A 71739-nucleotide genomic window follows, 5' to 3' on the forward strand; every position below is an offset into this window, starting at 1 on the left:
AAGATTCAGATCTTTAGGTTGTCCAGACTCCCTTCACCTACCCAAAGATTCAGATCTTTAGGTTGTCCAGACTCCCTTCACCTACCCAAGGATGGTTGAGTACAAAAATTGTCACCACTTGAGGATCTAAATGTTACCTTGTGCAATAACCTAGATGTAGTAGCACCCCTAAACATTTGTCACAAGAAATTTGTTCCCTTTTATACAGAAAATACCAGAGTCCTGAAGCTTCCAGAAAATTGGAAGGGAACTGGCGTTCCAACATACAGGAAGTCTTCCGACTAGCTTGGAAAGACATTACCGTGCCGTATCGAAGAGCCCTCACTGCTGCTCCATCCTATTTTTCCAACTTAATTGAGAATGAGAACAATCAAATATGTATTTTTTTATACTGTTTCAAAGCTAACTGAAAAGCAGCATTCCCCAAGAGAGGAAAAGAGAACCACTCTTGAAACAGACTTGACCCAGAATCTTTTTGATTTTTTATTAAAAAGATTGGCCTATATTGAACCTTTAATTTCTTTCAATTTGTTTTTTCCTTCCAGAAGAAAGTGTACAAAATGTTTCTCTGGTTTTTTTTTACCCATCATAGCACTGCACACGTGACAGTGAATTAATTACCTTTTAATGGCGACTCTGCAGCTGTGCTGCTTTTGACACCATCGATCACCACATTCTTTTGGAGAGATTAGAAACCCAAGTTGGTTTATATCTTATCTGTTGGACATAACACTTCATCTCTGTGGATGGTTTGTCCTCTGACAAATCAATGGTAAGTTTCGGTGTTCCTCAAGGTCCAGTTTTAGGACCACTATTGTTTTCACTATATATTCTACCTCTTGGTGATGTCATTCGGAAACACAATGTCAACTTTCACTGCTATGCAGAGGACACACAGCTGTACATTTTGATGAAACATGGTGAAGCCCCAAAATTGCCCTCCATGGAAACCTGTGTTTCAGACATAAGGAAGTGGATGGTGGCAAATGTTTCTTTTTTAAATTGGACAAAACTGAGACCCGCTGTTGAATCTGATAATCTTGGATTGTTTTAGTCATCTCAAATACAACTGAAGCTGCGTTACTCTGGACCCTGATCTCTCTTTTGATGAATATATCAATATTTCAAGGGCAGCTTTTTAAAAAATGTTAAACTTTTTTTGTAAAAATTGAACAAATCTGAAACTTTAAAAAAATAATGCTTTTGTCACTTCTAGATTCGACTACTGCAATGCTCTACTTTCCGGCTACCCGGAAAAAGCAATAAATAAACTTCAGTTAGTGATAAACACGGCTGCTAGAATCTTGACTAGAACCAAACAATGTGATCATATTACTCCAGTGCTAGCCTCCCTACACTGGCTTCCTGTCAAGGCAAGGGCTGATTTCCAAGGTTTTACTGCTAACCTACAAAGCATTACATGGGCTTGCTCCTACCTATCTCTCTGATTTGGTCCTGCCGTACATATCTACACGTACGCTATGCTAACAAGACGCAGGCCTCCTAATTGTCCCTAGAATTTCTAAGCAAACAGCTGAAGGCAGGGCTTTCTCCTATAGAGCTCCATTTTTATGGAATGGTCTGCCTACCCATGTGAGAGACGCAGACTCGGTCTCAACCTTTAAGTCTTTACTGAAGACTCATCTCTTCAGTGGGTCATATGATTGAGTGTAGTCTGGCCCAGGAGTGGGAAGGTGAACGGAAAGGCTCTGGAGCAACGAACCGCCCTTGCTGTCTCTGCCTGGCCGGTTCCCCTCTCTCCACTGGGATTCTCTGCCTCTAACCCTATTACAGGGGCTGAGTCACTGGCTTACTGGGGCTCTTTCATGCGGTGGAGATCTTTGTGGGCTATAATCACCTTGTCTCAGGGTAGGAAGTTGGTGGTCTGTTGATGTCCCTCTAGTGGTGTGGGGGCAGTGCTTTGGCAAAGTGGGTGGGGTTACAGTTGAAGTCAGGAGTTTACATACACGCCCAATACGTTTAAACTCTAAAATGGATCCCTGTGGTACTCCACAGGATATTTCTTTGACCTCTGACATCACCAACATTACATACTTGTGTTCTGTTGGTCAGATAAGACCTAAACCAATTCACTGCCTCGTCATTTAGACCCATCCGTTTCAGTTTCATCGCGAGAATATCATGGTCTACAGTGTCAAAAGCTTTCTGCCTCAAATGACCATACCTGTATAGTTCCCCTCCTCACTTTCCTGCTTAATGTGGTCAAAAAGGTGTATAACGTAATTGAAATGAGCTGTTCTAAAGCCTGACTGGAGTTCACAGAGCCAGACTGGAGTTCACAGAGCCAGACTGGAGTTTATAGAGCCAGACTGGAGTTCACAGAGCCAGACTGGAGTTCACAGAGCCAGACTGGAGTTCACAGAGCCAGACTGGAGTTCACAGAGCCAGACTGGAGTTCACAGAGCCAGACTGGAGTTCACAGAGCCAGACTGGAGTTCACAGAGCCAGACTGGAGTTCACAGAGCCAGACTGGAGTTCACAGAGCCAGACTGGAGTTCATAGAAAGACTGTTCTCCAGAAGGTATCCCTCAAGTTGATTACAAACTCATCTCTCAACTTTGGATGAGGTTCTGAGGTTTGACACAGGCCTGTAGTTTCCTACATTTGTTTTACTGCTCTTCTTGTGGAGTGAAACCAGGCTGTTTTGAGATCCTTGGGAAATTGACCACTGCTAATAGAAAGGTTTATAATATGCGTTATAGTTTTTGCAGTGACACGAGCACTATCCTTTATGAATCTTGCAGATTTGTTGGTGCTCATCAAACATAGTAGATTGGCAACGTTGTCCTCTGTCACCTCCTCTGTCACAGCTGAAACTAATCATTAGTGATCCTTTGATGTGGTACAAGTTGATAATAAAGACTGGCCATAGTGTCCAGAGAAGGTGGGTAACTTCTTAACCAGAGATGAGGCTGAGAGTGGTTCAAACTGTGTTAAAATAATTAGCAACCTTTGTCTTGTCATAAACATCAATATCCAGGTCAATACTACAGGATTTTACCGTATCATCAATATCCAGGCCAATACTACAGGATTTTACCGTATCATCATCAATATCCAGGCCAATACTACAGGATTTTACCGTATCATCAATATCCAGGCCAATACTACAGGATTTTACCGTATCTTCATCAATATTCAGGCCAATACTACAGGATTTTACCGTATCTTCATCAATATTCAGGCCAATACTACAGGATTTTACCGTATCATCATCAATATCCAGGCCAATACTACAGGATTTTACCGTATCATCATCAATATCCTGGCCAATACTACAGGATTTTACCGTATCATCATCAATATTCAGGCCAATACTACAGGATTTTACCGTATCATCATCAATATCCAGGCCAATACTACAGGATTTTACCGTATCATCATCAATATCCTGGCCAATACTACAGGATTTTACCGTATCATCATCAATATCCAGGCCAATACTACAGGATTTTACCATATCATCATCAATATTCAGGCCAATACTACAGGATTTTACCGTATCATCAATATTCAGGCCAATACTCCAGGCCAATACTACAGGATTTTACCGTATCATCATCAATATCCAGGCCAATACTACAGGATTTTACCGTATCATCAAATATCCAGGCCAATACTACAGGATTTTACCGTATCATCATCAATATCCAGGCCAATACTACAGGATTTTACCGTATCATCATCAATATTCAGGCCAATACTACAGGATTTTACCGTATCATCAATCATCATACCAGGCCAATACTACAGGATTTTACCGTATCATCATCAATATCCAGGCCAATACTACAGGATTTTACCGTATCATCATCAATATCCAGGCCAATACTACAGGATTTTACCGTCATCATCAATATCCAGGCCAATACTACAGGATTTTACCGTATCATCAATATCCAGGCCAATACTACAGGATTTTACCATATCATCATCAATATCAGGCCAATACTACAGGATTTTACCGTATCATCAATATCCAGGCCAATACTACAGGATTTTACCGTATCATCATCAATATCCAGGCCGATACTACAGGATTTTACCGTATCATCAATATCCAGGCCAATACCACAGGATTTTACCGTATCATCATCAATATCCAGGCCAATACCACAGGATTTTACCGTATCATCATCAATATTCAGGCCAATACTACAGGATTTTACCGCATCATCATCAATATCCAGGCCAATACTACAGGATTTTACCCGTATCATCAATATCCAGGCCAATACTACAGGATTTTACCTTATCATCAATATCCAGGCCAATACTACTGGATTTTACCGTATCATCAACAATATCCAGGCCAATACTACAGGATTTTACCATATCATCATCAATATTCAGGCCAATACTACAGGATTTTACCGTATCATCAATATCCAGGCCAATACTACAGGATTTTACCGTATCATCATCAATATCCAGGCCAATACTACAGGATTTTACCGTATCATCAATATCCAGGCCAATACTACAGGATTTTACCGTATCATCATCAATATCCAGGCCAATACTACAGGATTTTACCGTATCATCATCAATATTCAGGCCAATACTACAGGATTTTACCGCATCATCATCAATATCCAGGCCAATACTACAGGATTTTACCCGTATCATCAATATCCAGGCCAATACTACAGGATTTTACCTTATCATCAATATCCAGGCCAATACTACTGGATTTTACCGTATCATCAATATCCAGGCCAATACTACAGGATTTTACCGTATCATCAATATCCAGGCCAATACTACAGGATTTTACCGTATCATCAATATCCAGGCCAATACTACAGGATTTTACCGTATCATCATCAATATCCTGGCCAATACTACAGGATTTTACCGTATCATCATCAATATCCAGGCCAATACTACAGGATTTTACCATATCATCATCAATATTCAGGCCAATACTACAGGATTTTACCGTATCATCAATATCCAGGCCAATACTACAGGATTCTACCGTATCATCATCAATATCCAGGCCGATACTACAGGATTTTACCGTATCATCAATATCCAGGCCAATACCACAGGATTTTACCGTATCATCATCAATATCCAGGCCAATACCACAGGATTTTACCGTATCATCATCAATATTCAGGCCAATACTACAGGATTTTACCGCATCATCATCAATATCAGGCCATTTTATACTCAATATCAGGCCAATACTTTTTACCTTATCATCAATATCAGGCCAATACTACAGGATTTTACCGTATCATCAATATCAGGCCAATACTACAGGATTTTACCGTATCATCAATATCCAGGCCAATACTACAGGATTTTACCGTATCATCAATATCCAGGCCAATACTACAGGATTTTACCGTATCATCAATATCAGGCCAATACATTTTACCGTTCATATCAATATCCAGGCCAATACTACAGGATTTTACCGTTTTACCATCATCATCAATATCCAGGCCAATACTACAGGATTTTACCGTATCATCATCAATATCCAGGCCAATACTACAGGATTTTACCGTATCATCATCAATATCCAGGCCAATACTACAGGATTTTACCGTATCATCATCAATATCCAGGCCAATACTACAGGATTTTACCGTATCATCAATATCCAGGCCAATACTACAGGATTTTACCGTATCATCATCAATATCCAGGCCAATACTACAGGATTTTACCGTATCATCATCAATATCCAGGCCAATACTACAGGATTTTACCGTATCATCAATATCCAGGCCAATACCAGGCCAATACTACAGGATTTACCAGTATCATCAATATCCAGGCCAATACTACAGGATTTTACCATATCATCATCAATATCAGGCCAATACTACAGGATTTTACCGTATCATCAATATCCAGGCCAATACTACAGGATTTTACCGTATCATCATCAATATTCAGGCCAATACTACAGGATTTTACATCATCAATATCCAGGCCAATACTACAGGATTTTACCGTATCATCATCAATATCCAGGCCAATACTACAGGATTTTACCGTATCATCATCAATATCCAGGCCAATACTACAGGATTTTACCGTACTCAGGATTTTACCGTATCATCAATATCAGGCCAATACTACAGGATTTTACCGTATCATCATCAATATCAATATCAGGCCAATACTACAGGATTTTACCGTATCATCAATATCCAGGCCAATACTACAGGATTTTACCGTATCATCATCATATCCAGGCCAATACTACAGGATTTTACCGTATCATCATCAATATCAGGCCAATACTACAGGATTTTACCGTATCATCATCAATATCAGGCCAATACTTTTTACCGTATCATCAATATCCAGGCCAATACTACAGGATTTTACCGTATCATCAAATATCCAGGCCAATACTACAGGATTTTACCGTATCATCATCAATATCAGGCCAATACTACAGGATTTTACCGTATCATCATCAATATCCAGGCCAATACTACAGGATTTTACCGTATCATCATCAATATCCAGGCCAATACTACAGGATTTTACCGTATCATCATCAATATCAGGCCAATACTACAGGATTTTACCGTATCATCAATCCAATACTACAGGATTTTACCAGTATCATCATCAATATCAGGCCAATACTACAGGATTTTACCGTATCATCAAATATCAGGCCAATACTACAGGATTTTACCGTATCATCATCAATATCAGGCCAATACTACAGGATTTTACCGTATCATCATCAATATCCAGGCCAATACCAGGCCAATACTAGGATTTTACCGTATCATCAATATCCAGGCCAATACTACAGGATTTTACCGTATCATCATCAATATCCAGGCCAATACTACAGGATTTTACCGTATCATCATCATATCAGGCCAATACTACAGGATTTTACCGTATCATCATCAATATCCAGGCCAATACTACAGGATTTTACCGTATCATCATCAATATCCAGGCCAATACTACAGGATTTTACCGTATCATCAATATCCAGGCCAATACTACAGGATTTTACCGTATCATCATCAATATCCAGGCCAATACTACAGGATTTTACCGTATCATCATCAATATCCAGGCCAATACTACAGGATTTTACCGTATCATCATCAATATCCAGGCCAATACTACAGGATTTTACCGTATCATCATCAATATCCAGGCCAATACTACAGGATTTTACTGTATCATCAATACCCAGGCCAATACTACAGGATTTTACCGTATCATCAATATCCAGGCCAATACTACAGGATTTTACCGTATCATCATCAATATCCAGGCCAATACTACAGGATTTTACCGTATCATCATCAATATCCAGGCCAATACTACAGGATTTTACCGTATCATCATCAATATCCAGGCCAATACTACAGGATTTTACCGTATCATCATCAATATCCAGGCCAATACTACAGGATTTTACCGTATCATCATCAATATCCAGGCCAATACTACAGGATTTTACCGCATCATCATCAATATCCAGGCCAATACTACAGGATTTTACCGTATCATCATCAATATCCAGGCCAATACTACAGGATTTTACCGTATCATCATCAATATCCAGGCCAATACTACAGGATTTTACCGTATCATCATCAATATCCAGGCCAATACTACAGGATTTTACCGTATCATCAATATCCAGGCCAATACTACAGGATTTTACCGTATCATCAATATCCAGGCCAATACTACAGGATTTTACCGTATCATCATCAATATCCAGGCCAATACTACAGGATTTTACCGTATCATCATCAATATCCAGGCCAATACTACAGGATTTTACCGTATCATCATCAATACTCCAGGCAGGCCAATACTACAGGATTTTACCGTATCATCATCAATATCAGGCCAATACTACAGGATTTTACCGTATCATCATCATCAGGCCATACTCCAGGCCAATACCAGGCCAATACTAGGATTTTACCGTATCATCATCAATATCCAGGCCAATACTACAGGATTTTACCGTATCATCATCAATATCCAGGCCAATACTACAGGATTTTACCGTATCATCAGGCCATCATCAATATCCAGGCCAATACTACAGGATTTTACCGTATCATCATCAATATCCAGGCCAATACTACAGGATTTTACCGTATCATCATCAATATCCAGGCCAATACTACAGGATTTTACCGTATCATCATCAATATCCAGGCCAATACTACAGGATTTTACCGTATCATCATCATATCCCAATACTACAGGCCAATACTACTACAGGATTTTACCGTATCATCATCAATATCCAGGCCAATACTACAGGATTTTACCGTATCATCATCAATATCCAGGCCAATACTACAGGATTTTACCGTATCATCATCAATATCCAGGCCAATACTACAGGATTTTATCATCAATACCCAGGCCAATATCATCATCAATATCCAGGCCAATACTACAGGATTTTACCGTATCATCATCAATATCCAGGCCAATACTACAGGATTTTACCGTATCATCAATATCCAGGCCAATACTACAGGATTTTACCGTATCATCATCAATATCCAGGCCAATACTACAGGATTTTACCGGCCAATATCAGGATTTTACATCAATCAATATCCAGGCCAATACTACAGGATTTTACCGTATCATCATCAATATCAGGCCAATACTACAGGATTTTACCGTATCATCATCAATATCCAGGCCAATACTACAGGATTTTACCGCATCATCATCAATATCCAGGCCAATACTACAGGATTTTACCGTATCATCAATATCCAGGCCAATACTACAGGATTTTACCGTATCATCATCAATATCAGGCCAATACTACAGGATTTTACCGTATCAATACTACTAGGATTTTACCGTATCATCAATATCCAGGCCAATACTACAGGATTTTACCGTATCATCAATATCCAGGCCAATACTACAGGATTTTACCGTATCATCAATATCCAGGCCAATACTACAGGATTTTACCGTATCATCATCAATATCCAGGCCAATACTACAGGATTTTACCGTATCATCAATCAGGCCATACTCAGGCCGTAATAATATCCAGGCTACAGGATTTTACCGTATCATCATCAATATCCAGGCCAATACTACAGGATTTTACCGTATCATCATCAATATCCAGGCCAATACTACAGGATTTTACCATCATCATCAATTTTATCATCAATATCCAGGCCAATACTACAGGATTTTACCGTATCATCATCAATATCAGGCCAATACTACAGGATTTTACCGTATCATCAATATCCAGGCCAATACTACAGGATTTTACCGTATCATCATCAATATTCAGGCCAATACTACAGGATTTTACCGTATCATCAATATCCAGGCCAATACTACAGGATTTTACCGTATCATCATCAATATCCAGGCCAATACTACAGGATTTTACCCAGGCCAATATCATCATCAATATCCAGGCCAATACTACAGGATTTTACCGTATCATCATCAATATCAGGCCAATACTACAGGATTTTACCGTATCATCAATATCCAGGCCAATACTACAGGATTTTACCGTATCATCATCAATATCAGGCCAATACTACAGGATTTTACCGTATCATCAATATCAGGCCAATACTACAGGATTTTACCGTATCATCATCAATATCAGGATTTTACCGTAGGCCAATACTACAGGATTTTACCGTATCATCAATATCCAGGCCAATACTACAGGATTTTACCGTATCATCATCAATATCCAGGCCAATACTACAGGATTTTACCGTATCATCAATATCCAGGCCAATACTACAGGATTTTACCGTATCATCATCAATATCCAGGCCAATACTACAGGATTTTACCGTATCATCAATATCCAGGCCAATACTACAGGATTTTACCATATCATCAATATCCAGGCCAATACTACAGGATTTTACCGTATCATCATCAATATCCAGGCCAATACTACAGGATTTTACCGTATCATCAATATCCAGGCCAATACTACAGGATTTTACCGTATCATCATCAATATCCAGGCCAATACTACAGGATTTTACCGTATCATCAATATCCAGGTCAATACTACAGGATTTTACCACATCATCAATATCCAGGCCAATACTACAGTATCATCAATATCGTACTACATTTTACATCATCATATCCAGGCCAATACTACAGGATTTTACCGTATCATCAATATCCAGGCCAATACTACAGGATTTTACCGTATCATCATCAATATCCAGGCCAATACTACAGGATTTTACCGTATCATCAATATCAGGCCAATACTACAGGATTTTACCGTATCATCAATATCAGGCCAATACTACAGGATTTTACCATATCATCAATATCCAGGCCAATACTACAGGATTTTACCTTATCATCAATATCCAGGCCAATACTACCGGATTTTACCGTATCATCAATATCCAGGCCAATACTACAGGATTTTACCGTATCATCAATATCCAGGCCAATACTACAGGATTTTACCGTATCATCAATATCCAGGCCAATACTACAGGATTTTACCGTATCATCATCAATATCCAGGCCAATACTACAGGATTTTACCGTATCATCATCAATATCCAGGCCAATACTACAGGATTTTACCGTATCATCATCAATATCCAGGCCAATACTACAGGATTTTACCGTATCATCATCAATATCCAGGCCAATACTACAGGATTTTACCGTATCATCATCAATATCCAGGCCAATACTACAGGATTTTACCGTATCATCATCAATATTCAGGCCAATACTACAGGATTTTACCGTATCATCATCAATATTCAGGCCAATACTACAGGATTTTACCGTATCATCATCAATATCCAGGCCAATACTACAGGATTTTACCGTATCATCAATATCCAGGCCAATACTACAGGATTTTACAATCAGAGGTGTACCTGTGGATGTATTTCAAGGTCTACCTTCAAACTCAGTGCCACTTTTCTTGACATCATGGGAAAATCAAAAGAAATCAGCCAAGACCTCAGAAAAAAAATTGTAGACCTCTGGTTTGATGAAACAAAGATATAATTGTTTGGCCATAATGACGATCGTTATGTTTGGAGGAAAAAGGGGGAGGCTTGCAAGCCGAAGAACACCATCCCAACCGTGAAGCATGGGGGTGGCAGCATCATGTTGTGGGGGTGCTTTGCTGAAGGAGTGACTGGTGCACTTCACAAAATAGATGGCATCATGAGGGGGGGAATTATGTGGATATATTTAAAATGTTTGACCCAAGTTAAACAATTTAAAGGCAATGCTACCAAATACTAATTGAGTGTAAACTTCTGACCCACTGGGAATTGGACCCAATAGTAATGTGATGTAATAAAAGTATAAATAAAAGCTGAAATAAATCATTCTCTCTATTATTCTGACATTTCACATTCTTAAAATAAAGCGGTGATCCTAACTGACCTAAGACAGGGAATTTTTTACTAGGACTAAATGTCAGGAATTGTGAAAAACTGAGTTATATACAGTTGAAGTTGAAAGTTTACATACACCTTAGCCGAATACATTTAAACTCAGTTTTTCACAATTCTTGACATTTAATCCTAGTAAAAATTTGAAGAAATAGCGAAGCATAACCCTCTCATAGGGAAAAGGATGAATGCATGTGGCAATGCTAAGTAGCCAATCCACCAAACCCAGAAGGAGGTTCTTGAGGGCTGAGCTGAGATGGTACAGAGCGAACTAATAAGAGGGAAATAATAAGAGAAGTAAAAGAAAGTGAAGTTTTTAGTGTAATTGCAGATGAAACCTCAGATTTAAATACAAAAATAGCAAATGTCTTTAGTTGTGAGGTACTATTACAACGAGGCCATCCACGACAGCCTTTTACACTTTCAGTCAGCTGAATAATAATAATAATAATAAATGCCATTTAGCTGACGCTTTTATCCAAAGCGACTTACAGTCAGTCATGTGTGCATACATTCTACGTATGGGTGGTCCCGGGAATCGAACCCACTACCCTGGCGTTACAAGCGCCATGCTCTACCAACTGAGCCACAGAAGGCCCAGCTGAAAGCTTAGATGCAGCAGGCCTCACAAACATGATAATTGATTGCCTTGAAAAACATGGTCTGGACTACAGAAATAATCTGAAATAATGAGCGGAAAGCATTCTGGTGTGTCTACATGGATTTAAAACAGTGCAAGAGTGGCATTTTATGTGCACTGTAATGCACATTGTTTGAATGTGGTTCTTGTCGATGCTGTAAAATCAGTGCCTGAGGCAGTTCACTTTTTTTCTCTCCTGCAGAAGCTTTATAACTTAGTATCTGGCTCGTACGTTCATCTCAAGTGTCTTGCTGTTCAGAAAGAGCTGTATCCGCAGCAGCAGCCCGGGGAACTAAGGAGACTTACGGATGTAAAGGTGGGCCTGCAGATACATGGCATGCCGTGATCTGAGGGACAGGATTCCAGCAGTTTTGAGAGTGCTACAGGACATCACACTTGAACATAGTGGTGATAGATCACTGGAGGCAAGGGGCCTTCGATCTCAGATAGAGTTACATTTCATAGGGCTTTTGGTTACCTTTTGTAAAGTGCTTGGTGATGCCAAATGTCTTTCTGACATGCTCCAATCAAGCTCTCTTGACCCAGCAAGGGCTGTGGATCTAGTGGGTGTAATCTGAGGGACAGGATTCCAGCAGAGAGTGCTACAGGATATCAAGGTCTGTGGATCTAGTAGGTGCTGTGGGTCTAGTAGGTGCTGTGGATCTAGTAGCTGCTGTGGCTCTAGTAGGTGCTGTGGGTCTAGTAGGCGCTGTGGATATAGTAGGTGCTGTAGATATAGCAGGTGCTGTGGATCTAGTAGGTGCTGTGGATCTAGTAGGTGCTGTGGATCTAGTAGGTGCTGTGGATCTAGTAGGTGCTGTGGATCTAGTAGGTGCTGTGGATCTAGTAGGCGCTGTGGATCTAGTAGGTGCTGTGGATCTAGTAGGTGCTGTGGATCTAGTAGGTGCTGTGGATCTAGTAGGTGCTGTGGATCTAGTAGGCGCTGTAGATATAGTAGGTGCTGTGGATCTAGTAGGCACTGTAGATATAGTAGGCGCTGTAGATATAGTAGGTGCTGTGGATCTAGTAGGTGCTGACACATGGATCTAGAGCTCTGTAGGTGCTGTATGTTATCTAAAACAGTAGATGTGAATCATAGTGCTGTAGCTTCCAAAGTGCTGTCTTTAATCAGTAACAGTCTCACCGCTGAGCTGCAGATAATCAGGTGCTTGACAGTCTCACCGCTGTGGATCTTTAATCAGGTGCTGACAGTGGATCTTTAGTGACCTCACCGCTGAGCTGCAGGGATGGTGACAGCTTCTGCAGAGGAGTTTTCCATAGAGCTGTCTTTAATCAGGTGCTTGACAGTCTCACCGCTGAGCTACAGAGGAGTTTTTCAAAGAAGGATTACGAGATAATGCAAAGGGCCCAGCCTCTCAACCCAAAGAGGACAACATTCTTGAATGAGGAGCCTGTTTGTCTTTGCTCAGACCTTTGAGTCAGATTTAGAGGACCTCAAACACGAGGTCCGTCAAACCAAGTGGCTTTTTGATAGGAGAGAGAAACGTGGAAGCGACAGACCGTCGACTCTCCTTGACTTTGTTGTGTTTCTAGAACCATATAAAGAGGACTTCAATCAGCTATTTCCACTTTGTAAGATTTCTGTTGTTACACTAGTAACCGGAAGGTTGCAAGTTCAAACCCCCGAGCTGACAAGGTACAAATCTGTCGTTCTGCCCCTGAACAGGCAGTTAAACCCACTGTTCCCAGGCCGTCATTGAAAATAAGAATTTGTTCTTAACTGACTTGCCTAGTTAAATAAAGGTAAAATAAGTATAAAATGGGACTTCAGAAAGTAGTAACCTTTATTTATTCAGGTTAGTCTCATTGAGATAAAAATACATTTCAAGAGACCCGGTGCAACCAAGAGAGAGAGAAATATCACACAGAGATATACATAAAACAATGTTGTCTGCAGTTCTGGTGTTGAGAAAGCAAAACATATTTGATGTATCGGTGGTGAATGTCCCAAATGGGACCCTATATAGTGCACTCATTAAAACATTTACAAAAACAGTGATTTCAAGTGTATTGAAACATTTTTTAAATCTAAGATGGTAACATGGAAAGCCAAGCTAGATAACGATGTGCCTACTGCCCTCGTAACAGTTAGCACTGATACTAGAACAACTGTAACATGGAAATGCAGGACAGTTAACACTTCAGGGGGTGATCATGGAGAGTTAGCAGTAGCAAGCTAATAGTTGTCTGTAGAGTTTAGGGTAAGGTTAGCGGTAGCCTGCTAGCTTCAGTCTGGAGTTCAGGGTTCGGTTAGCGGTAGCCTGCTAGCTTCAGTCTGGAGTTCAGGGTTCGGTTAGCGGTAGCCTGCTAGCTTTACTCTGGAGTTCAGGGTTCGGTTAGCGGTAGCCTGCTAGCTTCAGTCTGGAGTTCAGGGTTCGGTTAGCGGTAGCCTGCTAGCTTCAGTCTGGAGTTCAGGGTTCGGTTAGCGGTAGCCTGCTAGCTTTAGTCTGGAGTTCAGGGTTCGGTTAGCGGTAGCCTGCTAGCTTCAGTCTGGAGTTCAGGGTTCGGTTAGCGGTAGCTTGCTATCCGTTCCGTGGTGAAGAGAAAGGAACTCAGTGTATCTCTTGGTAAGGTCCTCCAACTGGGTGGCTGTAACACAAAATCACACAGTCAACTTCAATAGCAATATACAGTTGAAGTCAGAAGTTTACATACACTTATGTTGGAGTCATTAAAACTAGTTTTTCAACCACTCCACAAATGTCTTGTTAACAAACTATGGTTTTGGCAAGTCTGTTAGGACATCTACTTTGTGCATGACACAAGTAATTTTTCCAACAATTGTTCAGACAGATTATTTCACTTATAATTCACTGTATCACTATTCCGGTAGGTCAGAAGTTTACATACACTAAGTTGACTGTGCCTTTAAACAGCATGGAAAATTCCAGAAAATTATGCCATGGCTTTAGAAGCTTCTGATAGGCTAATTGACATCATTTGAGTCAATTGGAGGTGTACCTGTGGATGTATTTCAAGGCCTACCTTCAAACTCAATGCTTGACATCATGGGAAAAATCTAAAGAAATCAGCCAATGTAGACCTCCACAAGTCTGGTTCATCCTTGGGAGCAATTTCCAAATGCGTGAATGTACCACGTTCATCTGTACAAACAATAGTACGCAAGTATAAACACCATGGGACCATGCAGCCATCGTACCGCTCAGGAAGCAGACACGTTCTGTCTCCTAGAGATGAACGTACTTTGGTGCGAAAAGTGCAAATCAATCCCAGAACAACAGCAAAGGACCTTGTGAAGATGCTGGAGGAAACGGGTACAAAGTATCAATATCCATAGTTAAACGAGTCCTATATCAACATAACCTGAAAGGCCGCTCAGCAAGGAAGAAGCCACTGCTCCAAAACCGCCATAAAAAAGCCAGACTACCTTTGCAACTGTACATGGGGACAAAGATTATACTTTTTGTAGAAATGTCCTCTGGTCTGATGAAACAAAAATAGAACTGTTTGGTCATAATGACCATCATTATGTTTGGAGGAAAAAGGGGGAGGCTTGCAAGCCGAAGAACGCCATCCCAACCGTGAAGCACGGGGGTGGCAGCATCATGTTGTGGGGGTGGCAGCATCATGTGGGGGTACTTTGCTGCAGGAGGGACTGGTGCTCTTCACAAAATAGATGGCATCATGAGGTAGGAAAATTATGGATATATTGAAGCAACATCTCAAGACATCAGTCAGGAAGTTGAAGCTTAGTTGCAAATGGCTCTTCCAAATGGACAATGACCCCAAGCATACTTCCAAAGTTGTGGCACAATGGCTTAAGGGCAACAAAGTCCTATTGTATTGGAGTGGCCATCACAAAGCCCTGACCTCAATCCCATAGAAAATGTGTGGGCAGAACTGAAAAAGTGTGCGCGAGCAAGGAGGCCTACAAACCTGACTCAGTTACACCAGCTCTGTCAAGAGGAATGGGCCAAAATTCACCCAACTTATTGTTGAAAGCATGTGGAAGGATACCCGAAACGTTTGACCCAAGTTAAACTATTTAAAAGGCAATGATACCAAATACTAACTGAGTGTATGTAAACTTCTGACCAACTGGGAATGTGATGAAAGAAATAAAAGCTGAAATATATAATTCTCTCTACTATTATTGTGACATTTCACATTCTTAAAATAACATGGTGATCCTAACTGACCTAAGACAGGGAAGTTTTACTAGAATTAAATGTCAGGATTTGTGAAAAACTGAGTTTAAATGTAGTTGGCTGTAAATACAATGCCAGTCAACAGTTTGGACACCTACTCATTCAAGGGTTTTTCTTTATCGTGACTATTTTCTACATTGTAGAATAATAGTGAAGACATCAAAACTATGAAATAACACACGTGCAACTAAATAGCTACCCTTTGCCTTGACAGCTTTGCACACTCTTGGCATTCTGTCAACCAGCTTCACAAGGAAGTCACCTGGAATGCATTTCAATTAACAGGTGTGCCTTGTTAAAAGTTAATTTGTGGAATTTCTTTCCTTCTTAATGCATTTGAGCCAATCAGTTGTGTTGTGACATGGTAGGTAGGGGTGGTATACAGAAGATAGCCCTAATTGGTAAAAGACCAAGTCCATATTATGGCAGGAACAGCTCAAATAAGCAAAGAGAAACAGCAGTCCACATCATGGCATAGTTCTGTGGAAGTGGTTAAGTGAGATTCTACATAAATCCCTGAGTGTCACCAGCAAACACCTCCTCCACTTTTTTGGTTACTACATGATTCCATGTTTCATAGTGTTGATGTCTTCACTATTATTCTACAATGTAGAAAATAGTAAAAATAAAGAAAAAACCTTGAATGAGTAGGTGTGTCCAAACTTTTGACTGGTAATGTAGATAATATATGTATGGCAGAGGGTGTGTTTGTGAAGGCGAGGGTCTGTGTGTGTATACTCAGAGGGTGTGTTTGTGAAGGTGAGGGTCTGTGTGTGTATATACTCAGAGGGTGTGTTTGTGAAGGCGAGGGTCTGTGTGTATATACTCACAGAGGGTGTGTTTGTGAAGGCGAGGGTCTGTGTGTGTATATACTCAGAGGGTGTGTTTGTGAAGGCGAGGGTCTGTGTGTGTATATACTCACAGAGGGTGTGTTTGTGAAGGTGAGGGTCTGTGTGTATATACTCAGAGGGTGTGTTTGTGAAGGTGAGGGTCTGTGTGTATATACTCAGAGGGTGTGTTTGTGAAGGTGAGGGTCTGTGTGTATATACTCAGAGGGTGTGTTTGTGAAGGCGAGGGTCTGTGTGTATATACTCACAGAGGGTGTGTTTGTGAAGGTGAGGGTCTGTGTGTATATACTCACAGAGGGTGTGTTTGTGAAGGTGAGGGTCTGTGTGTATATACTCACAGAGGGTGTGTTTGTGAAGGTGAGGGTCTGTGTGTATATACTCAGAGGGTGTGTTTGTGAAGGTGAGGGTCTGTGTGTATATACTCAGAGGGTGTGTTTGTGAAGGTGAGGGTCTGTGTGTATATACTCAGAGGGTGTGTTTGTGAAGGTGAGGGTCTGTGTGTATATACTCAGAGGGTGTGTTTGTGAAGGTGAGGGTCTGTGTGTGTATATACTCAGAGGGTGTGTTTGTGAAGGTGAGGGTCTGTGTGTATATACTCAGAGGGTGTGTTTGTGAAGGTGAGGGTCTGTGTGTATATACTCACAGAGGGTGTGTTTGTGAAGGTGAGGGTCTATGTGCATATAATCAGAGGGTGTGTTTGTGAAGGTGAGGGTCTGTGTGTATATACTCAGAGGGTGTGTTTGTGAAGGTGAGGGTCTGTGTGTATATACTCAGAGGGTGTGTTTGTGAAGGTGAGGGTCTGTGTGTATATACTCAGAGGGTGTGGTGTGAAGGCGAGGGTCTGTGTGTGTATATACCCACAGAGGGTGTGTTTGTGAAGGTGAGGGTCTGTGTGTATATACTCAGAGGGTGTGTTTGTGAAGGTGAGGGTCTGTGTGTATATACTCAGAGGGTGTGTTTGTGAAGGTGAGGGTCTGTGTGTATATACTCAGAGGGTGTGTTTGTGAAGGTGAGGGTCTGTGTGTATATACTCAGAGGGTGTGTTTGTGAAGGTGAGGTCTGTGTGTATATACCCAGAGGGGTGTGTTTGTGAAGGTGAGGGTCTGTGTGTATATACTCAGAGGGTGTGTTTGTGAAGGTGAGGGTCTGTGTGTATATACTCAGAGAGGGTGTGTTTGTGAAGATGAGGGTCTGTGTGTATATACTCAGAGGGTGTGTTTGTGAAGGTGAGGGTCTGTGTGTATATACTCACAGAGGTTTGTTTGTGAAGGCGAGGGTCTGTGTGTGTATATACTCACAGAGGGTGCGTTTGTGTCCGTGACTCCAGTAGCAAGGGTCGAGTGTACCTCATTCACCGTGTCAGACAGACATACAGACACCTCTGATACCTGCTGCAGGATCTCTAGCTCCTAGAGACAGACATTTTGTAGTATTTTAATTACTTAGCATGGAATGCAACTAGCTCAAACAGAGGGATGCTTTCTATAATAATTAACACACAAAGAGAGAGATGCTATGAAAACACAGTCAGCCCTCAGAGGAACACAGAGGCGATGTGTGTGTACCGTGTTGCAGGCGGTGAGCAGCCTATGGACAGTGCTGAAGATGTGTGTGTGTACCGTGTTGCAGGCGGTGAGCAGCCTATGGACAGTGCTGAAGATGTGTGTGTGATCTGAGGCTGGGAGGGTCTCTGCTGCAGTAGGATCTGAAGTCCGTGTCGTACACACGGCTGAACACACTCATCATCTGGGTCAGATCAGACACAGCTACGCGTAACGAGCACACGGAGAACCGGCTAGTACTGGCCTCCTCCCCACGCAGGAACACACACTGGGAGAGAAAATTGTTTTATTCAAAAGTGTTTTACAAGTTATATTTATAGTTTAGAAGAGGTCTGATATAGAGCAACAAGAGGTACAGGAAGTATTCACCCCTTGACTTTGTCCACGTTGTTGTGTTACAGCCTGAATTTAAAATGGATTACATTGATGTTGTGTCACTGATCTACACACAATACAACATAATGTCAAAGTGGAATTGTTTTTGAAATTTGTACAAATTAATTAAAAATTAAAAGCTGAAATGTCTTGAGTCAATAAGTATTCAAGCCCGTAGTTCTGGAAAACCTGTAATTTGGCATTACGTCAACCGGCCTCACAACTGCAGACCACACCATCCTAGGACCTTCACATCCGGTTTCTTCATCTGCGTGATCGTCTGAGACCAGCCACCCGGACAGCTGATGAAACTGTGGGTTTGTACAACCAAAACAACTTCTGCACAAACGGTCAGAAATCTGCGTGCTCGTCGTCCTCACCAGGGGTCGTGACCTGACTGCAGTTCAGCGTCGGAACCGACTTCAGTGGGAAAATGCTCACCTTCGACGACCACTGGCACGCTGGAGAAGTCTGCTCTTCACAGATGAATCCGTTTCAACTGGGCAGATGGCAGACAGCGTCGTGTGGGCGAGTGGCTTGCTGATGTCATCGTTGTGAACAGAGTGCACCATGGTTGCAGTGGGGTTATGGAATGGGCAGGCATAAGCTACAGACAATGAACGCATTTTAAAATCGACGACAATTTGAATGCACAGAGAAAACGTGACGAGATCCTCGATACCATCTACTGTATGCTGCTCTGTACCATCACTCATTGATATATTCTTTATCCCCTTACACTGTGTATAAGACAGTAGTTTTGGAATTGTTAGTTAGATTACTTGTTGGTTATCACTGCATTGTCGGAACTAGAAGCACAAGCATTTTAGCTACACTCGCATTAACATCTGCTAACCATGTGTATGTGACAAATAACATTTGATTTGGGCCCCATTCATTTCGCGTCATTCATCCGCCTCCATCCCCTCTCGTTTCAGCGTGATAATACACAACCCGTGTTGCAAGGATCTGTAATTCCTGGAAGCTGAAAACGTCCCAGTTTCTCCATGGCTGCATTACTCATCATGTTTGGGATGCTCTGGATACGTCTATGACAGCGTGTTCCAGTTCCCGCCAAATATCCAGCTACTTCACACAGCCAATGAAGAGAGTGGGACAACATTCCACAGGCAACAGCCTGATCAACTATGTGAAGGAGATGTGTCATAATGCATAAGGCAAATGGTCCCACCAGATACTGACTGGTTTTCTGATCCACACCAGATACTGACTGGTTTTCTGATCACACCAGATACTGACTGGTTTTCAGATCCACCAGATACTGACTGGTTTTCAGATCCACACCAGATACTGACTGGTTTTCAGATCCACACCAGATACTGACTGGTTTTCTGATCCACACCAGATACTGACTGGGTTTCTGATCCACACCAGATACTGACTGGTTTTCTGATCCACACCAGATACTGACTGGTTTTCTGATCCACACCAGATACTGACTGGTTTTCAGATCCACACCAGATACTGACTGGTTTTCTGATCCACACCAGATACTGACTGGTTTTCTGATCCACACCAGATACTGACTGGTTTTCTGATCCACACCAGATACTGACTGGTTTTCTGATCCACACCAGATACTGACTGGTTTTCTGATCCACACCAGATACTGACTGGTTTTCTGATCCACACCAGATACTGACTGGTTTTCTGATCCACGTTCCTACTTCCTACCTTTTTGTTAAGGTATCTGTGACCAACAGACGCACATCTGTATTCCCATCATGTGAAATCCATAGATTAGGGCCTAATGAATGTATTTCAATGGACTGATTTCCTTATTTGAACTGTAACTCAGTAAAATCTTTTAAATTGCTGCATGTTTCAGGAGTAAAAGTTTGCTTAACAAGTCACATAAGTTACATAGACTCACTGTGTGCAATAATAGTGTTTAACATCATTTTTGAATGACTCTCTCATCTCTGTACCCCACACATACAGATAATTGTAAGGTTCTTCAGTCAGCAGTGAATTCCAAACACAGATTCAACCACAAAGACCAGGGAGGTTTTCCAATGCCTCGAAAGGATGGCACCGATTGGTAGAAGAGTAAAAATAAAGTAGCAGACATCCCTTGATCATGGTGAAGTTATTAATACACTTTGGATGGTGTAGGTAACTTGGTGGAGGACAGAGGAGCCTCTTAAAAGAGCCAGAAATCTTGCTTGTTTGTAGGTGACCAAATAATTATTTTCCAGTATAATTTGTAAATAAATTCATAAAAAATCCTACAATGTGATTTTCTGGATTTTTTTCTTCTCATTTGTCTGTCATAGTTGAAGTGTACCTATGATGCAAGACAATAACCTGGTTCAGTCTGCTTTCCACCAGACACTGGGAGATGAATTCACCTTTCAGCAGGACAATAACCTGGTTCAGTCTGCTTTCCACCAGACACTGGGAGATGAATTCACCTTTCAGCAGGACAATAACCTGGTTCAGTCTGCTTTCCACCAGACACTGGGAGATGAATTCACCTTTCAGCAGGACAATAACCTGGTTCAGTCTGCTTTCCACCAGACACTGGGAGATGAATTCACCTTTCAGCAGGACAATAACCTGGTTCAGTCTGATTCCACCAGACACTGGGAGATGAATTCACCTTTCAGCAGGACAATAACCTGGTTCAGTCTGCTTTCCACCAGACACTGGGAGATGAATTCACCTTTCAGCAGGACAATAACCTGGTTCAGTCTGCTTTCCACCAGACACTGGGAGATGAATTCACCTTTCAGCAGGACAATAACCTGGTTCAGTCTGCTTTCCACCAGACACTGGGAGATGAATTGTGCCCCAGGACTACCTGACATGATGACTCTTGCTGTCCCCAGTCCACCTGACTGCTGCTGCTCCAGTTTCAACTGTTCTGCCTTATTATTATTCGACCATGCTGGTCATTTATGAACATTTGAACATCTTGGTCATGTTCTGTTATAATCTCTACCCGGCACAGCCAGAAGAGGACTGGCCACCCACACTTCCCGGTTCCTCTCTAGGTTTCTTCCTAGGTTTTGGCCTTTCTAGGAGTTTTCCTAGCCACCATGCTTCTACACCTGCATTGTTTGCTGTTTGGGGTTTTAGGCTGGGTTTCTGTACAGCACTTTGAGATATCAGCTGATGTACGAAGGGCTATATAAATAAATTTGATTTGATTTGAATTCACCTTTCAGCAGGACAATAACCTGGTTCAGTCTGCTTTCCACCAGACACTGGGAGATGAATTCACCTTTCAGCAGGACAATAACCTGGTTCAGTATGCTTTCCACCAGACACTGGGAGATGAATTCACCTTCCAGCAGGACAATAACCTGGTTCAGTCTGCTTTCCACCAGACACTGGGAGATGAATTCACCTTTCAGCAGGACAATAACCTGGTTCAGTCTGCTTTCCACCAGACACTGGGAGATGAATTCACCTTTCAGCAGGACAATAACCTGGTTCAGTCTGCTTTCCACCAGACACTGGGAGATGAATTCACCTTTCAGCAGGACAATAACCTGGTTCAGTCTGCTTTCCACCAGACACTGGGAGATGAATTCACCTTTCAACAGGACAATAACCTGGTTCAGTCTGCTTTCCACCAGACACTGGGAGATGAATTCACCTTTCAGCAGGACAATAACCTGGTTCAGTCTGCTTTCCACCAGACACTGGGGAGATGAATTCACCTTTCAGCAGGACAATAACCTGGTTCAGTCTGCTTTCCACCAGACACTGGGAGATGAATTCACCTTTCAGCAGGACAATAACCTGGTTCAGTCTGCTTCCCAACAGACACTGGGAGATGAATTCACCTTTCAGCAGGACAATAACCTGGTTCAGTCTGCTTTCCACCAGACACTGGGAGATGAATTCACCTTTCAGCAGGACAATAACTTTAAACACAAGACCCAACATACACTGGAGTCGCTTACCAAGATAAGTCGCTCTGGATAAGAGCGTCTGCTAAATGACTTAAATGTAAATGTAAATGTAGATTTGAATGTTGCTATGGTAAAACCTGAAAATGTCTGTCTAGCAATGACCAATGACTTCACAGAGCTTGAAGAATTTTAAAAATAATTATGTGCAAATATTGTACAATCCAGGTGTGCAGAGCTCTTACTGACTCGCTTCTGTAGTCGCTGGCAAAGGTGAATCTAACACATATCGACTCAGGGGTGTGAATACTTACGTAAATCAGATTTCTGTATTTCATTTTCAATCCATTTGAAAACATTTCTAAAAACATGTTTCAATTGTCAATATGGGGTATTCTTTTTCAAATCTATTTCATCCATTTTGAATTCAGCCTGTAAAATGTGGAATAAGTCGAGGGTATGAACACTGTCTGAAGGCACTGTAGGTAAAACAATCATTCCACCTCCATAATTATTGACACCCTCGATAAAAAAATAAGCGAAAATAAATGATTTATAATAAGATATGAATACTGAGCTCCATTGCATGCTCAGAAAAAATGGTAAGACTAGCATTTCATACTAATACAGTGGAAGATTTTGTTGAAACAAGTAACCCTTTTTATCTCAAAGTTTTTTTTAAATGATTGGCACTCCTAAAAATTATTATGGATGAAATTGAACAAAACTTAAATCTCAGGTTAAAGACGAACTGAAGAACCGTCAAAGCCATCATCAACTTTACCAGTACAAGGACATTTTTAGCAAAAACCTGGTTTCCTCTGCTAGGAGGCTGAACATTTACTTCAAGTGGATCTTCCAGAAGTACAATAACCCCAAGCACACATCAAATCCACCCAGAAATGGTTCATTGACCACAAAAATCAACAATTTACAATGGCCAACGGATAACAAGGATCTGGAGAGATTCTGTATGGAGTAAATAGTCTAAGATCCCTCCCACTGTGTTCTAGAATCTCAGACAACATTCTAGAAAAGGCTCAGTACTGTTATCATTACAAGGGGAGACAAAGCCTTAGACTCAGTACTGTTATCATTACAAGGGGAGACAAAGCCTTAGACTCAGTACTGTTATCATTACAAGGGGAGACAAAGCATTAGACTCAGTACTGTTATCATTACAAGGGAGACAAAGCATTAAGACTCAGTACTGTTATCATTACAAGGAGACAAAGCATTAAGACTCAGTACTGTTATCATTACAAGGGGAGACAAAGCATTAAGACTCAGTACTGTTATCATTACACGGGGAGACAAAGCATTAGACTCAGTACTGTTATCATTACAAGGGGAGACAAAGCATTAGACTCAGTACTGTTATCATTACAAGGGGAGACAAAGCATTAGACTCAGTACTGTTATCATTACAAGGGGAGACAAAGCATTAGACTCAGTACTGTTATCATTACAAGGGGAGACAAAGCATTAGACTCAGTACTGTTATCATTACAAGGGGAGACAAAGCATTAGACTCAGTACTGTTATCATTACAAGGGGAGACAAAGCATTAGACTCAGTACTGTTATCATTACAAGGGGAGACAAAGCATTAGACTCAGTACTGTTATCATTACAAGGGGAGACAAAGCATTAGACTCAGTACTGTTATCATTACAAGGGGAGACAAAGCATTAGACTCAGTACTGTTATCATTACAAGGGAGACAAAGCATTAGACTCAGTACTGTTATCATTACAAGGGAGACAAAGCATTAGACTCAGTACTGTTATCATTACAAGGGGAGACAAAGCATTAAGACTCAGTACTGTTATCATTACAAGGGGAGACAAAGCATTAGACTCAGTACTGTTATCATTACAAGGGGAGACAAAGCATTAAGACTCAGTACTGTTATCATTACAAGGGAGACAAAGCATTAAGACTCAGTACTGTTATCATTACAAGGGAGACAAAGCATTAAGACTCAGTACTGTTATCATTACAAGGAGACAAAGCATTAGACTCAGTACTGTTATCATTACAAGGAGACAAAGCATTAGACTCAGTACTGTTATCATTACAAGGGAGACAAAGCATTAGACTCAGTACTGTTATCATTACAAGGGAGACAAAGCATTAGACTCAGTACTGTTATCATTACAGGGGAGACAAAGCATTAGACTCAGTACTGTTATCATTACAAGGAGACAAAGCATTAGACTCAGTACTGTTATCATTACAAGGGGAGACAAAGCATTAGACTCAGTACTGTTATCATTACAAGGGGAGACAAAGCATTAGACTCAGTACTGTTATCATTACAAGGGAGACAAAGCATTAGACTCAGTACTGTTATCATTACAAGGGAGACAAAGCATTAGACTCAGTACTGTTATCATTACAAGGGAGACAAAGCATTAGACTCAGTACTGTTATCATTACAAGGGAGACAAAGCATTAGACTCAGTACTGTTATCATTACAAGGGGAGACAAAGCATTAAGACTCAGTACTGTTATCATTACAAGGGGAGACAAAGCATTAAGACTCAGTACTGTTATCATTACAAGGGGAGACAAAGCATTAGACTCAGTACTGTTATCATTACAAGGGGAGACAAAGCATTAGACTCAGTACTGTTATCATTACAAGGGAGACAAAGCATTAGACTCAGTACTGTTATCATTACAAGGGAGACAAAGCATTAGACTCAGTACTGTTATCATTACAAGGAGACAAAGCATTAGACTCAGTACTGTTATCATTACAAGGAGACAAAGCATTAGACTCAGTACTGTTATCATTACAAGGGAGACAAAGCATTAGACTCAGTACTGTTATCATTACAAGGGAGACAAAGCATTAGACTCAGTACTGTTATCATTACAAGGGGAGACAAAGCATTAGACTCAGTACTGTTATCATTACAAGGGGAGACAAAGCATTAGACTCAGTACTGTTATCATTACAAGGAGACAAAGCATTAGACTCAGTACTGTTATCATTACAAGGGGAGACAAAGCATTAGACTCAGTACTGTTATCATTACAAGGGAGACAAAGCATTAAGACTCAGTACTGTTATCATTACAAGGGAGACAAAGCATTAGACTCAGTACTGTTATCATTACAAGGAGACAAAGCATTAAGACTCAGTACTGTTATCATTACAAGGGGGAGACAAAGCATTAAGACTCAGTACTGTTATCATTACAAGGGAGACAAAGCATTAAGACTCAGTACTGTTATCATTACAAGGGGAGACAAAGCATTAGACTCAGTACTGTTATCATACAAGGGAGACAAAGCATTAGACTCAGTACTGTTATCATTACAAGGGGAGACAAAGCATTGGAGACTCAGTACTGTTATCATTACAAGGAGACAAAGCATTAGACTCAGTACTGTTATCATTACAAGGGGAGACAAAGCATTAGACTCAGTACTGTTATCATTACAAGGGGAGACAAAGCATTAGACTCAGTACTGTTATCATTACAAGGAGACAAAGCATTAGACATCAGTACTGTTATCATTACAGGGAGACAAAGCATTACTCAGTACTGTTATCATTACAAGGGGAGACAAAGCATTAGACTCAGTACTGTTATCATTACAAGGAGACAAAGCATTAGACTCAGTACTGTTATCATTACAAGGGAGACAAAGCATTAGACTCAGTACTGTTATCATTACAAGGAGACAAAGCATTAGACTCAGTACTGTTATCATTACAAGGAGACAAAGCATTAGACTCAGTACTGTTATCATTACAAGGGGAGACAAAGCATTAGACTCAGTACTGTTATCATTACAAGGGGAGACAAAGCATTAGACTCAGTACTGTTATCATTACAAGGGAGACAAAGCATTAGACTCAGTACTGTTATCATTACAAGGAGACAAAGCATTAGACTCAGTACTGTTATCATTACAAGGGAGACAAAGCATTAGACTCAGTACTGTTATCATTACAAGGGGAGACAAAGCATTAGACTCAGTACTGTTATCATTACAAGGGAGACAAAGCATTAAGACTCAGTACTGTTATCATTACAAGGGGAGACAAAGCATTAGACTCAGTACTGTTATCATTACAAGGGGAGACAAAGCATTAGACTCAGTACTGTTATCATTACAAGGGAGACAAAGCATTAGACTCAGTACTGTTATCATTACAAGGGAGACAAAGCATTAAGACTCAGTACTGTTATCATTACAAGGGAGACAAAGCATTAGACTCAGTACTGTTATCATTACAAGGGGAGACAAAGCATTAAGACTCAGTACTGTTATCATTACAAGGGGAGACAAAGCATTAGACTCAGTAGTGTTATCATTACAAGGGAGACAAAGCATTAAGACTCAGTAGTGTTATCATTACAAGGAGACAAAGCATTAAGACTCAGTACTGTTATCATTACAAGGAGACAAAGCATTAGACTCAGTACTGTTATCATTACAAGGGAGACAAAGCATTAGACTCAGTACTGTTATCATTACAAGGGGAGACAAAGCATTAGACTCAGTACTGTTATCATTACAAGGGAGACAAAGCATTAGACTCAGTACTGTTATCATTACAAGGGAGACAAAGCATTAAGACTCAGTACTGTTATCATTACAAGGAGACAAAGCATTAGACTCAGTACTGTTATCATTACAAGGGAGATAAAGCATTAAGACTCAGTACTGTTATCATTACAAGGGGAGACAAAGCATTAGACTCAGTACTGTTATCATTACAAGGAGAAAGCATTAAGACTCAGTACTGTTATCATTACAAGGGAGACAAAGCATTAAGACTCAGTACTGTTATCATTACAAGGGAGACAAAGCATTAAGACTCAGTACTGTTATCATTACAAGGGGGAGACAAAGCATTAAGACTCAGTACTGTTATCATTACAAGGGGAGACAAAGCATTAGACTCAGTACTGTTATCATTACAAGGGAGACAAAGCATTAAGACTCAGTACTGTTATCATTACAAGGAGACAAAGCATTAAGACTCAGTACTGTTATCATTACAAGGGGAGACAAAGCATTAAGACTCAGTACTGTTATCATTACAAGGGAGACAAAGCATTAGACTCAGTACTGTTATCATTACAAGGAGACAAAGCATTAAGACTCAGTACTGTTATCATTACAAGGGGAGACAAAGCATTAAGACTCAGTACTGTTATCATTACAAGGGAGACAAAGCATTAGACTCAGTACTGTTATCATTACAAGGGGAGACAAAGCATTAAGACTCAGTACTGTTATCATTACAAGGAAACAAAGCATTAAGACTCAGTACTGTTATCATTACAAGGGGAAACAAAGCATTAAGACTCAGTACTGTTATCATTACAAGGGAAACAAAGCATTAGACTCAGTACTGTTATCATTACAAGGGAGACAAAGCATTAAGACTCAGTACTGTTATCATTACAAGGGAGACAAAGCATTAAGACTCAGTACTGTTATCATTACAAGGGAGACAAAGCATTAAGACTCAGTACTGTTATCATTTTACAAGGAGACAAAGCATTAAGACTCAGTACTGTTATCATTACAAGGGGAGACAAAGCATTAGACTCAGTACTGTTATCATTACAAGGGGAGACAAAGCATTAAGACTCAGTACTGTTATCATTACAAGGGAAACAAAGCATTAAGACTCAGTACTGTTATCATTACAAGGAGACAAAGCATTAGACTCAGTACTGTTATCATTACAAGGGGAGACAAAGCATTAGACTCAGTACTGTTATCATTACAAGGGAGACAAAGCATTAGACTCAGTACTGTTATCATTTAGACACCTATCCTCGTCAGGTACATTTCTTCTCATCCTTATCAAGGGTGCCAAAAATTTGGGGAGGTGACCGTATGTCAGTACAACTTCTCCCCTGGATTACAGACACACCCCCTCACCTGGTCATGCAGCTGTTCCAGGGCGGCGTGAGTGGACTCCAGCAAGGCTGTGACACCAGCAACCTCCTCGCCTCGGCCTGCTGGGTAGTGACCTCTGACCCTTCCTGGCACCCCTGGAGAGAGGTCAGGTGAGTTAGTAATGGGCCGGAAACTAAAACATGTCCAAGGGACCAGGGGTTGGTGTGGGGGTGATGTTAGTGGACCAGGGGTTGGTGTGGGGGTGATGTTAGTGGACCAGGGGTTGGTGTGGGGGTGATGTTAGTGGACCAGGGGGTTGGTGTGTACCTGATGTTAGTGGACCAGGGGTTGGTGTGGGGGTGATGTTAGTGGACCAGGGGGTTGGTGTGGGGGTGATGTTAGTGGACCAGGGGTTGGTGTGGGGTGATGTTAGTGGACCAGGGGTTGGTGTGGGGGTGATGTTAGTGGACCAGGGGTTGGTGTGGGGTGATGTTAGTGGACCAGGGGTTGGTGTGGGGGTGATGTTAGTGGACCAGGGGGTTGGTGTGGGGGTGATGTTAGTGGACCAGGGGGTTGGTGTGGGGGTGATGTTAGTGGACCAGGGGGTTGGTGTGGGGGTGATGTTAGTGGACCAGGGGTTGGTGTGTACCTGATGTTAGTGGGCCAGGGGTTGGTGTGGGGGTGATGTTAGTGGACCAGGGGTTGGTGTGGGGGTGATGTTAGTGGACCAGGGGTTGGTGTGTACCTGATGTTAGTGGGCCAGGGGTTGGTGTGGGGGTGATGTTAGTGGACCAGGGGTTGGTGTGGGGGTGATGTTAGTGGACCAGGGGTTGGTGTGGGGGTGATGTTAGTGGGCCAGGGGTTGGTGTGGGGTGATGTTAGTGGACCAGGGGTTGGTGTGTACCTGATGTTAGTGGACCAGGGGGTTGGTGTGGGGGTGATGTTAGTGGACCAGGGGTTGGTGTGTACCTGATGTTAGTGGACCAGGGGTTGGTGTGGGGTGATGTTAGTGGACCAGGGGTTGGTGTGGGGTGATGTTAGTGGACCAGGGGTTGGTGTGGGGTGATGTTAGTGGACCAGGGGGTTGGTGTGTACCTGATGTTAGTGGACCAGGGGGTTGGTGTGTACCTGATGTTAGTGGACCAGGGGTTGGTGTGGGGGTGATGTTAGTGGACCAGGGGTTGGTGTGGGGGTGATGTTAGTGGACCAGGGGTTGGTGTGGGGGTGATGTTAGTGGACCAGGGGGTTGGTGTGGGGGTGATGTTAGTGGACCAGGGGTTGGTGTGGGGGTGATGTTAGTGGACCAGGGGTTGGTGTGTACCTGATGTTAGTGGGCCAGGGGTTGGTGTGGGGTGACGTTAGTGGACCAGGGGGCTGGTGTGGGGTGATGTTAGTGGACCAGGGGGTTGGTGTGTACCTGATGTTAGTGGCCAGGGGTTGGTGTGGGGTGATGTTAGTGGACCAGGGGTTGGTGTGGGGGTGATGTTAGTGGACCAGGGGTTGGTGTGGGGTGATGTTAGTGGGCCAGGGGTTGGTGTGGGGGTGATGTTAGTGGGCCAGGGGTTGGTGTGGGGGGTGATGTTAGTGGGCCAGGGGGTTGGTGTGGGTGTGATGTTAGTGGACCAGGGGTTGGTGTGGGGGTGATGTTAGTGGACCAGGGGGTTGGTGTGTACCTGATGTTAGTGGACCAGGGGGTTGGTGTGGGGGTGATGTTAGTGGACCAGGGGTTGGTGTGTACCTGATGTTAGTGGACCAGGGGGTTGGTGTGGGGGTGATGTTAGTGGACCAGGGGTTGGTGTGGGGTGATGTTAGTGGACCAGGGGGTTGGTGTGTACCTGATGTTAGTGGACCAGGGGTTGGTGTGGGGGTGATGTTAGTGGACCAGGGGGTTGGTGTGGGGGGTGATGTTAGTGGACCAGGGGTTGGTGTGGGGGTGATGTTAGTGGGCCAGGGGTTGGTGTGTACCTGATGTTGTGGACCAGGGGGTTGGTGTGTACCTGATGTTAGTGGACCAGGGGTTGGTGTGTACCTGATGTTAGTGGACCAGGGGTTGGTGTGGGGGTGATGTTAGTGGACCAGGGGTTGGTGTGTACCTGATGTTAGTGGACCAGGGGTTGGTGTGTACCTGATGTTAGTGGGCCAGGGGTTGGTGTGTACCTGATGTTAGTGGACCAGGGGTTGGTGTGTACCTGATGTTAGTGGACCAGGGGGTTGGTGTGTACCTGATGTTAGTGGGCCAGGGGTTGGTGTACCTGATGTTAGTGGGCCAGGGGGTTGGTGTGGGGGTGATGTTAGTGGACCAGGGGTTGGTGTGGGGGTGATGTTAGTGGACCAGGGGTTGGTGTGGGGGTGATGTTAGTGGGCCAGGGGTTGGTGTGGGGGGTGATGTTAGTGGACCAGGGGGTTTGTGTGGGGTGATGTTGGTGGACCAGGGGGTTGGTGTGGGGGTGATGTTAGTGGACCAGGGTTGGTGTGGGGGTGATGTTAGTGGACCAGGGGTTGGTATGTACCTGATGTTAGTGGACCAGGGGGTTGGTGTGTACCTGATGTTAGTGGGCCAGGGGTTGGTGTGGGGGTGATGTTAGTGGACCAGGGGTTGGTGTGTACCTGATGTTAGTGGACCAGGGGTTGGTGTGGGGGTGATGTTAGTGGACCAGGGGTTGGTGTGGGGGTGATGTTAGTGGACCAGGGGTTGGTATGTACCTGATGTTAGTGGACCAGGGGTTGGTGTGGGGTGATGTTAGTGGACCAGGGGGTTGGTGTGGGGGTGATGTTAGTGGACCAGGGGTTGGTGTGTACCTGATGTTAGTGGACCAGGGGTTGGTGTGTACCTGATGTTGGCAGTGGACCAGGGGTTGGTGTGGGGGTGATGTTAGTGGACCAGGGGTTGGTGTGGGGGTGATGTTAGTGGACCAGGGGGTTGGTGTACCTGATGTTAGTGGGCCAAGGGGTTGGTGTGGGGGTGATGTTAGTGGACCAGGGGTTGGTGTGGGGGTGATGTTAGTGGACCAGGGGTTGGTGTGGGGGTGATGTTAGTGGACCAGGGGTTGGTGTGGGGTGATGTTAGTGGACCAGGGGGTTGGTGTGGGGGTGATGTTAGTGGACCAGGGGTTGGTGTTAGTGGACCAGGGGTTGGTGTGTACCTGATGTTAGTGGACCAGGGGTTGGTGTGGGGGTGATGTTAGTGGACCAGGGGTTGGTGTGGGGGGTGATGTTAGTGGACCAGGGGGTTGGTGTGTACCTGATGTTAGTGGACCAGGGGTTGGTGTGTACCTGATGTTAGTGGACCAGGGGTTGGTGTGTACCTGATGTTAGTGGACCAGGGGTTGGTGTGTACCTGATGTTAGTGGACCAGGGGTTGGTGTGTACCTGATGTTAGTGGACCCAGGGGTTGGTGTGGGGGTGATGTTAGTGGACCAGGGGGTTGGTGTGTACCTGATGTTAGTGGGCCAGGGGTTGGTGTGTACCTGATGTTAGTGGACCAGGGGTTGGTGTGGGGGTGATGTTAGTGGACCAGGGGTTGGTGTGTACCTGATGTTAGTGGACCAGGGAGTTGGTGTGGGGGTGATGTTAGTGGACCAGGGGTTGGTGTGGGGTGATGTTAGTGGACCAGGGAGTTGGTGTGGGGTGATGTTAGTGGACCAGGGGGTTGGTGTGTACCTGATGTTAGTGGACCAGGGGGTTGGTGTGGGGGTGATGTTAGTGGACCAGGGGGTTGGTGTGTACCTGATGTTAGTGGACCAGGGGTTGGTGTGGGGGGTGATGTTAGTGGACCAGGGGTTGGTGTGGGGGTGCCGGCGAACAGGGCTCCGGGCAGCCGAGCGGAAATGGAGGAAAACTCGCCTCCCTGCGGACCTGGCATCCTTTCACTCCCTCCTCTCTACATTTTCCTCCTCTGTCTCTGCTGCTAAAGCCACTTTCTACCATTCTAAGTTCCAAGCATCTGCCTCTAACCCTAGGAAGCTCTTTGCCACCTTCTCCTCCCTCCTGAATCCCCCCCCCTCCCTCCTCCCTCTCTGCAGATGACTTCGTCAACCATTTTGAAAAGAAGGTCGATGACATCCGATCCTCGTTGCTAAGTCAAACGACACCGCTGGTTCTGCTCACACTGCCCTACCCTATGCTCTGACCTCTTTCTCCCTCTCTCTCCAGATGAAATCTCGCGTCTTGTGACGACGGCCGCCCAACAACCTGCCCGCTTGACCCTATCCCCTCCTCTCTTCTCCAGACCATTTCCGGAGACCTTCTCCCTTACCTCACCTCGCTCATCAACTCATCCCCTGACCGCTGGCTACGTCCCTCCCGTCTTCAAGAGAGCGAAGTTGCACCCCTTCTGAAAAAAACCTACACTTTCGATCCTCCGATGTCAACAACTACAGACCAGTATCCCTTCTCTCTTTTTCTCTCCAAAACTCTTGGCGTGCCGTCCTTGGCCAGCTCTACCTCTATCTCTCTCAGAATGACCTTCTTGATCCAAATCAGTCAGGTTTCAAGACTAGTCATTCAACTGAGACTGCTCTTCTCTGTATCACGGAGGCGCTCCGCACTGCTAAAGCTAACTCTCTCTCCTCTGCTCTCATCCTTCTAGACCTATCGGCTGCCTTCGATACTGTGAACCATCAGATCCTCCTCTCCACCCTCTCCGAGTTGGGCATCTCCCGGCGCGCCCACGCTTGGATTGCGTCCTACCTGACAGGTCGCTCCTACCAGGTGGCGTGGCGAGAATCTGTCTCCTCACCACGCGCTCTCACCACTGGTGTCCCAGGGCTCTGTTCTAGGCCCTCTCTTATTCTCGCTATACACCAAGTCACTTGGCTCTGTCATAACCTCACATGGTCTCTCCTATCATTGCTATGCAGACGACACACAATTAATCTTCTCCTTTCCCCCTTCTGATGACCAGGTGGCGAATCGCATCTCTGCATGTCTGGCAGACATATCAGTGTGGATGACGGATCACCACCTCAAGCTGAACCTCAGCAAGACGGAGCTCCTCTTCCTCCCGGGGAAAGACTGCCCGTTCCATGATCTCGCCATCACGGTTGACAACTCCATTGTGTCCTCCTCCCAGAGCGCTAAGAACCTTGGCGTGATCCTGGACAACACCCTGACGTTCTCAACTAACATCAAGGCGGTGTCCCGTTCCTGTAGGTTCATGCTCTACAACATCCGCAGAGTACGACCCTGCCTCACACAGGAAGCGGCGCAGGTCCTAATCCAGGCACTTGTCATCTCCCGTCTTGATTACTGCAACTCGCTGTTGGCTGGGCTCCCTGCCTGTGCCATTAAACCCCTACAACTCATCAGAACGTCGCAGCCCGTCTGGTGTTCAACCTTCCCAAGTTCTCTCACGTCACCCCGCTCCTCCGCTCTCTCCACTGGCTTCCAGTTGAAGCTCCCGCATCCGCTACAAGACCATGGTGCTCGCCTACGGAGCTGTGAGGGGAACGGCACCTCAGTACCTCCAGGCTCTGGATCAGGCCCTACACCCAAACAAGGGCACTGCGTTCATCCACCTCTGGCCTGCTCGCCTCCCTACCACTGAGGAAGTACAGTTTCCCGCTCAGCCCAGTCAAAACTGTTCGCTGCTCTGGCCCCCAATGGTGGAACAAACTCCCTCACGACGCCAGGACAGCGGAGTCAATCACCACCTTCCGGAGACACCTGAAACCCCACCTCTTCAAGGAATACCTAGGATAGGGTAAGTAAGGGTAGGTAATCCTTCTCCCCCAACAAGATTTAGATGCAAGTGGCTGTTCCACTGGTTGTCATAGTAATGTTAGTGGACCAGGGGGTTGGTGTGGGGGTGATGTTAGTGGACCAGGGGTTGGTGTGTACCTGATGTTTAGTGGACCAGGGGTTGGTGTGGGGGTGATGTTACCTTGAGGGGGTTGTGTGGGGTGATGTTAGTGGACCAGGGGGTTGGTGTGGGGGATGATGTTAGTGATGACCAGGGGTTGGTGTGGATGTTAGTGATGTTAGTGGACCAGGGGTTGGTGTGGGTTAGTGGACCAGGGGGTTGGTGTGGGGGTGATGTTAGTGGACCAGGGGTTGGTTGGTGTGTACCTGATGTTAGTGGACCAGGGGGTTGGTGTGGGGGTGATGTTAGTGGACCAGGGGGTTGGTGTGTACCTGATGTTAGTGGACCAGGGGTTGGTGTGGGGGTGATGTTAGTGGACCAGGGGTTGGTGTGGATGTTAGTGGACCAGGGGTTGGTGTGGGGGTGATGTGATGTTAGTGGACCAGGGGGTTGGTGTGTACCTGATGTTAGTGATGTTAGTGGACCAGGGGTTGGTGTGTACCTGATGTTAGTGGACCAGGGGTTGGTGTGTACCTGATGTTAGTGGACCAGGGGTTGGTGTGGGGGTGATGTTAGTGGACCAGGGGTTGGTGTGTACCTGATGTTAGTGGACCAGGGGGTTGGTGATGTTAGTGGACCAGGGGTTGGTGTGTATGTTAGTGGACCAGGGGTTGGTGTGTACCTGATGTTAGGGTTGGTGTGTACCTGATGTTAGTGGACCAGGGGTTGGTGTGTACCTGATGTTAGTGGACCAGGGGTTGGTGTGGGGGTGATGTTAGTGGACCAGGGGGTTGGTGTGGGGGTGATGTTAGTGGACCAGGGGTTGGTGTGGGGGTGATGTTAGTGGGCCAGGGGTTGGTGTGGGGTGATGTTAGTGGACCAGGGGTTGGTGTGTACCTGATGTTAGTGGACCAGGGGGTTGGTGTGGGGGTGATGTTAGTGGACCAGGGGGTTGGTGTGGGGGTGATGTTAGTGGACCAGGGGGTTGGTGTGTACCTGATGTTAGTGGGCCAGGGGGTTGGTGTGTACCTGATGTTAGTGGACCAGGGGGTTGGTGTGTACCTGATGTTAGTGGACCAGGGGTTGGTGTGGGGGTGATGTTAGTGGACCAGGGGGTTGGTGTGTACCTGATGTTAGTGGACCAGGGGTTGGTGTGGGGGTGATGTTAGTGGACCAGGGGGTTGGTTGGGGGTGATGTTAGTGGACCAGGGGTTGGTGTGGGGGTGATGTTAGTGGACCAGGGGGTTGGTGTGTACCTGATGTTAGTGGACCAGGGGTTGGTGTGGGGGTGGTTAGTGTGTGATGTTAGTGGACCAGGGGTTGGTGTGGGGGTGATGTTAGTGGACCAGGGGCTTGGTGTGGGGGTGATGTTAGTGGACCAGGGGTTGGTGTGTACCTGATGTTAGTGGGCCAGGGGTTGGTGTGGGGGTGATGTTAGTGGACCAGGGGCTTGGTGTGGGGGTGATGTTAGTGGACCAGGGGTTGGTGTGGGGGTGATGTTAGTGGACCAGGGGTTGGTGTGGGGTGATGTTAGTGGGCCAGGGGTTGGTGTGGGGGTGATGTTAGTGGGCCAGGGGGTTGGTGTGGGGTGATGTTAGTGGACCAGGGGTTGGTGTGGGGGTGATGTTAGTGGACCAGGGGTTGGTGTGTACCTGATGTTAGTGGACCAGGGGTTGGTGTGGGGTGATGTTAGTGGACCAGGGGTTGGTGTGGGGGTGATGTTAGTGGGCCAGGGGTTGGTGTGGGGGTGATGTTAGTGGACCAGGGGTTGGTGTGGGGGTGATGTTAGTGGACCAGGGGTTGGTGGGTACCTGATGTTAGTGGACCAGGGGTTGGTGTGGGGGTGATGTTAGTGGGCCAGGGGTTGGTATGGGGGTGATGTTAGTGGACCAGGGGTGAGTGTGTACCTGATATCAGAGGGCCAGGGGGTTGGTGTGTACCTGATATCAGAGGGCCAGGGGTTGGTGTGTACCTGATATCAGAGGGCCAGGGGTGAGTGTGTACCTGATATCAGAGGGCCAGGGGTGAGTGTGTACCTGATATCAGAGGGCCAGGGGTGAGTGTGTACCTGATATCAGAGGGCCAGGGGGTGAGTGTGTACCTGATATCAGAGGGCCAGGGGTGAGTGTGTACCTGATATCAGAGGGCCAGGGGTGAGTGTGTACCTGATATCAGAGGGCCAGGGGGTGAGTGTGTACCTGATATCAGAGGGCCAGGGGGTGAGTGTGTACCTGATATCAGAGGGCCAGGGGTGAGTGTGTACCTGATAGAGGGCCAGGGGTGAGTGTGTACCTGATAGAGGGCCAGGGGTGAGTGTGTACCTGATAGAGGGCCAGGGGGTGAGTGTGTACCTGATAGAGGGCCAGGGGTGAGTGTGTACCTGATAGAGGGCCAGGGGGTGAGTGTGTACCTGATATCAGAGGGCCAGGGGTGAGTGTGTACCTGATATCAGAGGGCCAGGGGTGAGTGTGTACCTGATATCAGAGGGCCAGGGGTGAGTGTGTACCTGATATCAGAGGGCCAGGGGTGAGTGTGTACCTGATATCAGAGGGCCAGGGGGTGAGTGTGTACCTGATATCAGAGGGCCAGGGGGTGAGTGTGTACCTGATATCAGAGGGCCAGGGGGTGAGTGTGTACCTGATATCAGAGGGCCAGGGGGTGAGTGTGTACCTGATATCAGAGGGCCAGGGGGTGAGTGTGTACCTGATATCAGAGGGCCAGGGGGTGAGTGTGTACCTGATATCAGAGGGCCAGGGGGTGACTGTGTACCTGATATCAGAGGGCCAGGGGTGAGTGTGTACCTGATATCAGAGGGCCAGGGGTGAGTGTGTACCTGATATCAGAGGGCCAGGGGGTGAGTGTGTACCTGATATCAGAGGGCCAGGGGGTGAGTGTGTACCTGATATCAGAGGGCCAGGGGGTGAGTGTGTACCTGATAGAGGGCCAGGGGGTGAGTGTGTACCTGATATCAGAGGGCCAGGGGTGAGTGTGTACCTGATATCAGAGCGCCAGGGGGTGAGTGTGTACCTGATATCAGAGGGCCAGGGGTGAGTGTGTACCTGATATCAGAGGGCCAGGGGGTGAGTGTGTACCTGATAGAGGGCCAGGGGTGAGTGTGTACCTGATAGAGGGCCAGGGGGTGAGTGTGTACCTGATATCAGAGGGCCAGGGGTGAGTGTGTACCTGATATCAGAGGGCCAGGGGTGACTGTGTACCTGATATCAGAGGGCCAGGGGGTGACTGTGTACCTGATATCAGAGGGCCAGGGGGTGACTGTGTACCTGATATCAGAGGGCCAGGGGGTGAGTGTGTACCTGATATCAGAGGGCCAGGGGGTTGAGTGTGTACCTGATATCAGAGGGCCAGGGGGTGACTGTGTACCTGATATCAGAGGGCCAGGGGTGAGTGTGTACCTGATAGAGGGCCAGGGGTGAGTGTGTACCTGATAGAGGGCCAGGGGTTGAGTGTGTACCTGATATCAGAGGGCCAGGGGGTGAGTGTGTACCTGATATCAGAGGGCCAGGGGGTGAGTGTGTACCTGATATCAGAGGGCCAGGGGGTGAGTGTGTACCTGATATCAGAGGGCCAGGGGGTGAGTGTGTACCTGATATCAGAGGGCCAGGGGGTGAGTGTGTACCTGATAGAGGGCCAGGGGGTGAGTGTGTACCTGATAGAGGGCCAGGGGGTGAGTGTGTACCTGATAGAGGGCCAGGGGGTGAGTGTGTACCTGATAGAGGGCCAGGGGGTGAGTGTGTACCTGATAGAGGGCCAGGGGGTGAGTGTGTACCTGATAGAGGGCCAGGGGGTGAGTGTGTACCTGATATCAGAGGGCCAGGGGGTGAGTGTACCTGATATCAGAGGGCCAGGGGGTGAGTGTGTACCTGATATCAGAGGGCCAGGGGGTGACTGTGTACCTGATATCAGAGGGCCAGGGGGTGACTGTGTACCTGATATCAGAGGGCCAGGGGGTGAGTGTGTACCTGATATCAGAGGGCCAGGGGTTGGTGTGTACCTGATATCAGAGGGCCAGGGGTGAGTGTGTACCTGATAGAGGGCCAGGGGTGAGTGTGTACCTGATAGAGGGCCAGGGGTGAGTGTGTACCTGATAGAGGGCCAGGGGTGAGTGTGTACCTGATAGAGGGCCAGGGGGTGAGTGTGTACCTGATAGAGGGCCAGGGGTGAGTGTGTACCTGATATCAGAGGGCCAGGGGGTGAGTGTGTACCTGATATCAGAGGGCCAGGGGGTGAGTGTGTACCTGATATCAGAGGGCCAGGGGGTGAGTGTGTACCTGATATCAGAGGGCCAGGGGGTGAGTGTGTACCTGATATCAGAGGGCCAGGGGGTGAGAGTAGGGGTGAGAGCATGTGTCAGGTGAGGCAGAGCTTCAGGACAGAAGAGTTCCTTCAGTAGGCCCTCTCCTCCGGCCCTGCTGTCCTCACTGCTGTCCACGGAGTCAGGCACTAAAGTGAGCAGCTGCTCCAGGAACCACAGCTGGCGCAGGGGGCAGGCCCGGCCCTGAGGAGGCATACAGCCGGTTACAATATATAGCAGAATAATATACCGCTGAACGTTATACACACGCCTTTACTTAACTAGGCAAGTCAGTTAAGAACAAACCGCCTAGGAACGGTGGGTAAACTGCCCCGTTCAGGGGAACGGTGGGTTAACTGCCCCGTTCAGGGGAACGGCGGGTTAACTGCCCCGTTCAGGGGAACGGCGGGTTAACTGCCCCGTTCAGGGGAACGGCGGGTTAACTGCCCCGTTCAGGGGAACGGCGGGTTAACTGCCCCGTTCAGGGGAACGGCGGGTTAACTGCCCCGTTCAGGGGAACGGCGGGTTAACTGCCCCGTTCAGGGGAACAGTGGGTTAACTGCCCTGTTCAGGGGAACCGTGGGTTAACTGCCCCGTTCAGGGGAACGGCGGGTTAACTGCCCCGTTCAGGGGAACGGCGGGTTAACTGCCCCGTTCAGGGGAACAGTGGGTTAACTGCCTTGTTCAAGGGAACCGTGGGTTAACTGCCTTGTTCAAGGGAACAGTGGGTTAACTGCCTTGTTCAGGGGAACGGTGGGTTAACTGCCTTGTTCAGGGGAACAGTGGGTTAACTGCCTTGTTCAAGGGAACCGTGGGTTAACTGCCTTGTTCAAGGGAACAGTGGGTTAACTGCCTTGTTCAGGGGAACAGTGGGTTAACTGCCTTGTTCAGGGGAACAGTGGGTTACTGCCTTGTTCAGGGGAACAGTGGGTTAACTGCCCCGTTCAGGGGAACGGCGGGTTAACTGCCTTGTTCAAGGGAACAGTGGGTTAACTGCCTTGTTCAGGGGAACAGTGGGTTAACTGCCTTGTTCAGGGGAACAGTGGGTTACTGCCTTGTTCAAGGGAACAGTGGGTTAACTGCCTTGTTCAGGGGAACAGTGGGTTAACTGCCTTGTTCAGGGGAACAGTGGGTTAACTGCCCCGTTCAGGGGAACAGTGGGTTACTGCCTTGTTCAAGGGAACAGTGGGTTAACTGCCTTGTTCAAGGGAACCGTGGGTTAACTGCCTTGTTCAAGGGAACAGTGGGTTAACTGCCTTGTTCAGGGGAACAGTGGGTTAACTGCCTTGTTCAGGGGAACAGTGGGTTACTGCCTTGTTCAGGGGAACAGTGGGTTAACTGCCCCGTTCAGGGGAACAGTGGGTTAACTGCCCGTTCAGGGGAACGGTGGGTTAACTGCCTTGTTCAGGGAACGGTGGGTTAACTGCCTTGTTCAGGGAACGGTGGGTTAACTGCCTTGTTCAGGGGAACGGTGGGTTAACTGCCTTGTTCAGGGAACGGTGGGTTAACTGCCTTGTTCAGGGAACGGTGGGTTAACTGCCTTGTTCAGGGAACGGTGGGTTAACTGCCTTGTTCAGGGAACAGTGGGTTAACTGCCTTGTTCAGGGGAACAGTGGGTTAACTGCCTTGTTCAGGGGAACAGTGGGTTAACTGCCTTGTTCAGGGAACAGTGGGTTAACTGCCTTGTTCAAGGGAACCGTGGGTTAACTGCCTTGTTCAAGGGAACAGTGGGTTAACTGCCTTGTTCAGGGGAACAGTGGGTTAACTGCCTTGTTCAGGGGAACAGTGGGTTACTGCCTTGTTCAGGGGAACAGTGGGTTAACTGCCTTGTTCAGGGGGTGAGTGGGTTAACTGCCTTGTTCAGGGGAACGGTGGGTTAACTGCCTTGTTCAGGGGAACAGTGGGTTAACTGCCTTGTTCAGGGGAACAGTGGGTTAACTGCCTTGTTCAGGGAACAGTGGGTTAACTGCCTTGTTCAAGGGAACAGTGGGTTAACTGCCTTGTTCAAGGGAACAGTGGGTTACTGCCTTGTTCAGGGGAACAGTGGGTTAACTGCCTTGCTCAGGGGAACAGTGGGTTAACTGCCTTGTTCAGGGGAACAGTGGGTTACTGCCTTGTTCAAGGGAACAGTGGGTTAACTGCCTTGTTCAGGGGAACAGTGGGTTAACTGCCTTGTTCAAGGGAACAGTGGGTTACTGCCTTGTTCAGGGGAACAGTGGGTTAACTGCCTTGTTCAGGGGTGAGTGGGTTAACTGCCTTGCTCAGGGGAACAGTGGGTTAACTGCCTTGCTCAGGGGAACAGTGGGTTAACTGCCTTGCTCAGGGGAACAGTGGGTTAACTGCCTTGCTCAGGGGAACAGTGGGTTAACTGCCTTGCTCAGGGGAACAGTGGGTTAACTGCCTTGCTCAGGGGAACAGTGGGTTAACTGCCTTGTTCAGGGGAACAGTGGGTTAACTACCTTGTTCAGCGGCAGAACGACAGATTTGTACCTTGTCGGCTCGGGGATTCGAACTTGCAACCTTTTGGTTACTAACACAACGCTCTAACCACTAGGCTACCCTGCCGCACATGAACCGCAAGATGGAAACATTGCCGTTGGGCTCAAAATAACATTCAAAGTAAAGCAACACAATTTAAAATTCACATCCCTCTCTTTCCCCTCCTCCCTCCCTCCCTCCCTACCGTGATCAGGTCCAGGTCGTCTGTTCTACACAGCATCATCTCCTGGCCAAACACTGCCAGCTCTAGGTGAGAGAGACATTGATTCTCATTTTTTTTTTGAGAGAGACAGATTAGCTTACAATAAATATTGATGTTTACCGGTATGTAAGCAGAAGCAGTTAAGTTGGCAGTGCTGCACACCATCTGGTGGACATGATGTACAGGACACACTTTCTCACACGGTCCACTAACGCCTTCTGACATATCAACATTAGCTGGAAATCAATAGGAATTTACCCAGGCATGTATATTTACCTTGGCTGAGGGAGATTGGGTCTTTAGATCTGAGTGAGGGCAGTTTCTTACCGAGAGATGGACAGATGCTGCAGAGAGAGAGACAGAGAGAGAGACAGAGAGAGATCAGCCCACTTTAAACATGAACACTCACTTGGTCCACCGGGAGAAAGTATATCAGTTTGGTGCCGGCGTCCATCTCCCCCCCCCCGGCGTCCATCCCCCCCCTCCCCCTGCCGGCGTCCACTCACACCGCCCTGGAACAGCTGCACAAACAGCTGAGGGTGTAGTACCCCCTACCAATTGATCCATGCCAGTATCAGTGCAGTACTGAGTGTGTTACCTGCTACAGATCCATGCAAGTATGTCGGTGCAGTACTGAGTGTGTTACCTGCTACAGATCCATGCCAGTATGTCGGTGCAGTACTGAGTGTGTTACCTGCTACAGATCCATGCCAGTATCAGTTCAGTACTGAGTGTGTTACCTGCTACAGATCCATGCCAGTATCAGTGCAGTACTGAGTGTGTTACCTGCTACAGATCCATGCCAGTATCAGTGCAGTACTGAGTGTGTTACCTGCTACAGATCCATGCCAGTATCAGTGCAGTACTGAGTGTGTTACCTGCTACAGATCCATGCCAGTATCAGTGCAGTACTGAGTGTGTTACCTGCTACAGATCCATGCCAGTATCAGTGCAGTACTGAGTGTGTTACCTGCTACAGATCCATGCCAGTATCAGTGCAGTACTGAGTGTGTTACCTGCTACAGATCCATGCCAGTATCAGTGCAGTACTGAGTGTGTTACCTGCTACAGATCCATGCCAGTATCAGTGCAGTACTGAGTGTGTTACCTGCTACAGATCCATGCCAGTATCAGTGCAGTACTGAGTGTTACCTGCTACAGATCCATGCCAGTATCAGTGCAGTACTGAGTGTTACCTGCTACAGATCCATGCCAGTATCAGTGCAGTACTGAGTGTGTTACCTGCTACAGATCCATGCCAGTATCAGTGCAGTACTGAGTGTGTTACCTGCTACAGATCCATGCCAGTATCAGTGCAGTACTGAGTGTGTTACCTGCTACAGATCCATGCCAGTATCAGTGCAGTACTGAGTGTGTTACCTGCTACAGATCCATGCCAGTATCAGTGCAGTACTGAGTGTGTTACCTGCTACAGATCCATGCCAGTATCAGTGCAGTACTGAGTGTGTTACCTGCTACAGATCCATGCCAGTATCAGTGCAGTACTGAGTGTGTTACCTGCTACAGATCCATGCCAGTATCAGTGCAGTACTGAGTGTGTTACCTGCTACAGATCCATGCCAGTATCAGTGCAGTACTGAGTGTGTTACCTGCTACAGATCCATGCCAGTATCAGTGCAGTACTGAGTGTGTTACCTGCTACAGATCCATGCCAGTATCAGTGCAGTACTGAGTGTGTTACCTGCTACAGATCCATGCCAGTATCAGTGCAGTACTTAGTGTGTTACCTGCTACAGATCCATGCCAGTATCAGTGCAGTACTGAGTGTGTTACCTGCTACAGATCCATGCCAGTATCAGTGCAGTACTGAGTGTGTTACCTGCTACAGATCCATGCCAGTATCAGTGCAGTACTGAGTGTGTTACCTGCTACAGATCCATGCCAGTATCAGTGCAGTACTGAGTGTGTTACCAGCTACAGATCCATGCCAGTATCAGTGCAGTACTGAGTGTGTTACCTGCTACAGATCCATGCCAGTATCAGTGCAGTACTGAGTGTGTTACCAGCTACAGATCCATGCCAGTATCAGTGCAGTACTGAGTGTGTTACCTGCTACAGATCCATGCCAGTATCAGTGCAGTACTGAGTGTGTTACCTGCTACAGATCCATGCCAGTATCAGTGCAGTACTGAGTGTGTTACCTGCTACAGATCCATGCCAGTATCAGTGCAGTACTGAGTGTGTTACCTGCTACAGATCCATGCCAGTATCAGTGCAGTACTGAGTGTTACCTGCTACAGATCCATGCCAGTATCAGTGCAGTACTGAGTGTGTTACCAGCTACAGATCCATGCCAGTATCAGTGCAGTACTGAGTGTGTTACCAGCTACAGATCCATGCCAGTATCAGTGCAGTACTGAGTGTGTTACCTGCTACAGATCCATGCCAGTATCAGTGCAGTACTGAGTGTGTTACCTGCTACAGATCCATGCCAGTATCAGTGCAGTACTGAGTGTGTTACCAGCTACAGATCCATGCCAGTATCAGTGCAGTACTGAGTGTGTTACCTGCTACAGATCCATGCCAGTATCAGTGCAGTACTGAGTGTGTTACCTGCTACAGATCCATGCCAGTATCAGTGCAGTACTTAGTGTGTTACCTGCTACAGATCCATGCCAGTATCAGTGCAGTACTTAGTGTGTTACCTGCTACAGATCCATGCCAGTATCAGTGCAGTACTGAGTGTGTTACCTGCTACAGATCCATGCCAGTATCAGTGCAGTACTGAGTGTGTTACCTGCTACAGATCCATGCCAGTATCAGTGCAGTACTGAGTGTGTTACCTGCTACAGATCCATGCCAGTATCAGTGCAGTACTGAGTGTGTTACCTGCTACAGATCCATGCCAGTATCAGTGCAGTACTGAGTGTGTTACCTGCTACAGATCCATGCCAGTATCAGTGCAGTACTGAGTGTGTTACCTGCTACAGATCCATGCCAGTATCAGTGCAGTACTGAGTGTGTTACCTGCTACAGATCCATGCCAGTATCAGTGCAGTACTGAGTGTGTTACCTGCTACAGATCCATGCCAGTATCAGTGCAGTACTGAGTGTGTTACCAGCTACAGATCCATGCCAGTATCAGTGCAGTACTGAGTGTGTTACCTGCTACAGATCCATGCCAGTATCAGTGCAGTACTGAGTGTGTTACCTGCTACAGATCCATGCCAGTATCAGTGCAGTACTGAGTGTTACCTGCTACAGATCCATGCCAGTATCAGTGCAGTACTGAGTGTGTTACCTGCTACAGATCCATGCCAGTATCAGTGCAGTACTGAGTGTGTTACCAGCTACAGATCCATGCCAGTATCAGTGCAGTACTGAGTGTGTTACCAGCTACAGATCCATGCCAGTATCAGTGCAGTACTGAGTGTGTTACCTGCTACAGATCCATGCCAGTATCAGTGCAGTACTGAGTGTGTTACCTGCTACAGATCCATGCCAGTATCAGTGCAGTACTGAGTGTGTTACCAGCTACAGATCCATGCCAGTATCAGTGCAGTACTGAGTGTGTTACCTGCTACAGATCCATGCCAGTATCAGTGCAGTACTGAGTGTGTTACCTGCTACAGATCCATGCCAGTATCAGTGCAGTACTGAGTGTGTTACCTGCTACAGATCCATGCCAGTATCAGTGCAGTACTGAGTGTGTTACCTGCTACAGATCCATGCCAGTATCAGTGCAGTACTGAGTGTGTTACCTGCTACAGATCCATGCCAGTATCAGTGCAGTACTGAGTGTGTTACCTGCTACAGATCCATGCCAGTATCAGTGCAGTACTGAGTGTGTTACCTGCTACAGATCCATGCCAGTATCAGTGCAGTACTGAGTGTGTTACCTGCTACAGATCCATGCCAGTATCAGTGCAGTACTGAGTGTGTTACCTGCTACAGATCCATGCCAGTATCAGTGCAGTACTGAGTGTGTTACCAGCTACAGATCCATGCCAGTATCAGTGCAGTACTGAGTGTGTTACCTGCTACAGATCCATGCCAGTATCAGTGCAGTACTGAGTGTGTTACCAGCTACAGATCCATGCCAGTATCAGTGCAGTACTGAGTGTGTTACCTGCTACAGATCCATGCCAGTATCAGTGCAGTACTGAGTGTGTTACCTGCTACAGATCCATGCCAGTATCAGTGCAGTACTGAGTGTGTTACCTGCTACAGATCCATGCCAGTATCAGTGCAGTACTGAGTGTGTTACCAGCTACAGATCCATGCCAGTATCAGTGCAGTACTGAGTGTGTTACCTGCTACAGATCCATGCCAGTATCAGTGCAGTACTGAGTGTGTTACCTGCTACAGATCCATGCCAGTATCAGTGCAGTACTGAGTGTGTTACCTGCTACAGATCCATGCCAGTATCAGTGCAGTACTGAGTGTGTTACCTGCTACAGATCCATGCCAGTATCAGTGCAGTACTGAGTGTGTTACCTGCTACAGATCCATGCCAGTATCAGTGCAGTACTGAGTGTGTTACCTGCTACAGATCCATGCCAGTATCAGTGCAGTACTGAGTGTGTTACCAGCTACAGATCCATGCCAGTATCAGTGCAGTACTGAGTGTGTTACCTGCTACAGATCCATGCCAGTATCAGTGCAGTACTGAGTGTGTTACCTGCTACAGATCCATGCCAGTATCAGTGCAGTACTGAGTGTGTTACCTGCTACAGATCCATGCCAGTATCAGTGCAGTACTGAGTGTGTTACCAGCTACAGATCCATGCCAGTATCAGTGCAGTACTGAGTGTGTTACCTGCTACAGATCCATGCCAGTATCAGTGCAGTACTGAGTGTGTTACCTGCTACAGATCCATGCCAGTATCAGTGCAGTACTGAGTGTGTTACCTGCTACAGATCCATGCCAGTATCAGTGCAGTACTGAGTGTGTTACCTGCTACAGATCCATGCCAGTATCAGTGCAGTACTGAGTGTGTTACCTGCTACAGATCCATGCCAGTATCAGTGCAGTACTGAGTGTGTTACCTGCTACAGATCCATGCCAGTATGTCGGTGCGGTGTTGCGATGGAGTACACAGTAGTTCCTGCATACTGTCAGCCTCACGCAGATATAGACCTTCCACCAGGGAACATGACAGGGTCTGTGGTGTACACACACACACACACACACACACACACACACACACACACACACACACACACACACACACACACACACACACATATATATATAGAGAGAGAGAGAGAGCGAGAGACAATCTACCTCACTCACATGACAAAAACATGCGAAGTAGCTTGTTAGCTACCTTACACTACTAACGCTAGGTTTTACCTCTACACGGTCGTATCATTGGCTTGTTACAAACGTTGGCATTTGTTTCGAGCCATTAGTTAACGTTGGGCAGTTAACTAGCTAGCTGGTCATCATTGTCCTTCACGAGGAAAAATGCCATTCAACTTTGCTACGGTTTGGCTAACAGTATAACGGTTAATTTTTCAATTATAGCAGAAGTGATTGCCGTATGTTAACTTGAGTATTTACCTGTAGAGTAGCGTAGACATGTTGGGACAGTCGGTGTTCTTTCGAAGTAGCCGCCATCTTCCTGCTGGGAGAGTCAGAGCGGAAGTGACGTAGTTTAACGCGGTAGGTTAGTAGTTACCATAGCCACAAAGTCCTCATTTTGGCTAAACCCCGCCAGTTTCTACAATGTATCTTCTTAAAAATGTGATTTTAAACCTAAACCTGACCTAACCCTTAATTTTAAACACACTGTTAACCGTATGCCTAACCGTAACCTTAAATTAAGACCAAAAAGCCAATTGATGTTTACGATACAGCTAAATGTGACTTTGTAGCAGTGGTAACTAGTGACAAGCAGTTATCTCAGTATAGGGATAGTGCTTCCACCTGCTGTTAAAGAGAAGTTACTGCATGTGGACATTATCCACAGAATTAGGAATTGGAATACTAGAATTAAGCACTAAACCAAGAGGGGTTTGTGGTATATGGCCAGTATATCACGGCTAAGGGCTGCTCTTATGCACGATGCATCGCGTCGTGTCTCGACATAGCCCTTAACCCCCCTATATTGGCCACATACCACAAACCCCCGAGGTGCCTTATTGCTATTATAAACTGGTTATCAACGTAATTCGAGCAGTGAAAACAACATGTTTTGTCATACCCGTGGTATACGGTCTGATATTCCAAGGCTGTCAGCCAATCAGCATGCAGGGCTCAAACCAACCAGTTTATAATTAAGTAATAAGCCATGAGGGGGTGTGGTATATGGCCAATATACCACGGCTAAGGGCTGTTCTTTGTACGATGCAATGCAGAGTACCTGGATACAGCTTTTAGCCGTGGTATATTGGCCATATATCACAAAACCCTGAATTGCCATATTGCTATTATAAACTGGTTACCAACGTAATTTGAGGAGTACAAATACATGGTCTGATATACCACGGCTGTCAGCCAATCAGCATTCAGGGCTCGAACCCAGTTCATAATGGACATTAACCTTCTCATGGCCGACATAGCTAGAGTTGCCTGAGGAATTCTCAATCACTACAATGATGGTAAATACCACTTCTGGTCTTCAGTCTTTTACTGGACTACAGGCTTATGAAGACCATCTGAAGCATTATAAACAGGAGACAAGGACCACATTTGTCGTAAACAAAAAGGATAAAGCGTGTGGACAGAAGAGTGAGTTCGAATTTAATCAAGGATTGATATTAATCTAGGTCGTTAGTAAACTCTGTTGACTAGCGTTAGATAGGGAGCTAAGTAGACAGACGTGTGATTACGGAGACTTCATTTATAGATCAGCAGGTAAGGGTGCTCTCGAGCGGCTAGATGTTCTTTACCATTCTGACATCATATTTGCCACCAATGCTCCTTATAGGACACATAACTGCACTCTGTACTACTCTGTAAACTGGTCATCTCTGTATACCCGTCGCAAGACACACTGGTTGATGCTTATTTATAAAACCCTCTTAGGCCTCACTCTCCCCTATCTGAGATATCTACTGCAGCCTTCATCCTCCACATACAACACCCGTTCTGCCAGTCACATTCTGTTAAAGGTCCCCAAAGCACACACATCCCTGGGTCGCTCCTCTTTTCAGTTCGCTGCAGTTAGCGACTGGGACGAGCTGCAACAAACACTCAAAATGGACAGTTTTATTTCAGTCTCATGTGATGTATTGTTGTCTCTACCTTCTTGTCCTTTGTGCTGTTGTCTGGGCCCGATAATGTTTGTACCACGTTTTGTGCTGCTGCCATGTTCTTGTTATGTTGTGTTGTCTTAGGTCTCTCTTTATGTTGTGTTGTCTTAGGTCTCTCTTTATGTAGTGTTGTCTTAGGTCTCTCTTTATGTAGTGTTGTCTTAGGTCTCTCTTTATGTTGTGTTGTCTTAGTTCTCTCTTTATGTTGTGTTGTCTTAGGTCTCTCTTTATGTGGTGTTGTCTTAGGTCTCTCTTTATGTAGTGTTGTCTTAGGTCTCTCTTTATGTAGTGTTGTCTTAGGTCTCTCTTTATGTTGTGTTGTCTTAAGTCTCTCTTTATGTTGTGTTGTCTTAGGTCTCTCTTTATGTTGTGTTGTCTTAGGTCTCTCTTTATGTAGTGTTGTCTTAGGTCTCTCTTTATGTTGTGTTGTCTTAGGTCTCTCTTTATGTTGTGGTGTCTTAGGTCTCTCTTTATGTTGTGTTGTCTTAGGTCTCTCTTTATGTTGTGTTGTCTTAGGTCTCTCTTTATGTAGTGTTGTCTTAGGTCTCTCTTTATGTTGTGTTGTCTTAGGTCTCTCTTTATGTAGTGTTGTCTTAGGTCTCTCTTTATGTAGTGTTGTCTTAGGTCTCTCTTTATGTTGTGTTGTCTTAGGTCTCTCTTTATGTTGTGTTGTCTTAGGTCTCTCTTTATGTAGTGTTGTCTTAGGTCTCTCTTTATGTTGTGTTGTCTTAGGTCTCTCTTTATGTTGTGTTGTCTTAGGTCTCTATGTAGTGTTGTCTTAGGTCTCTCTTTATGTTGTGTTGTCTTAGGTCTCTCTTTATGTAGTGTTGTCTTAGGTCTCTCTTTATGTTGTGTTGTCTTAGGTCTCTCTTTATGTAGTGTTGTCTTAGGTCTCTCTTTATGTAGTGTTGTCTTAGGTCTCTCTTTATGTTGTGTTGTCTTAGGTCTCTCTTTATGTAGTGTTGTCTTAGGTCTCTCTTTATGTTGTGTTGTCTTAGGTCTCTCTTTATGTAGTGTTGTCTTAGGTCTCTCTTTATGTTGTGTTGTCTTAGGTCTCTCTTTATGTAGTGTTGTCTTAGGTCTCTCTTTATGTTGTGTTGTCTTAGGTCTCTCTTTATGTAGTGTTGTCTTAGGTCTCTCTTTATGTAGTGGTGTCTTAGGTCTCTCTTTATGTAGTGTTGTCTTAGGTCTCTCTTTATGTTGTGTTGTCTTAGGTCTCTCTTTATGTAGTGTTGTCTTAGGTCTCTCTTTATGTAGTGTTGTCTTAGGTCTCTCTTTATGTTGTGTTGTCTTAGGTCTCTCTTTATGTAGTGTTGTCTTAGGTCTCTTTTATGATGTGGTGTCTTAGGTCTCTCTTTATGTAGTGTTGTCTTAGGTCTCTCTTTATGTTGTGTTGTCTTAGGTCTCTCTTTATGTAGTGTTGTCTTAGGTCTCTCTTTATGTAGTGTTGTCTTAGGTCTCTCTTTATGTTGTGTTGTCTTAGGTCTCTCTTTATGTAGTGTTGTCTTAGGTCTCTCTTTATGTAGTGTTGTCTTAGGTCTCTCTTTATGTAGTGTTGTCTTAGGTCTCTCTTTATGTTGTGTTGTCTTAGGTCTCTCTTTATGTTGTGTTGTCTTAGGTCTCTCTTTATGTTGTGTTGTCTTAGGTCTCTCTTTATGTTGTGTTGTCTTAGGTCTCTCTTTATGTTTTGTTGTCTTAGGTCTCTCTTTATGTTGTGTTGTCTTAGGTCTCTCTTTATGTTGTGTTGTCTTAGGTCTCTCTTTATGTAGTGTTGTCTTAGGTCTCTCTTTATGTAGTGTTGTCTTAGGTCTCTCTTTATGTTGTGTTGTCTTAGGTCTCTCTTTATGTAGTGTTGTCTTAGGTCTCTCTTTATGTTGTGTTGTCTTAGGTCTCTCTTTATGTAGTGTTGTCTTAGGTCTCTCTTTATGTAGTGTTGTCTTAGGTCTCTCTTTATGTAGTGTTGTCTTAGGTCTCTCTTTATGTAGTGTTGTCTTAGGTCTCTCTTTATGTAGTGTTGTCTTAGGTCTCTCTTTATGTAGTGTTGTCTTAGGTATCTCTTTATGTTGTGTTGTCTTAGGTCTCTCTTTATGTTGTGTTGTCTTAGGTCTCTCTTTATGTAGTGTTGTCTTAGGTCTCTCTTTATGTAGTGTTGTCTTAGGTCTCTCTTTATGTAGTGTTGTCTTAGGTCTCTCTTTATGTAGTGTTGTCTTAGGTCTCTCTTTATGTTGTGTTGTCTTAGGTCTCTCTTTATGTTGTGTTGTCTTAGGTCTCTCTTTATGTAGTGTTGTCTTAGGTCTCTCTTTATGTTGTGTTGTCTTAGGTCTCTCTTTATGTAGTGTTGTCTTAGGTCTCTCTTTATGTAGTGTTGTCTTAGGTCTCTCTTTATGTAGTGTTGTCTTAGGTCTCTCTTTATGTAGTGTTGTCTTAGGTCTCTCTTTATGTAGTGTTGTCTTAGGTCTCTCTTTATGTTGTGTTGTCTTAGGTCTCTCTTTATGTTGTGTTGTCTTAGGTCTCTCTTTATGTAGTGTTGTCTTAGGTCTCTCTTTATGTAGTGTTGTCTTAGGTCTCTCTTTATGTAGTGTTGTCTTAGGTCTCTCTTTATGTAGTGTTGTCTTAGGTCTCTCTTTATGTTGTGTTGTCTTAGGTCTCTCTTTATGTTGTGTTGTCTTAGGTCTCTCTTTATGTAGTGTTGTCTTAGGTCTCTCTTTATGTAGTGTTGTCTTAGGTCTCTCTTTATGTAGTGTTGTCTTAGGTCTCTCTTTATGTAGTGTTGTCATAGGTCTCTCTTTATGTAGTGTTGTCTTAGGTCTCTCTTTATGTAGTGTTGCTGCCTTGCTATGTTTTTGTCTTAGGTCTCTCTTTATGTTGTGTTGTCTTAGGTCTCTCTTTATGTAGTGTTGTCTTAGGTCTCTCTTTATGTAGTGTTGTCTTAGGTCTCTCTTTATGTTGTGTTGTCTTAGGTCTCTCTTTATGTTGTGTTGTCTTAGGTCTCTCTTTATGTAGTGTTGTCTTAGGTCTCTCTTTATGTAGTGTTGTCTTAGGTCTCTCTTTATGTTGTGTTGTCTTAGGTCTCTCTTTATGTAGTGTTGTCTTAGGTCTCTCTTTATGTTGTGTTGTCTTAGGTCTCTCTTTATGTTGTGTTGTCTTAGGTCTCTCTTTATGTTGTGTTGTCTTAGGTCTCTCTTTATGTTGTGTTGTCTTAGGTCTCTCTTTATGTAATGTTGTCTTAGGTCTCTCTTTATGTAGTGTTGTCTTAGGTCTCTCTTTATGTAGTGTTGTCTTAGGTCTCTCTTTATGTAGTGTTGTCTTAGGTCTCTCTTTATGTAGTGTTGCTGCCTTGCTATGTTTTTGTCTTAGGTCTCTCTTTATGTTGTGTTGTCTTAGGTCTCTCTTTATGTTGTGTTGTCTTAGGTCTCTCTTTATGTAGTGTTGTGTTGTCTTAGGTCTCTCTTTATGTAGTGTTGTCTTAGGTCTCTCTTTATGTAGTGTTGTCTTAGGTCTCTCTTTATGTTGTGTTGTCTTAGGTCTCTCTTTATGTTGTGTTGTCTTAGGTCTCTCTTTATGTTGTGTTGTCTTAGGTCTCTCTTTATGTTGTGTTGTCTTAGGTCTCTCTTTATGTAGTGTTGTCTTAGGTCTCTCTCTTTATGTAGTGTTGTCTTAGGTCTCTCTTTATGTAGTGTTGTCTTAGGTCTCTCTTTATGTTGTGTTGTCTTAGGTCTCTCTTTATGTAGTGTTGTCTTAGGTCTCTCTTTATGTTGTGTTGTCTTAGGTCTCTCTTTATGTTGTGTTGTCTTAGGTCTCTCTTTATGTTGTGTTGTCTTAGGTCTCTCTTTATGTTGTGTTGTCTTAGGTCTCTCTTTATGTTGTGTTGTCTTAGGTCTCTCTTTATGTTGTGTTGTCTTAGGTCTCTCTTTATGTAGTGTTGTCTTAGGTCTCTCTTTATGTTGTGTTGTCTTAGGTCTCTCTTTATGTTGTGTTGTCTTAGGTCTCTCTTTATGTAGTGTTGTCTTAGGTCTCTCTTTATGTTGTGTTGTCTTAGGTCTCTCTTTATGTTGTGTTGTCTTAAGTCTCTCTTTTATGTTGTGTTGTCTTAGGTCTCTCTTTATGTTGTGTTGTCTTAGGTCTCTCTTTATGTAGTGTTGTCTTAGGTCTCTCTTTATGTTGTGTTGTCTTAGGTCTCTCTTTATGTTGTGTTGTCTTAGGTCTCTCTTTATGTTGTGTTGTCTTAGGTCTCTCTTTATGTTGTGTTGTCTTAGGTCTCTCTTTATGTTGTGTTGTCTTAGGTCTCTCTTTATGTTGTGTTGTCTTAGGTCTCTCTTTATGTTGTGGTGTATCTCTTGTTGTGATATGTGTTTTGTCCTATATTTATATTATATTTCATTTTTATTTTTAATCCCATGCCCCGTCCCCGTAGGAGGCCTTTTGTCAGGCCATCATTGTATGTAAGAATTTGTTCTTAACTGACAATATATAAAAAAAACAAGGATTCCATCCCACTGACTCTATTACGGGGGCTGAGTCCCTGACTCTATTACGGGGGCTGAGTCCCTGACTCTACTACGGGGGCTGAGTCCCTGACTCTATTACAGGGGCTGAGTCCCTGGCTCGTTGCACTCAGGGGTTGGACGGGGCCATATTGTCTCTCGATCCCCCTGTGTTTATACTTAAGTTTATTGGTCAGCTTGTCTCATCTGGTGTACCTAAACATGCTCCCACAAACACGCTTATTTGTCTTTTTTTATGACGTGGCTGGCCCTATAATACCTGGACGTGCTGCTGATCCTGGACTGCGGCTACGGACCCCTGGGCGTGCTGCTGATCCTGGACTACGGCTAATGACCCCTGGACGTGCTGCTGATCCTGGACTGTGGCTAAGGACCCCTGGGCGTGCTGCTGATCCTGGACTGCGGCTAAGGACCCCTGGGCGTGCTGCTGATCCTGGACTGCGGCTAATGACCCCTGGACGTGCTGCTGATCCTGGACTACGGCTAATGACCCCTGGACGTGCTGCTGATCCTGGACTACGGCTAATGACCCCTGGACGTGCTGCTGATCCTGGACTGCGGCTAATGACCCCTGGACGTGCTGCTGATCCTGGACTGCGGCTAAGGACCCCTGGGCGTGCTGCTGATCCTGGACTGCGGCTAATGACCCCTGGGCGTGCTGCTGATCCTGGACTGCGGCTAATGACCCCTGGGCGTGCTGCTGATCCTGGACTACGGCTAATGACCCCTGGGCGTGCTGCTGATCCTGGATTGCGGCTAAGGACCCCTGGGCGTGCTGCTGATCCTGGACTACGGCTAAGGACCCCTGGGCGTGCTGCTGATCCTGGACTGCGGCTAAGGACCCCTGGGCGTGCCTACACTAAAAACCCACTCCACTCACACACCCCTTAGCATGCTTGTACCGAGGCTAAATACAGTATATTCTATCTCACCCTCTTCCTCTCCTCCTATGTCCTCTCCTGTCATGAGCCTAGTCCTGGACGAATAAATGCTCAATATAAAATAGTTTTTCTCCAGGACTAGGTGTAATCTGAGTCTGGGAAACCAGCCCATAGTGTAGACTGAGATTATTCCACAATACTATACAATTAAAAATGGTTTTCTATGATTATCTACAGTACATTTAGCATTTCCTTTCTACAATATGGCCTCTGATAATGAAAACTCTTTCAGGGGTGGAGAGGATAGGGAGGAGAGGATAGGGGTGGAGAGGATAGGGAGGAGAGGATAGGGGTGGAGAGGATAGGGGTGGAGAGGATAGGGGTGGAGAGGATAGGGGTGGAGAGGATAGGGAGGAGAGGATAGGGGTGGAGAGGATAGGATATGGGGAGAGGATAGGATAGGGGAGAGGATAGGATAGGGGGAGAGGATAGGATAGGGGAGAGGAGAGGATAGGGGAGAGGATAGGGGAGGAGAGGATAGGGAGGAGAGGATAGGGGTGGAGAGGATAGGGGTGGAGAGGATAGGGAGGAGAGGATAGGGGTGGAGAGGATAGGGAGGAGAGGATAGGGGTGGAGAGGATAGGGAAGAGAGGATAGGGAGGAGAGGATAGGGGTGGAGAGGATAGGATATGGGGAGAGGATAGGGGTGGAGAGGATAGGATAGGGGGAGAGGATAGGGGGAGAGGATAGGGGGGAGAGGATAGGGGGAGAGGATAGGAGGTGGAGAGGATTGGAAGGGAGAGGTTAGGGGTGGAGAGGATATGGGGAGAGGATAGGAGGTGGAGAGGATTGGAAGGGAGAGGTTAGGGGTGGAGAGGATAGGATATGGGGAGAGGATAGGAGGTGGAGAGGATTGAGGCCGTCTCTCAGGCGGTCTCTCAGGCGGTCTCTCAGGCCTTCTCTCAGGCCGTCTCTCAGGGCTTTTTAACACATCTAACGTGATACTACTATTCCATTCCAAGGACTGGGACACCAGGTACTCAGAACCTCCGATCTGTCTATCAGGGACTGGGACACCAGGTACTCAGAACCTCCGATCTGTCTATCAGGGACTGGGACACCAGGTACTCAGAACCTCCGATCTGTCCATCAGGGACTGGGACACCAGGTACTCAGAACCTCCGATCTGTCCATCAGGGACTGGGACACCAGGTACTCAGAACCTCCGATCTGTCCATCAGGGACTGGGACACCAGGTACTCAGAACCTCCGATCTGTCCATCAGGGACTTGGACAGCAGGTACTCAGAACCTCCCTTGCTCCCATCAGGGACTGGTAGAGCTGGGACACCAGGTACTCAGAATCTCCATATGTGGCTCTCTAGCCGCTTTCTTCTAAGTTCTATGTGGACAAAATTACTCTCTGATAACACAAGTCATGTTTGTATTTACATCATGTGATGTAAATGTAGTGCTCAGTAGAAAGCATTCTCGTGAATTGTAGTTAGCTTTTCCTCAATTCTTCCGGTAGCTAGCAAGGGATTCTGTGGAAATCAAGTCCCATTCTACTGTAGAACTCGACACTGTGTGAGACACAAACTCTTGTTGGAGTGACCGGGACCATGACTTTTAAGGTATTCCTTTGGGCCATGACTTTTAAGGTATCCCTTTGGGCCATGACTTTTAAGGTATCCCTTTGGGCCATGACTTTTAAGGTATCCCTTTGGGCCATGACTTTTAAGGTATCCCTGTGGGCCATGACTTTTAAGGTATCCCTTTGGGCCATGACTGTTAAGGTATTCCTTTGGGCCATGACTTTTAAGGTATCCCTTTGGGCCATGACTTTTAAGGTATCCCTTTGGGCCATGACTTTTAAGGTATCCCTTTGGGCCATGACTTTTAAGGTATCCCTTTGGGCCATGACTTTTAAGGTATCCCTTTGGCCCATGACATTTAAGGTATCCCTTTGGGCCATGACTTTTAAGGTATCCCTTTGGGCCATGACTTTTAAGGTATCCCTTTGGGCCATGACTTTTAAGGTATCCCTTTGGGCCATGACTTTTAAGGTATCCCTGTGGGCCATGACTTTTAAGGTATCCCTGTGGGCCATGACTTTTAAGGTATCCCTTTGGGCCATGACTTTTAAGGTATCCCTTTGGGCCATGACTTTTAAGGTATCCCTTTGGGCCATGACTTTTAAGGTATCCCTTTGGGCCATGACTTTTAAGGTATCCCTTTGGGCCATGACTTTTAAGGTATCCCTTTGGCCCATGACATTTAAGGTATCCCTTTGGGCCATGACTTTTAAGGTATCCCTTTGGGCCATGACTTTTAAGGTATCCCTTTGGGCCATGACTTTTAAGGTATCCCTTTGGGCCATGACTTTTAAGGTATCCCTGTGGGCCATGACTTTTAAGGTATCCCTTTGGGCCATGACTTTTAAGGTATCCCTGTGGGCCATGACTTTTAAGGTATCCCTTTGTGCCATGATTTTTAAGGTATCCCTTTGGGCCATGACTTTTAAGGTATCCCTGTGGGCCATGACTTTTAAGGTATCCCTTTGGGCCATGACTTTTAAGGTATCCCTGTGGGCTATGACATTTAATGTATCCCTTTGTGCCATGATTTTTAAGGTATCCCTTTGGGCCATGATTTTTAAGGTATCCCTTTGTGCCATGATTTTTAAGGTATCCCTTTGTGCCATGACTTTTAAGGTATCCCTTTGTGCCATGATTTTTAAGGTATCCCTTTGGGCCATGACTTTTAAGGTATCCCTGTGGGCCATGACTTTTAAGGTATCCCTGTGGGCTATGACATTTAATGTATCCCTTTGGGCCATGACTTTTAAGGTATCCCTGTGGGCCATGACATTTAAGGTATCCCTTTGTGCCATGACTTTTAAGGTATCCCTTTGGGCCATGACTTTTAAGGTATCCCTTTGGGCCATGACTTTTAAGGTATCCCTGTGGGCCATGACTTTTAAGGTATCCCTTTGGGCCATGACTTTTAAGGTATCCCTTTGGGCCATGACTTTTAAGGTATCCCTTTGTGCCATGACTTTTAATGTATCCCTTTGGGCCATGACCTTTAATGTAACCCTGTGGCCCATGACTTTTAAGGTATCCCTTTGGGCCATGACTTTTAAGGTATCCCTTTGGGCCATGACTTTTAAGGTATCCCTTTGGGCCATGACTTTTAAGGTATCCCTGTGGGCCATGACTTTTAAGGTATCCCTGTGGGCCATGACTTTTAAGGTATCCCTTTGGGCCATGACTTTTAAGGTATCCCTTTGGGCCATGACTTTTAAGGTATCCCTTTGGGCCATGACTTTTAAGGTATCCCTTTGGGCCATGACTTTTAAGGTATCCCTTTGGGCCATGACTTTTAAGGTATCCCTTTGGGCCATGACTTTTAAGGTATCCCTTTGGGCCATGACTTTTAAGGTATCCCTTTGGGCCATGACTTTTAAGGTATCCCTTTGGGCCATGACTTTTAAGGTATCCCTGTGGGCCATGACTTTTAAGGTATCCCTTTGGGCCATGACTTTTAAGGTATCCCTGTGGGCCATGACTTTTAAGGTATCCCTTTGTGCCATGATTTTTAAGGTATCCCTTTGGGCCATGACTTTTAAGGTATCCCTGTGGGCCATGACTTTTAAGGTATCCCTTTGGGCCATGACTTTTAAGGTATCCCTGTGGGCTATGACATTTAAGGTATCCCTTTGTGCCATGATTTTTAAGGTATCCCTTTGGGCCATGACTTTTAAGGTATCCCTGTGGGCCATGACTTTTAAGGTATCCCTGTGGGCTATGACATTTAATGTATCCCTTTGGGCCATGACTTTTAAGGTATCCCTGTGGGCCATGACATTTAAGGTATCCCTTTGTGCCATGACTTTTAAGGTATCCCTTTGGGCCATGACTTTTAAGGTATCCCTTTGGGCCATGACTTTTAAGGTATCCCTGTGGGCTATGACATTTAATGTATCCCTTTGGGCCATGACTTTTAAGGTATCCCTTTGGGCCATGACTTTTAAGGTATCCCTTTGGGCCATGACTTTTAAGGTATCCCTTTGTGCCATGACTTTTAAGGTATCCCTGTGGGCCATGACTTTTAAGGTATCCCTTTGTGCCATGATTTTTAAGGTATCCCTTTGGGCCATGACTGTATAAAAGGTCAGCCAAGTTGGTCAGGGAGTTGGTCTACCATTGTTTTCCAGTCTCATAAGATGTGTAAACAATGAATTGGAAGGATTTATCTGCACTGCATGTTTGTTAGCAAGCCAGCCAGTTTGAGGAACTGGATTGACAAACATTGAGGGTTTATGAAAATAGCCCCTCTATTAATTTAATAGGCTCTCTATTCTTATCCAAACAACTTGACGTTCTGGCTTGGAAAAGTCTAAATGGGATCCTTTGGGCATCCAACTCTGACCCCATTGAAGTAAAAATGTTAAACGGTTAGCGTTAAGGTTAGGTAAGGGTTAGGTTAGGTATGGGTTAGGGTTAAGGTAAGGGTTAGGTTAGGGTTAAGGTCAGGTAAGGGTTAAGGTTAGGTAAGGGTTAAGGTTAGGTGAGGGTTAAGGTTAGGTGAGGGTTAAGGTTAGGTTAGGGTTAAGGTTAGGTTAGGGTTAAGGTTAGGTAAGGGTTAAGGTTAGGTAAGGGTTAAGGTTGGGTGAGGGTTACGGTTAGGTAAGGGTTAATGTTAGGTTAGGGTTAAGGTTGGGTGAGGGTTAAGGTTAGGTAAGGATTAAGGTTAGGTTAGGGTTAAGGTTAGGTAAGGGTTAAGGTTAGGTTAGGGTTAAGGTTAGGTTAGGTAAGGGTTAAGGTTAGGTTAGGTTAGGGTTAAGGTTAGGGTTAAATCAAATAAAATCAAATCAAATGTATTTATATAGCCCTTCGTACATCAGCTGATATCTCAAAGTGCTGTACAGAAACCCAGCCTAAAACCCCAAACAGCAAGCAATGCAGGTGTAGAAGCACGGTGGCTAGGAAAAACTCCCTAGAAAGGCCAAAACCTAGGAAGAAACCTAGAGAGGAACCAGGCTATGTGGGGTGGCCAGTCCTCTTCTGGCTGTGCCGGGTGGAGATTATAACAGAACATGGCCAAGATGTTCAAATGTTCATAAATGACCAGCATGGTCGAATAATAGTAAGGCAGAACAGTTGAAACTGGAGCAGCAGCATGGCCAGGTGGACTGGGGACAGCAAGGAGTCATCATGTCAGGTAGTCCTGGGGCATGGTCCTAGGGCTCAGGTCCTCCGAGAGAGAGAAAGAAAGAGAGAAGGAGAGAATTAGAGAACGCACACTTAGATTCACACAGGACACCGAATAGGACAGGAGAAGTACTCCAGATATAACAAACTGACCCTAGCCCCCTGACACATAAACTACTGCAGCATAAATACTGGAGGCTGAGACACGAGGGGTCAGGAGACACTGTGGCCCCATCCGAGGACACCCCCGGACAGGGCCAAACAGGAAGGATATAACCCCACCCACTTTGCCAAAGCACAGCCCCCACACCACTATCTTCAACCACCAACTTACCATCCTGAGACAAGGCTGAGTATAGCCCACAAAGATCTCCGCCACGGCACAACCCAAGGGGGGGGGGGGCGCCAACCCAGACAGGATGACCACAACAGTGAATCAACCCACTCAGGTGACGCACCCCTTCCAGGGACGGCATGAGAGAGCTCCAGTAAGCCATTGACTCAGCCCCTGTAATAGGGTTAGAGGCAGAGAATCCCAGTGGAAAGAGGGGAACCGGACAGGCAGAGACAGCAAGGGCGGTTCGTTGCTCCAGAGCCTTTTAGGGTTAGGGTTAAGGTTAGGTATGGATTGGGTTAGGTTAGGGTTAAGGTCAGGTAAGGGTTAAGGTTAGGTTAGGGTTAAGGTTAGGTAAGGGTTAAGGTTCGGTTAGAGTTAAGGTTAGGTAAGGGTTAAGGTTAGGTTAGGGTTAAGGTTAGGGTTAGGGTTAAGGTTCGGTTAGGGTTAAGGTTAGGTTAGGGTTAAGGTTAGGTTAGGGTTAAGGTTAGGGTTAGGGTTAAGATTAGGTTAGGGTTAAGGTTAGGTTAGGGTTAAGGTTAGGTAAGGGTTAAGGTTAGGTTAGGGTTAGGGTTAAGGTTAGGTTAGGGTTAAGGTTAAGTTAGGGTTAAGGTTAGGTTAGGGTTAAGGTTAGGTTAGGGTTAGGGTTAAGGTTAGGTTAGGGTTAAGGTTAGGTTAGGGTTAAGGTTAGGTTAGGGTTAAGGTTAGGTTAGGGTTAAGGTTAGGTTAGGGTTAAGGTTAGGTTAGGGTTAAGGTTAGGGTTAGGGTTAGGGTTAGGGTTAAGGTTAGGTTAGGGTTAAGGTTAGGTTAGGGTTAAGGTTAGGGTTAGGGTTAAGGTTAGGTTAGGGTTAAGGTTAGGTTAGGGTTAAGGTTAGGTTAGGGTTAAGATTAGGTTAGGGTTAAGGTTAGGTTAGGGTTAAGGTTAGGTTAGGGTTAAGGTTAGGTTATGGTTAAGGTTAGGTTACGGTTAAGGTTAGGTTAGGGTTAAGGTTAGGTTAGGGTTAAGGTTAGGTTAGGGTTAAGGTTAAGGTTAGGTTAGGGTTAAGGTTAGGATAGGGTTAAGGTTAGGTTAGGGTTATATGAACTGTCACTCAGCAAAACCTTTGAAATTGTTTATATAGTAACTACTCTATATATAGGCTACAGTTTGACCAGTGGGGCTGTGTGTTGACTCTGGGCCAGTGTTCAGTATAGTAACTACTCTCTAGATAGTCTAAAGTTTATTTGAGCGGTGTGTTGACTCTGTGGTTCACCAGGAGAATTATACTATTGATGTAAAATTAATGTAGAATTATACTTTGTTACGTTCTACCCAGCAGCCATGTCTTCTTCTCCATACAGCTCTCATCAGATATTCTACAGGATACAGCTGTTCTCTCATCAGATATTCTACAGGATACAGCTGTTCTCTCCTCTCATCAGATATTCTACAGGATACAGCTGTTCTCTCATCAGTTATTCTACAGGGTACAGCTGTTCTCTCATCAGATATTCTACAGGGTACAGCTGTTCTCTCATCAGTTATTCTACAGGGTACAGCTGTTCTCTCATCAGTTATTCTACAGGGTACAGCTGTTCTCTCATCAGTTATTCTACAGGGTACAGCTGTTCTCTCATCAGATATTCTACAGGGTACAGCTGTTCTCTCATCAGTTATTCTACAGGGTACAGCTGTTCTCTCATCAGTTATTCTACAGGGTACAGCTGTTCTCTCATCAGATATTCTACAGGGTACAGCTGTTCTCTCATCAGTTATTCTACAGGGTACAGCTGTTCTCTCCTCTCATCAGTTATTCTACAGGATGCAGCTGTTCTCTCATCAGTTATTCTACAGGACACAGCTGTTCTCTCCTCTCATCAGTTATTCTACAGGATACAGCTGTTCTCTCCTCTCATCAGTTATTCTACAGGATACAGCTGTTCTCTCCTCTCATCAGTTATTCTACAGGACACAGCTGTTCTCTCCTCTCATCAGTTATTCTACAGGACACAGCTGTTCTCTCATCAGTTATTCTACAGGATACAGCTGTTCTCTCATCAGTTATTCTACAGGATACAGCTGTTCTCTCCTCTCATCAGTTATTCTACAGGATACAGCTGTTCTCTCCTCTCATCAGTTATTCTACAGGATACAGCTGTTCTCTCCTCTCATCAGTTATTCTACAGGATACAGCTGTTCTCTCCTCTCATCAGTTATTCTACAGGATACAGCTGTTCTCTCCTCTCATGGCCGAGCAGTGATAGTTGTACAGTTATTCTACAGGGTACAGCTGTTCTCTAATCAGATATTCTACAGGATAGAGCTGTTCTCTCCTCTCATCAGTTATTCTACAGGGTACAGCTGTTCTCTCATCAGATATTCTACAGGGTACAGCTGTTCTCTCATCAGATAGATCATTACAGTATTGTGTTCAGCAGGCAGATCACTTTATTATATTCACTGTTCTGAACATTGTTTATTTTAAACTTTTTTTCCTTGTAGTACAGTGACAGCTGTATTTTCTGTCCGCTAAGCAGTCCTGTCATGGAAAACACTAAACTCTACTACTCCCAGTATCGGCAGCAGGTCAGGGGGAGTAATGGAAAGCACTAAACTCTACTACTCCCAGTATCTGCAGCAGGTCAGGGGGAGTAATAGAAAGCACTAAACTCTACTACTCCCAGTATCTGCAGCAGGTCAGGGGGAGTAATAGAACGCTCTAAACTCTACTACTCCCAGTATCTGCAGCAGGTCAGGGGGAGTAATGGAAAACACTAAACTCTACTACTCCCAGTATCTGCAGCAGGTCAGGGGGAGTAATGGAAAGCACTAAACTATACTACTCCCAGTATCTGCAGCAGGTCAGGGGGAGTAATGGAAAGCACTAAACTCTACTACTCCCAGTATCGGCAGCAGGTCAGGGGGAGTAATGGAAAGCACTAAACTCTACTACTCCCAGTATCGGCAGCAGGTCAGGGGGAGTAATGGAAAGCACTAAACTCTACTACTCCCAGTATCGGCAGCAGGTCAGGGGGAGTAATGGAAAGCACTAAACTCTACTACTCCCAGTATCTGCAGCAGGTCAGGGGGAGCAGTCCAAGAGGCTGTTTTAGGACAGGTCTCTCCACTCAAAGACTATTGGTTTAACAGACAGAAAATACAGCCGATCAAGTAATATAATAACAATGAATAATAACAATCATGATAATACCTGTAAATACTACCACTACTAATCATAATAATCATTAATAATAACAATCATGATAATACCTGTAAATACTACCACTACTAATCATAATAATCATTAATAATAACAATCATGATAATACCTGTAAATACTACCACTACTAATCATAATAATCATTAATAATAACAATCGTAATAATAACCATAAATACTACCATTGCTAATCATAATAATCATTATAATCATAATAATTTAGTTCTGTTTTTTAAATAAAAAAGCAACAGATGAGAAAGAAAGAGAAAGGAACATCAACCTACGAACTTCCTTGGGAAGAGAGCTAATGGTGTACACGTTTAGTGTTGCTATTCATTATATACAGTAGTGGTGCAGCTCTAGTTGTTATAACTGTGATAAATATATTATTATACATTGTGTATTTTGCTGCTCTTCTCCTGTGAAGAACATTATAACAACACGATGGAATCCAGCCCACAGAGACAACCATCTACCTGTGTGTGTGTTTGATGCATATCGTACTCAGGGTCCTGGCTGTGGGAGTGTGTTGCGTTGCCATGCAGCAGAAGCAAGCGCTAAGAACCTTGGCGTGATCCTGGACAACACCCTGACGTTCTCAACTAACATCAAGGCGGTGTCCCGTTCCTGTAGGTTCATGCTCTACAACATCCGAGAGTACGACCCTGCCTCACACAGGAAGCGGCGCAGGTCCTAATCCAGGCACTTGTCATCTCCCGTCTTGATTACTGCAACTCGCTGTTGGCTGGGCTCCCTGCCTGTGCCATTAAACCCCTACAACTCATCCAGAACGCCGCAGCCCGTCTGGTGTTCAACCTTCCCAAGTTCTCTCAACCCCGCTCCTCCGCTCTCTCCACTGGCTTCCAGTTGAAGCTATCCGCTACAAGACCATGGTGCTCGCCACGGAGCTGTGAGGGGAACGGCACCTCAGTACCTCCAGGCTCTGATCAGGCCCTACACCCAAACAAGGGCACTGCGTTCATCCACCTCTGGCCTGCTCGCCTCCCTACCACTGAGGAAGTACAGTTCCCGCTCAGCCCAGTCAAAACTGTTCGCTGCTCTGACCCCCAATGGTGGAACAAACTCCCTCACGACGCCAGGACAGCGGAGTCAATCACCACCTTCCGGAGACACCTGAAACCCCACCTCTTCAAGGAATACCTAGGATAGGGTATTGTAATCATAATAATCCTCTCACCCCCCTTCTCAAACAAGATTTAGATGCAAGTGGCTGTTCCAATGGTTGTCATAAGGTGTATGCACCAATTTGTATGTCGCTCTGGATAAGAGCGTCTGCTAAATGACTTAAATGTAATGTAAATGTAAGCAGCAGCGGCGTGATGTCACCAGGTGGCGCTCTGGTGCGTCTACCTGGTTTACACTAGCTTCTATAGCCACAAAGTGAGATTCCACAGCCACAAAGTGAGATTCCACAGCCACAAAGTGAGATTCCACAGCCACAAAGTCAGATTCCACAGCCACAAAGTCTGATTCCACAGCCACAAAGTTTCAATAACAAACGTGATTAATAGCCTGTGAGATCACAGCCACAAAATCAGATTCCACAGCCACAAAGTCTGATTCCACAGCCACAAAGTCTGATTCAACAGCCACAAAGTCTGATTCCACAGCCACAAAGTCTGATTCAACAGCCACAAAGTCTGATTCCACAGCCACAAAGTCTGATTCAACAGCCACAAAGTCTGAACAAAGTCTGATTCCACAGCCACAAAGTCTGATTCAACAGCCACAAAGTCAGATTTCATAGCCACAAAATCAGATTTCATAGCCACAAAGTCTGATTCAACAGCCACAAAGTCAGATTTCATAGCCACAAAATCAGATTTCATAGCCACAAAGTCAGATTTCATAGCCACAAAGTCAGATTTCACAGCCACAAAGTCAGATTTCATAGCCACAAAGTCAGATTTCACAGCCACAAAGTCAGATTTCACAGCCACAAAGTCAGATTTCACAGCCACAAAGTGAGATTCCACAGCCACAAAGTCAGATTCCACAGCCACAAAGTCTGATTCCACAGCCACAAAGTCAGATTTCATAGCCACAAAGTGAGATTCCACAGCCACAAAATCAGATTTCACAGCCACAAAATCAGATTTCACAGCCACAAAGTCTGATTCCACAGCCACAAAGTCTGATTCCACAGCCACAAAGTCTGATTCCACAGCCACAAAGTCAGATTCCACAGCCACAAAGTCAGATTCCACAGCCACAAAGTCAGATTCCACAGCCACAAAGTCAGATTCCACAGCCACAAAGTGAGATGCCACAGCCACAAAGTCTGATTCAACAGCCACAAAGTCAGATTTCATAGCCACAAAATCAGATTTCATAGCCACAAAGTCAGATTTCACAGCCACAAAGTGAGATTCCACAGCCACAAAGTGAGATTCCACAGCCACAAAGTCTGATTCCACAGCCACAAAGTCTGATTCCACAGCCACAAAGTCTGATTCCACAGCCACAAAGTCAGATTCCACAGCCACAAAGTGAGATTTCACAGCCACAAAGTCTGATTCCACAGCCACAAAGTCTGATTCAACAGCCAAAGTCAGATTTCATAGCCACAAAATCAGATTTCAAAGCCACAAAGTCTGATTCCACAGCCACAAAGTCTGATTCCACAGCCACAAAATCAGATTTCACAGCCACAAAGTGAAATTCCACAGCCACAAAGTCTGATTCCACAGCCACAAAGTCTGATTCAACAGCCAAAGTCAGATTTCATAGCCACAAAATCAGATTTCAAAGCCACAAAGTCAGATTTCACAGCCACAAAGTCAGATTTCACAGCCACAAAGTCAGATTCCACAGCCACAAAGTCAGATTCCACAGCCACAAAGTCAGATTTCACAGCCACAAAGTCAGATTTCACAGCCACAAAGTCAGATTTCACAGCCACAAAGTCAGATTCCACAGCCACAAAATCAGATTTCACAGCCACAAAGTCAGATTCCACAGCCACAAAGTCAGATTCCACAGCCACAAAGTCAGATTCCACAGCCACAAAGTCAGATTCCACAGCCACAAAGTCAGATTCCACAGCCACAAAGTGACATTCCACAGCCACAAAGTCAGATTTCACAACCACAACGTCAGACTCCACAGCCACAAAGTCAGATTTCATAGCCACAAAGTTACATTTGGCTACAAAAATTAGATTAAGGTAAGGTTAGCGTTAGGCATAAGATTAGCAGTGCGGTTAAGGTTAAGGTTAGGTTTAAAATATAATTTTAAGGAGAGAAATTGTAGAAATGGGAGAGTTTATGACATTATGGGTATAGCAGCTAGTGACAACCCATCGACATGGAATGATATGATCTCCTTTACCACTGCTATAGCTGCAGGACCGGGCCAGGACTATTGGGTAGGGGAAACACTGGGAATGATATGATCTCCTTTACCACTGCTATAGCTGCAGGACCGGGCCAGGACTATTGGGTAGGGGAAACACTGGGAATGATATGATCTCCTTTACCACTGCTATAGCTGCAGGACCGGGCCAGGACTATTGGGTAGGGGAAACACTGGGAATGATATGATCTCCTTTACCACTGCTATAGCTGCAGGACCGGGCCAGGACTATTGGTTAGGGGAAACACTGGGAATGATACGATGATGGGGTTTAGAATGTTCTATGACGTCATGGAATGTTATGCCAAATATGATGTTATGGCTTAACATAACGGACCGTAATAGTATGTAATAGCATGGTGTGGTGGTATATAGTGTGGAGATATTCAACTCTCAGCCTCAGCCTACGAGGTCCACAGCAGCTATTCAGTTTTATTGTCACTGACTGGCCAGGGAGTCCACTCACCTGGTGCCACCTGGTCTGAATCACTTCCTGGTTAGAGAGGAAGAATGACAACCAGCAGTACTGTAATGGCAACGATACATGGTATGGCAGCGCTCATTAATGTATCTGGTCTTAAAGGGCCAGTGCCTGTGAGTGATGGTGAGATGATGATAGTTAAAGCAGTGTGGTCGGTAGAGCCAAAGATGGTGGATTAAAAAAAAGAGGTAAATTCCGGTCTACTTAATAACTGGGTGTGTCAGCAGCTGGGTTTGGTCGACTTAGACTTTCATTAAACCAGAAAAAACCCAGACAAAACAAGCGGGTGGGGGGGCAGGGGGTCTCGCTTCCTTTCCGTCTCTGGTAGAGCTGTTGTTGATGGTTAGAGGTCAGAGGTCAGGGGTTAGACTGAGAAGCTGTGGGGTCGGGGACTAGGGGTCAGGGCCCAGGTGCATAAAACATAGTGTTACCCTTAATGGTTTACCATAAGGAATCATTTCCCCTTACCTAAGGAAACTATTAAGGGGTGTTGCATAGGGCCTGTCAAACATTTCCATAGGTAAGGGCATCATTTAAGAGTTTTACCTTAGTTTGAAGGCATGCACGACAAAAATACTGTCTGGTTACCATGGAGATGACCTGATTCACTAACTGAAGTGTCATCAGAGAGATAGCATATATTTTGGGAGATCGCAAACAATAACTTTTTCATTCAAGACCGGTAAAACAAATTGATTCCGAAGATAATAAAACATGTTAATTTTAGTAACTTTTTTCTAAACTTGTTTCTATGGCTTGCTAGCACATCAAGCTAACTGACAGAGTAGGGAACTAACTAGAAGCTAACTGACAGAGTAGGGAACTAACTAGAAGCTAACTGACAGAGTAGGGAACTAACTAGAAGCTAACTGACAGAGTAGGGAACTAACTAGAAGCTAACTGACAGAGTAGGGAACTAAGCTAACTGACAGAGTAGGGAGCTGTAAGCGAACTGACAGAGTAGGGAGCTGTAAGCGAACTGACAGAGTAGGGAGCTGTAAGCTAACTGGCAGAGTAGGGAGCTGTAAACTAACTGACAGAGTAGGGAGCTGTAAGCGAACTGACAGAGTAGGGAACTAAGCTAACTGACAGAGTACGGAGCTGTAAGCTAACTGATAGAGTAGGGAGCTGTAAGCGAACTGACAGAGTAGGGAACTAAGCTAACTGACAGAGTACGGAGCTGTAAGCGAACTGACAGAGTAGGGAACTAAGCTAACTGACAGAGTACGGAGCTGTAAGCTAACTGACAGAGTAGGGAGCTGTAAGCTAACTGACAGAGTAGGGAGCTGTAAGCTAACTGACAGAGTAGGGAACTAACTACAAGCTAACTGACAGAGTAGGGAACTAACTAGAAGCTAACTGACAGAGTAGGGAACTAAGCTAACTGACAGAGTAGGGAGCTGTAAGCTAACTGACAGAGTAGGGAGCTGTAAGCGAACTGACAGAGTAGGGAACTAAGCTAACTGGCAGAGTAGGGAGCTGTAAACTAACTGACAGAGTAGGGAGCTGTAAGCGAACTGACAGAGTAGGGAACTAAGCTAACTGACAGAGTACGGAGCTGTAAGCTAACTGATAGAGTAGGGAGCTGTAAGCGAACTGACAGAGTAGGGAACTAAGCTAACTGACAGAGTACGGAGCTGTAAGCTAACTGACAGAGTAGGGAGCTGTAAGATAACTGACAGAGTAGGGAGCTGTAAGCTAACTGACAGAGTAGGGAGCTGTAAGCTAACTGACAGAGTAGGGAACTAACTACAAGCTAACTGACAGAGTAGGGAACTAACTAGAAGCTAACTGACAGAGTAGGGAACTAAGCTAACTGACAGAGTAGGGAGCTGTAAGCTAACTGACAGAGTAGGGAGCTGTAAGCGAACTGACAGAGTAGGGAACTAAGCTAACTGACAGAGTACGGAGCTGTAAGCTAACTGATAGAGTAGGGAGCTGTAAGCTAACTGACAGAGTAGGGAGCTGTAAGCTAACTGACAGAGTAGGGAGCTGTAAGATAACTGACAGAGTAGGGAGCTGTAAGCTAACTGACAGAGTAGGGAGCTGTAAGCTAACTGACAGAGTAGGGAACTAACTACAAGCTAACTGACAGAGTAGGGAACTAACTACAAGCTAACTGACAGAGTAGGGAACTAACTAGAAGCTAACTGACAGAGTAGGGAACTAAGCTAACTGACAGAGTAGGGAGCTGTAAGCTAACTGACAGAGTAGGGAGCTGTAAGCGAACTGACAGAGTAGGGAACTAAGCTAACTGACAGAGTACGGAGCTGTAAGCTAACTGATAGAGTAGGGAGCTGTAAGCTAACTGACAGAGTAGGGAGCTGTAAGCTAACTGACAGAATAGGGAACTAAATAGAAGCTAACTGATAGAGTAGGGAACTAAGCTAACTGACAGAGTAGGGAGCTGTAAGCTAACTGACAGAGTAGGGAGCTGTAAGCTAACTGACAGAGTAGGGAACTAAGCTAACTGACAGAGTATGGAGCTGTAAGCTAACTGATAGAGTAGGGAGCTGTAAGCTAACTGACAGAGTAGGGAGCTGTAAGATAACTGACAGAGTAGGGAGCTGTAAGCTAACTGACAGAGTAGGGAGCTGTAAGCTAACTGACAGAGTAGGGAGCTGTAAGCTAACTGACAGAGTAGGGAGCTGTACGCTAACTGACAGAGTAGGGAGCTGTAAGCTAACTGATAGAGTAGGGAGCTGTAAGCTAACTGACAGAGTAGGGAACTAACTAGAACTTAACTGACAGAGTAGGGAACTGTAAGCTAACTGACAGAGTAGGGGACTGTAAGCTAACTGATAGAGTAGGGAGCTGTAAGCTAACTGACAGAGTAGAGAACTGTAAGCTAACTGATAGAGTAGGGAGCTGTAAGCTAACTGACAGAGTAGAGAACTGTAAGCTAACTGATAGAGTAGAGAACTGTAAGCTAACTGACAGAGTAGAGAACTGTAAGCTAACTGATAGAGTAGGGAGCTGTAAGCTAACTGACAGAGTAGGGAGCTGTAAGCTAACTGACAGAGTAGGGAGCTGTAAGCTAACTGACAGAGTAGGGAACTAACTAGAACTTAACTGACAGAGTAGGGAACTGTAAGCTAACTGATAGAGTAGGGAGCTGTAAGCTAACTGATAGAGTAGGGAGCTGTAAGCTAACTGACAGAGTAGAGAACTGTAAGCTAACTGACAGAGTAGGGAGCTGTAAGCTAACTGACAGAGTAGGGAACTAACTAGAACTTAACTGACAGAGTAGGGAACTGTAAGCTAACTGACAGAGTACGGAGCTGTAAGCTAACTGACAGAGTACGGAGCTGTAAGCTCACTGACAGAGTAGGGAACTAACTAGAACTTAACTGACAGAGTAGGGAACTGTAAGCTAACTGACAGAGTAGGGAGCTGTAAGCTAACTGATAGAGTAGAGAACTGTAAGCTAACTGATATAGTAGGGAGCTGTAAGCTAACTGACAGAGTAGAGAACTGTAAGCTAACTGATAGAGTAGGGAGCTGTAAGCTAACTGATAGAGTAGGGAGCTGTAAGCTAACTGACAGAGTAGGGAACTAACTAGAACTTAACTGACAGAGTAGGGAGCTGTAAGCTAACTGACAGAGTAGGGAGCTGTAAGCTAACTGACAGAATAGGGAACTAACTAGAAGCTAACTGATAGAGTAGGGAACTAAGCTAACTGACAGAGTAGGGAGCTGTAAGCTAACTGACAGAGTAGGGAGCTGTAAGCGAAATGACAGAGTAGGGAACTAAGCTAACTGACAGAGTAGGGAACTGTAAGCTAACTGACAGAGTAGGGAGCTGTAAGCTAACTGACAGAGTAGGGAGCTGTAAGATAACTGACAGAGTAGGGAGCTGTAAGCTAACTGACAGAGTAGGGAGCTGTAAGCTAACTGACAGAGTAGGGAGCTGTAAGCTAACTGACAGAGTAGGGAGCTGTAAGCGAACTGACAGAGTAGGGAACTAAGCTAACTGACAGAGTACGGAGCTGTAAGCTAACTGATAGAGTAGGGAGCTGTAAGCTAACTGACAGAGTAGGGAGCTGTAAGCTAACTGACAGAGTAGGGAGCTGTAAGCTAACTGACAGAATAGGGAACTAAATAGAAGCTAACTGATAGAGTAGGGAACTAAGCTAACTGACAGAGTAGGGAGCTGTAAGCTAACTGACAGAGTAGGGAGCTGTAAGCTAACTGACAGAGTAGGGAACTAAGCTAACTGACAGAGTATGGAGCTGTAAGCTAACTGATAGAGTAGGGAGCTGTAAGCTAACTGACAGAGTAGGGAGCTGTAAGATAACTGACAGAGTAGGGAGCTGTAAGCTAACTGACAGAGTAGGGAGCTGTAAGCTAACTGACAGAGTAGGGAGCTGTAAGCTAACTGACAGAGTAGGGAGCTGTAAGCTAACTGATAGAGTAGGGAGCTGTAAGCTAACTGACAGAGTAGGGAACTAACTAGAACTTAACTGACAGAGTAGGGAACTGTAAGCTAACTGACAGAGTAGGGGACTGTAAGCTAACTGATAGAGTAGGGAGCTGTAAGCTAACTGACAGAGTAGAGAACTGTAAGCTAACTGATAGAGTAGGGAGCTGTAAGCTAACTGACAGAGTAGAGAACTGTAAGCTAACTGATAGAGTAGAGAACTGTAAGCTAACTGACAGAGTAGAGAACTGTAAGCTAACTGATAGAGTAGGGAGCTGTAAGCTAACTGACAGAGTAGGGAGCTGTAAGCTAACTGACAGAGTAGGGAGCTGTAAGCTAACTGACAGAGTAGGGAACTAACTAGAACTTAACTGACAGAGTAGGGAACTGTAAGCTAACTGATAGAGTAGGGAGCTGTAAGCTAACTGATAGAGTAGGGAGCTGTAAGCTAACTGACAGAGTAGAG

At 45.1% G+C, this 71739-nt stretch overlaps 3 protein-coding genes and 1 long non-coding RNA gene across 37 annotated transcripts in view; 2 read left to right on the top strand and 2 right to left on the bottom strand.

Annotated features, from left to right (window-relative positions):
* Positions 1-13880: 13880 nt before the first annotated feature.
* Positions 13881-48836, bottom strand: haus7 (HAUS augmin-like complex, subunit 7). The gene is made up of 17 exons (XM_052482615.1): positions 47170-48836; positions 46653-46768; positions 41919-41986; positions 41763-41807; positions 41625-41686; positions 38952-39145; positions 38478-38576; positions 38102-38233; positions 37845-37943; positions 37496-37561; positions 37267-37398; positions 36698-36762; positions 28872-28984; positions 18793-18961; positions 18697-18740; positions 18430-18540; positions 13881-14703 (listed from the first exon to the last, which is right to left on the bottom strand). The coding sequence occupies exons 1-17, from the start codon at positions 47224-47226 to the stop codon at positions 14623-14625; spliced, it is 1653 nt and encodes a 550-aa protein (XP_052338575.1). The 5' UTR covers positions 47227-48836; the 3' UTR covers positions 13881-14622.
* On the top strand, positions 17480-18142 carry LOC127912315 (uncharacterized). Its single transcript, XR_008081775.1, has 4 exons — positions 17480-17660; positions 17706-17748; positions 17837-17922; positions 18012-18142. It is a non-coding gene; the product is annotated as an uncharacterized LOC127912315 (long non-coding RNA).
* A 71-nt stretch (positions 48837-48907) lies between the features above and the next one.
* On the top strand, positions 48908-53032 carry LOC127912316 (uncharacterized). Of its 34 annotated transcripts, none has more exons than XM_052481220.1 (10): positions 48908-49028; positions 49299-49514; positions 49700-49807; positions 50051-50158; positions 50239-50508; positions 50563-50697; positions 50941-51345; positions 51481-51715; positions 52361-52468; positions 52795-52887. In XM_052481220.1, the coding sequence occupies exons 1-10, from the start codon at positions 48920-48922 to the stop codon at positions 52862-52864; spliced, it is 1764 nt and encodes a 587-aa protein (XP_052337180.1). In that variant the 5' UTR covers positions 48908-48919; the 3' UTR covers positions 52865-52887. The 34 variants fall into 34 exon arrangements, 33 of the variants coding, with proteins under 33 accessions (XP_052337180.1, XP_052337185.1, XP_052337179.1 ...); XM_052481225.1 differs by having other exon boundaries at positions 50941-51210; positions 51535-51715; XM_052481219.1 differs by having other exon boundaries at positions 50941-51129; positions 51265-51715.
* A 5162-nt stretch (positions 53033-58194) lies between these two features.
* The window catches only part of LOC118374750 (plasma membrane calcium-transporting ATPase 3-like), a 189391-nt gene continuing 175846 nt past the window's right edge, over positions 58195-71739 (bottom strand). The window contains exon 28 of the mRNA XM_052481242.1: positions 58195-59507. Within this exon, the coding sequence (XP_052337202.1) occupies positions 59466-59507 (42 nt within the window). The 3' untranslated portion in view covers positions 58195-59465. The remainder of the gene's footprint in view (positions 59508-71739) is intronic.

Source organism: Oncorhynchus keta, chromosome 27 (genome assembly GCF_023373465.1).
Source record: "Oncorhynchus keta strain PuntledgeMale-10-30-2019 chromosome 27, Oket_V2, whole genome shotgun sequence".
NCBI classification, from domain to species: domain Eukaryota; kingdom Metazoa; phylum Chordata; class Actinopteri; order Salmoniformes; family Salmonidae; genus Oncorhynchus; species Oncorhynchus keta.

Excerpts from the sequence above, each read along its gene's own strand:
- LOC127912316 (XM_052481209.1), top strand. The coding sequence starts at position 48,920 with ATGTTCTTGTTATGTTGTGTTGTCTTAGGTCTCTCTTTATGTTGTGTT. Across the intron at positions 51,716-51,958 it reads TTGCTATGTTTTTGTCTTAG|GTCTCTCTTTATGTTGTGTT; the intron begins GTCTCTCTTTAT and ends GTGTTGTCTTAG. Across the intron at positions 52,067-52,794 it reads TTTATGTTGTGTTGTCTTAG|GTCTCTCTTTATGTTGTGTT; the intron begins GTCTCTCTTTAT and ends GTGTTGTCTTAG.
- haus7 (XM_052482615.1), bottom strand. The coding sequence starts at position 47,226 with ATGGCGGCTACTTCGAAAGAACACCGACTGTCCCAACATGTCTACGCT. Across the intron at positions 41,987-46,652 it reads CTGGCATGGATCTGTAGCAG|CATCTGTCCATCTCTCGGTA; the intron begins GTAACACACTCA and ends CTCTCTCTGCAG. Across the intron at positions 18,741-18,792 it reads CAGCCTCAGATCACACACAC|ACATCTTCAGCACTGTCCAT; the intron begins ATCTTCAGCACT and ends CGGTACACACAC.